General features: G+C 36.8%; 7 protein-coding genes, 1 long non-coding RNA gene and 1 pseudogene across 16 annotated transcripts; 1 reads left to right on the top strand and 8 right to left on the bottom strand.

Annotated features, from left to right (window-relative positions):
* Positions 1–297: 297 nt before the first annotated feature.
* LOC147486737 (alpha-galactosidase mel1-like) lies at positions 298–2,333 on the bottom strand (the record flags this gene model as incomplete). Its single annotated transcript, XM_086573838.1, is given in 7 exon segments — positions 298–554; positions 692–855; positions 984–1,045; positions 1,356–1,539; positions 1,808–1,993; positions 1,995–2,068; positions 2,204–2,333. Coding segments are annotated over 7 exon segments (921 nt in total), but the record flags the coding sequence as incomplete, so codon positions are not given.
* Positions 2,334–17,769: 15,436 nt separating this feature from the next.
* Positions 17,770–18,816, bottom strand: LOC147486736 (uncharacterized). The gene has a single exon (XM_086573837.1). It carries the CDS (start codon positions 18,814–18,816, stop codon positions 17,770–17,772), a length of 1,047 nt encoding a protein of 348 aa, XP_086429963.1.
* Positions 18,817–21,717: 2,901 nt separating this feature from the next.
* Positions 21,718–22,699, bottom strand: LOC147486735 (uncharacterized). The gene is made up of 2 exons (XR_015201619.1): positions 22,454–22,699; positions 21,718–22,094 (listed from the first exon to the last, which is right to left on the bottom strand). It is a non-coding gene; the product is annotated as an uncharacterized LOC147486735 (long non-coding RNA).
* A 1,285-nt stretch (positions 22,700–23,984) lies between these two features.
* LOC147486734 (uncharacterized protein At2g39795, mitochondrial-like) lies at positions 23,985–26,660 on the bottom strand. Its single transcript, XM_086572912.1, has 3 exons — positions 26,307–26,660; positions 24,495–24,838; positions 23,985–24,402 (listed from the first exon to the last, which is right to left on the bottom strand). Exons 1-3 carry the CDS (start codon positions 26,568–26,570, stop codon positions 24,243–24,245), a joined length of 768 nt encoding a protein of 255 aa, XP_086429038.1. The 5' UTR covers positions 26,571–26,660; the 3' UTR covers positions 23,985–24,242.
* A 1,747-nt stretch (positions 26,661–28,407) lies between these two features.
* LOC147486733 (glutamate--tRNA ligase, cytoplasmic pseudogene) lies at positions 28,408–30,337 on the bottom strand (annotated as a pseudogene).
* Positions 30,338–31,249: 912 nt separating this feature from the next.
* On the bottom strand, positions 31,250–35,697 carry LOC147486732 (NADPH-dependent aldo-keto reductase, chloroplastic-like). The gene is made up of 7 exons (XM_086570385.1): positions 35,476–35,697; positions 34,620–34,670; positions 34,349–34,425; positions 33,909–33,996; positions 32,885–33,160; positions 32,537–32,785; positions 31,250–31,590 (listed from the first exon to the last, which is right to left on the bottom strand). Exons 1-7 carry the CDS (start codon positions 35,593–35,595, stop codon positions 31,504–31,506), a joined length of 948 nt encoding a protein of 315 aa, XP_086426511.1. The 5' UTR covers positions 35,596–35,697; the 3' UTR covers positions 31,250–31,503.
* Positions 35,698–35,804: 107 nt separating this feature from the next.
* Positions 35,805–54,432, bottom strand: LOC147486731 (NADPH-dependent aldo-keto reductase, chloroplastic-like). Of its 8 annotated transcripts, none has more exons than XM_086570383.1 (8): positions 54,302–54,432; positions 53,227–53,312; positions 46,292–46,342; positions 42,566–42,642; positions 42,378–42,465; positions 37,546–37,821; positions 37,206–37,448; positions 35,805–36,082 (listed from the first exon to the last, which is right to left on the bottom strand). In XM_086570383.1, exons 2-8 carry the CDS (start codon positions 53,302–53,304, stop codon positions 35,996–35,998), a joined length of 900 nt encoding a protein of 299 aa, XP_086426509.1. In that variant the 5' UTR covers positions 53,305–53,312; positions 54,302–54,432; the 3' UTR covers positions 35,805–35,995. The 8 variants fall into 8 exon arrangements, with proteins under 8 accessions (XP_086426509.1, XP_086426503.1, XP_086426507.1 ...); XM_086570377.1 differs by lacking the exon at positions 54,302–54,432 and adding an exon at positions 53,817–54,093; XM_086570381.1 differs by lacking the exon at positions 54,302–54,432 and having other exon boundaries at positions 53,227–53,553.
* Positions 54,304–59,528, bottom strand: LOC147486730 (NADPH-dependent aldo-keto reductase, chloroplastic-like). 2 transcript variants are annotated; one of them, XM_086570387.1, is made up of 7 exons: positions 58,899–59,117; positions 58,781–58,831; positions 58,600–58,676; positions 58,412–58,499; positions 57,448–57,717; positions 57,102–57,350; positions 54,304–54,439 (listed from the first exon to the last, which is right to left on the bottom strand). In XM_086570387.1, the coding sequence occupies exons 1-7, from the start codon at positions 59,016–59,018 to the stop codon at positions 54,392–54,394; spliced, it is 903 nt and encodes a 300-aa protein (XP_086426513.1). In that variant the 5' UTR covers positions 59,019–59,117; the 3' UTR covers positions 54,304–54,391. The 2 variants fall into 2 exon arrangements, with proteins under 2 accessions (XP_086426513.1, XP_086426512.1); XM_086570386.1 differs by lacking the exon at positions 54,304–54,439 and adding an exon at positions 54,924–55,165 and having other exon boundaries at positions 58,899–59,528.
* A 4,957-nt stretch (positions 59,529–64,485) lies between these two features.
* On the top strand, positions 64,486–68,125 carry LOC147486729 (CASP-like protein 5B2). Its single transcript, XM_086572397.1, has 3 exons — positions 64,486–64,969; positions 65,939–66,071; positions 66,617–68,125. Exons 1-3 carry the CDS (start codon positions 64,839–64,841, stop codon positions 66,812–66,814), a joined length of 462 nt encoding a protein of 153 aa, XP_086428523.1. The 5' UTR covers positions 64,486–64,838; the 3' UTR covers positions 66,815–68,125.
* Positions 68,126–70,806: the final 2,681 nt, after the last annotated feature.

Genomic DNA, 70,806 nt, shown 5'->3' with positions numbered 1-70,806 from the left:
CAAAAGAAGTCCACATCACCCCATGAATACAGTAATTAACACGTAAGAGATTTAAGCGTGACAAACATATATTTCATTGAAGAAGAGTCTTCTTTTGTTCAAAGAGTATATAGTATCACTTGGTCAAATATGGTCTCTGCTACTATGGTGTCCATAGTTTGACCAGATATTAATCCCTCAAAACCTATAATGGTTTAGTAAACTACGTTTGCATGCAAACAGATCCCCGAATTGCATGAAGCAAATAAAATCTTTCATAGTGAAGGAGTTAGATAAGGCGAAGTTATTGTGTGTGATCTTGTGAAAAAATGAAGTGATAGACCGTGCAAGTTCTTCAAAATTACCTTAACTTTTCACAAGGTTATGAATGTTACGTTGAAGGGGACAATGTTTCGTGAAACAGGTGATAGCAGTATTGTGGCAATACAGTGTGTCATATCTGGCAATGTTCTTTACCTGGATCAGTAAGCCACCCCAACGGAAGCATGTCCAAGTCGGGCCATGAGTTTCCTTTTAATCCCTCAGTTCCTATCATATTAGCAGCAAAAAAGTCCCTGGCCCACAAGTCAATATACGTTATTTCATAACTCTCGAGCAACCATAAAGAAATATAGTGAGCATGCAATCCTCATCGACATTAATAATGGGAGTTAGTAGTTCTGAAGCTTAATAGAGTAGAACACCAATATACCTGGATACATTAAAATGAGCTGCCACATCACCCCATGAATCCCAATCATCTCTAGTAATCCTATACATGTTAACAAGATAACTCACATCCTTGGCCATGGCTGGTGTTGTAATTGGTTCGGGAGAGAGAGAATACAAGATAGGACGATCAAGCTCCTTCAGTACCTGCATAAATTAGAGCTCTTTATGCCATCTCTTCCTTATGCAAATCCCTCCACAAAATCATCCAACCCCCTCTAAAATGTTCTAGCTGAAAATTACCAATTTGGTAGAAGAACAGTGTCACATTGTACCTTTGAAACTATGGCTACTTCATTGACGTTCAAATCATCGCCAAAGATACAATAATGCTTCACTGTGTCAAAAATGGGGAAAACATTAAACAAAATTTTCAGAGAATAATACCCAATTCATGTTGAAAACTTGGATCATATGATATTACAAATTCCAAAGAGTACAATTCCTCTTGATTGGTCGTGGACAGTAGCAGTGTTAGGATAATAAGAGCACAAAATAGCATACAAAAGTGGTACAAAAATCTGAATGTGGTTTCATCTGTATATCGGTGTCTGAAGAATGCTCTTCCATTTAGATTAAAGTACCATGTCAGATGACGCACGCTTTAGCAGACAAAAATATGTTTCAACTGCAAAGAAATATATTACCGAAATCCACACCCCACTCAGCATTCTGATGACAGAGTGACCTCAAGAAGGCTTTTCCAGCTCCCAACTTAGTATCCACGCTCATGAAACCATGTGGCATCCATGCACATTTTCGATCTGTCAGGCCTATATCTTTTGCACGCCATTGTCTTCCAGACTCCATATAAACAACCCCCGAGAACCACTAGTGTCAGTTGAGATTTCCAACAACAGCGTCATACTTATTTCTCTAGATTTGTATGTGAGGGAGTAGGTATATCTCAATGTTTATCGGGCTTTCAATGAGGCTCACACATACGCTGCAATCTAATTTCAATTATATTTCATAAGGGTACCCTTTCAAATCATTTGTATGATTATGATGACTGTTATGTGCCAAACTTTTGGTAATGGTAGCTTATTTAAATAAAAAGAAAAAAAAGGAAAAGTGCAATGTACATTGAAGGGTTTACCGTGGTAATGTCTAAGATGGGAGAGTTTGCATCGACTGCTTGTGTACTTACTCCTCTCATGACATGAATCCCAAACTTTAAACCTATGCCATGTACTTTCCTGGCTACTTCATTGAACCCTTTCCCATCTATAGACGAAGGCCATCTTTTGGGGTCAAGGATCATCTTTCCCCACTAATCGATCGTGATCAAACTGAAAGTGAATCAGATAAGCACCTTTAACTTTCCTCCTATACCAGAGAAAATCCACCACAACATATTGCCAGAGAAAAAAAATTAAGTCAAGGAAGTAACATAATAGTAATAAGATATCTCTCTCTGTGGATACTTGCTCATAATGTGTTTAACATAGACAAGAATCACCGACTTGTCAAAAGTGGAATATATTTTCGACCTCATATCCATGAGTTAGTAGCCTCTTAGAAACAATTTCTGCATTTTGGAGGAATTGTTCTTCATAAACGATCCATGAAAAAGAATCATATGAATTCCAGCCTCTAGGAGGGCTGCTAGCTTGCCCTCCATTTTACCCAGAGGCTTCAGATAGCTCCCTGAAATGTACAATTCCAATTCAACATTAATTTCATAATACTCATTTATCTAAGAATTGGATTCTGTTTAAAGAATGCAAAAAGGAACAAAAACAAAACACTTAACAAAGAAAATAAGCAAACAAAGTAGATGAAAAACCATATTTCAGAATGGTAAAAACCATAGTATATAAAATTTAAGGACAAAGGAGAAAAGGGATTCTAATATAACTCGTCAAATAGCCAAAAAGCTCAAAATGTTTGTCCACTGTCTCAGTTTGAGTCATTTGAGTAACATTTCCACTTCTTCATCAACTAAAACAGAAAATAACAACTTGGGCATATTTGTTCTTATACAATTAATTTGCAAGTAAAGAAAGAATAAAGAAATGGAAGAAGAACACGCGACTCAGAAAGGTTGGTTTCTAGAAAGTCTTCTCATTTTGAGAGACCGGAGAAGAAACCTTGCAAACAACAATTTCTATAAGAAATTTGTGAGAAACCCATGACTAAAAAAAATAGTAGAGAAAACAAAATATGCAGCTAGAATTAAGTAAACCCCCCCTAGAATGAATTTCATTTGCTAATCGAGCTGGAACCCCAAAAATCAAATTTAAAACCCTAAGAGAGAGAATAGAGTGATGGAGAGTGTATCTTCTAATTGAAACGGTTCTCCGATCCGATGGGGGAGGGTTATTCAAATTGGTTGAGGTGATTTAATAATTGGTGGTGGAGGCGAGAAGAATGGCGGTTCAGTGGGAGAGAGAGTGCGTGAATACTGAGCAGTACTAATAGCTAGGTTTTTTTCTTTTTTCTTTTTTCCTTTTTCTCTCTTTTTTTTCCTTTTCTTTTTAATTGGATGGGCACGAGATAACCAAAAAATTTTAGAGCCTGAAATTTTTCGAAACAAAAATTTTAACTCGCTGAAATCACAAATTCAAATTCAGAATTGGTATCATCGCCATATATGGATTTTTAATTTCTATTTATGCCAAACTATAGGCTACGATGAAAAATGCCGCCAAAAAAGTAATTTCTAGTTACGTTTTTTTTTTTTCGCGTTGGGATACTCTATCATCACCGACGCTTAAATACGTCGTCATTGATAAAATGTTTTTCCAACCGTCCTTTTTTCGCCAAATAATTTTTTCTGATTTATAAAATTTCCAAAAATTTTGAACAAGGCTTTCAGCAACATGAAAATCGTAGCCAAAAGTTTTTCATCAAAGGGTACGACACTAGAGAAATTGCGACGTTATAAACATCGCCAAAGATGATCATTAGCCATGTTTTTTTATTGTCACTAAAAGTTTTGTCGCTAAAAAGCCTATTTGTTGTAGTGCATGTTCCATATCCTCTACCCTGTGTGCCATTAAGTACGGAGATCAACCACCTGACCCAGAATTCTCAAATTATTTGAGCTCGTCTACACACGCAAAATTTAGGTTGGTCCTCTTGCTAGCTCAATTTGGGGGTTTCATTTCAAAAGCATCTCAACCGTAGCAGTGAATCCCTATCCTCTTATAAAGCTACAAGTGATGAAGGAACATGGGAACCTTTTCCAATCTATTCTCTGAATTACTTTGTTCTTCAAAAGTGTTTTTTTTTTAAATTTGTCGTGTGACTTGAGATATATGACACCCCAGAGTTGTAATTCTTTTCTTAACACGAGACATAAGATGCCTTCGTACCGCCAGCAATTTCGACCTATTTTGAATGGTTGTGGGAGCTATAACACCCCGTTTATTTTTATTTTATTTTTCCTATTTATTAAGGTTTTAAAAGTAATAATAATATTAAAAAAGATAAAGATAAAGATAAAATAAGATAAGATAAAAATGTGGGAGAGTTAGAGAGGTTTGGTTACAACCGAACTCTTTTTTTTTTGTTAGTTTTTTTGGGGGTTTTGAAATAGAAGAGAAAAACAAAGAGACGAAAAAAAAAAGACAGGGAGAGAGATAGCTATTGCTTGAGAATGTTTGAAAGAGACAGAGGCAGAGGAAGACAACACCTTACCGTTGGTTTTCGAGTTCGGCGGTTATTTCGGTGAGTGGGCTAATCTTTTTTTCTTTTAAGAAAACTATTTGATTTAATTATATATGTGTTCTACTCGAAATTTTAGTTCTTTGATTTATTGGAACCTTAAGATGAAATCAAGTATGGTTAGTTTGATCGATCATGCTGTGTTACTGCTATTGTGAAATTATCCTTATTGTCTATATACCTATGTATTTCGTGTGGTATATAACTATATATATTTAGATGGTAACTGTTGGTCATTCATTAGAAGTGCTTTAGAAACTTAGACGTGTCATAACTTACTACACGTGAGATAGCTTCGGGTAATATCTTTGGGTATTCGTTTTTATTTTTGGTGAATGGTTTCCGGGTGGCTATATAAATTACTTGTTTACTGTTGAGGTAATAAAGCAAGATGGGGACCATGTTGATGTTGTCAGATCATATTAGATAGGTTAATTTTGGAAATGGCTTTGGGTAACTTTACTGTTTTTATATATGTGGTAATGTAATCATGTTTGTTTTATGATATTAGTTTCGGACCATAGATATGCTGCTATTGGGAAATGTTTGGTTTTTACACATGATATAGCTACGAGGTAAAGCAAATTAATATACAATTGAATGATCTGTGCTCAAAAGTGGAAAGGTTTGACTAATATACATGAATATATTTTATCTGTTCCATGATTAAATACAATGTGGTCTTAGTTGAATTGAAAAAAAAAAAATGGTGCTAGTGAAGGGTGATAACGTGTGATTGGAATACTCTATCGAGGATTTATTTGGCTGTGATATTCATTCATACCTATTTATTTCTCCGTGTACATATTTGTGGACAATGGAACGTGTTATATCTTATTAGCTAAAAAAATTCTATTGTCGTTTGGGTTTATAAAAATTAATCGGTTTAGTTGATATAAGAACTACAAAGGCTTGATTCCACTTTTGAAAGATTTGGATACGTAGACAGCTTTAAGCAAAAGTGCAGCCACTACACCATATTATATATTATATATTAGTTTTAGTGATAACTATATATATACAATGTTAGTATTACATTGGGTACGTGATAGTGGTTGTTTAAAACGGTATTCCTTGAATGTGGCGGAAATGATCAAAGGTATTCTTTGAATGTGTCATGAATAACCTGTTAGTGTAATGATAAATAGTATTTCCTAATAGGCAGGACGAACCATGTGGTATCACTTAGACTTAAATGTCTTAAATGAGGTTTTGATTATGAATTGAAAGTTGACTGGTTGAGATAAATTTTTATTGTGATGTCTAACTCTGTTTTGCAGGAGGGTAGGACTTAATAATATTTTGTGCAGAGACGATGTCCTACCCTTATACAAAAGTGTATATCGGTAAGATTTAATTCAATTATTAAGTTATTAAGATGAGTTATTATAATGAGTTAATAGAATAAAAGTCTTGCTTGGGAAGAAACTATACCGGTTGAAATGACGGAACTACCTGTCTTCCAAGTTGAGAATGGTTAAGTTATGGGTACATATAAAGTGTTTGTTTGAATAATTAAAGTCTGCAAATATTTTTATGTGGTTAGTATACTCATACCAGCAAATTCCATTTTGCTGACTCATGTTTGCTTTGTTTTGGCAACGTGGGTGTGTTCTTGGGAGCATAGGTGGAAGGCAGTAGAACCACGGCGTTTGATTTGGATTTATTTCTGGAGCAATCCGAGAATTCATTTTATTAGGTCTGATCTTTTAGAAGTATGTAATAACGTAGTTTTCTATTCATATGACATGAGAATACGATGTTGAATATCTATCATTCTTAGAATGTTATATTGATGATTTTTGAGATGGAAGGTAGTCTTTTAATAAAGTGATGATTGAAAAATTTTAGAGATTATTGTTGTTAAGTTGATTCTTTATGATGTGGATCTATCATTTTTAGAATGTTATATTGATGATTTTTGAGATGGAAGGTAGTCTTTTAATAAAGTGATGATTGAAAAATTTTAGAGATTATTGTTGTTAAGTTGATTCTTTATGATGTGGGTTTTCGGTTTTGGCATGAGTTGTATCTACCCGGTTATAGCCTGGGTTTTTAGACAATTGAACATAGTGATGTTTGAGAAATTTATATTTCAAATATTCATTTTGTAATTGTTTAGAAATCATTCCCGTACACCACAGAAAAACTTGTTAGAAGAAGCGGATATTAGTGTTTCAGTTAAATCTGTTGGAGATGGTTCCCTGACAGAGAAAACCGACAAGAACAAAGGAGAAAGGAAACCCAGGTGCAGCTGGACTAGGGGCAGTTTTTCGAGATTATACTTGCAGAATAATTATGGTGCTATGCAGCAGGAAGATAGGTATCAGTACAAGTTATATTGCTGAATGCCTAGCAATTTTTTGGAGAGTATTGAACTGACAAAGCGTATACTTGAATATGGCTGGAGTCAGACTCTACTGCAGTGGTAAAAGCTTTTGGAGTATCCAAGGTGCCATGTAATACAGAGTGGTCAGTGGTAACTTCTCGGCTTAAATTTTTTAATAATAATTCATATCAATCTTTCAGAATACAGCCACCAAAGAAAGTATTACTTGCCAGCGCCACATGTTAATCTTCCAATAAAAAATAATGAAAGCAGAAATGAGTTCTGCCTTATCAATTGTTGGATTGAACATTGATCTTAGGAGTACAATACTACAATGGGATTCTCAATGATTCATCCTTACAATAGTACAAGAAGAACATAATACAGCTTTGAAACGTAACCTACACCAAAGCCTGTTTCTAATGGTCAGATAAAAACAGCCCAAAATTACTTCCACACCTCTACCTCAGTGACACCAGCAGAAACAGGTAAACATCACCACTTCATCAACTGTAAAAAAAACGACCATTTTGTTTCCTGGTATACGTGTGAAATTCCTTTGTGTTCATGAAATATAGCAAATAACTTAGGCATACAAAACAAAAATAGTTAAAACAAAATATAGGTATGTAAAACTCATTATATGTCAGTTAAGATATCTACACGTGATAAAATTTGGAGTCTATCTTTGTTTTAGTTAGATAAGTAGAGTGAATCTCACCGTTATAATCTCTTCTTTAAATACATATTAATCAATAGAACAAAACACTTGTGGAAATCAATACCGAGTGTTTCTTTTTGTCACTGTCGAAACAACAGCCGAGAGATTATGGTTTAAAACCCAACTGATCTTCTCATACAAAGAAACACGATGAAATAGTAATAAGAAGGAGATTTATGTACTAGTAGTAGCATCACCTCTTACTTTCTCAATTCCACCGTGTTTTCTTTGTATAAGAAGATGGATAGGTAATGTCTTCTGCCACTCACTTTCTCCCTCTCTCTCTCTCTCTACATCTTACGTATTTGGGGGATGGGAAAGCATTGAGCCGCCCATGAAGTAGGGTTTTACTTGTTTTGGGGGCAGTCCCATGTGTACATACTTATAGAGGTTGTCGTACACAATTCTAGATCTTTCTGCTATCAAAGCCCTAGTACGGAATGGTCCATTGGTCCATCGGTTTGTGTCTGATTGGTTTCTTTGGCCGAAATCTTCTGATTTCTTTATTATCAATTTATCATGTATCAACTGCCTTTCCCAATTACGTAAGCGGTAAGCCTTAATTAGGCATCTCTAAAAGTCCAAGTCCATACAATACATGAATTCCGTTCGAAGGTGTGAAATTTCAAATGGCATTTAATCTCCCTCACCAAAAAATCATTACATAAAATCTCTGGTATGGGAACAAACTAACAAAACACCCCTCTTTTCTAAAACAAACTAAACTGACAAAATACTCCCGAAAACTATCCCAACAACACCTTAAATGAGATAAACTAGCTAAAAGTAGTAGAAAAATGAAGCAATGTTCAACTTCTAACAAAGAAAGAAAAAATAAGAAGGTTGGTAGTGAAGCAAAGTCGATAAAAGTCACAGATCTGGTAAATTTTCATAGTACTTTTACTCTGCATTCTTAAAATTTACTATGTATTCTTAAATTTTCATAGTACTTTTACTCTATAATCTTAACGTTTCATAGTATTTTTACTCTATATTCTTAAATTTGCGTAGTAATATATTTATGCACTTTTAAATTTGCATAGATGATTTTCGTTATTAATTGGTTTTCTTTCATTATAACAGAATGCAAACAAAAAGAAGTTGTACAAGATATTTAAATCTTCCGCAGTAGCTTTGATGGGTCTTGTGCAAGATTTTAAGGAAACTCTTAGAGATGACCATATTGCGAAGTTGAAAGAAACACCATTTGAAAAGTTGTTTATGGTGTTTCACGATGGTACAATAATGAAGACAATGTTAGAGAAGCACAACCACTGTATAATCAAAGTCTTACAGGCCTACTCGAAGAAAAGGCGAAAATTCAAATTCGGAAAAAATAAGTGGGTGGAGCTGACTCTAGAAGATGTAGCTGTTACTTTTGGCTTTCCAGTGCAGGGAAAGATAGTGGCATTCCAGTCGAGAAGACTTAGGCAGAATGCTATTGAAGCCTCACCGTTAATGCAAAGATATTGGAAAAAAGAAGCCAAAATAACAATTGTGGTTGTATTAGCTACATTGAAAAAAATTGTCAACAAAGAAGATAATGAATTTGTTGAATACGCTGCTAGACTAATAGTCATATACATGGTTATGACCATGTTTGTCAGTAGCGGAGCAAGTGGAATTGGATGGTCATTTCCAACACGTGGAGTCTTTTGATGCGATGTGGAGTGTTGCATGGGCCACATCTATCCACAAATAGTTGATGACCAAAGTTCATAAATGGGATAGTAAATCTTCATTCACTATATCAGGATGTGTTATTTAGCTCTTGGTAAGTTATTTCACTTTCGGTATACACGATTGGCCATCCCGATTATTAAAGATTGTCTGATCCATATAGTAGTTTTACTCTGCAATTTTAGATTTTCATAGTGGTTTTACTCAGCAATCTTAAAGTTTACTCTGTAATCCTAAATTTTCATAGTAGGTTTACTCTGCAATCTCAGATTTGCATAGCAGTTTTACTTTACAATCTTAGATTTTCATAATGGTTTTACTCAACAATCTTAAATTTTACTCTGCAATCTTAGATTTGCAGAGCAGTTTTACTCTACAATCTTAGATTTGCATAATAGTTATACTCTGCAATCTTAAATTTTACTCTGCAATCTTACATTTTCATAGTAGTTTTACTCTGCAATCTTAGATTTGCATAGCTCTGCAATCTTACATTTTCATTATAGTTATACTTTGTAATATCAAATTTTACTCTACAATCTTAAATTTTCATAGTAGTTTTACTCTGCAATCTTAAATTTGCATGTGATGTGCAGTATTTTCTATGTGAGCATGTTGCTATATGTGAGCCTGTAAATACGCACTCCTTCCCAAGAATAGCAAGGTGGTCCATGGAAAAACTGAATGAGAAGATGACTAAGGATTTTGAGCTAGAAAATGTTGAAATGGGGAGTGTGATGATAAATTTGAAACTGAGTAGTGAGGAAGAAACAAGATTTATAAGCCATGTTTCTGCTCCAAATGAACTGGATTGCTTGAGAAAAGAGAATGAAGACTTGAAAAAAGAGAATGATCAGTTGAAGGCTGAAAACACTCACTTGAAAAAACTACTAAAGATCGAGCAGTTGAATGTGGATAAGGACATAGGTGAGATAGGTGAGGCTAAAAACAAAGAACAAGCAAAGTTAGAAGGAGAGGAGGAAAGTTAAGATTCTGAGTCAGATGAAGAAGAGGAAAGTGGAGAGGCAAATGAGGAGGAGGAGAAAGGAGAGACAGGTGAAGTGGATGAGAAAGGAGAGGCGGATGAAGAGGTAGAGTCCGAGTCAGATGAGTGGATGAGGAAGGAGATCGAGGCAGATGAAGAGGAAGAGTCCAAGTCAGATGGAGAGGAGGAGGATAAAAAAGAGTCAAATGGAGAGGAGGAGGTTAAAAAAGAGTCAGATGGAGAGGAGGATGATAAAAAAAAGAATCAGATGGAGAGGAGAAGCAAGGAGAAACAAGTGAAGAGGAGGAGAAAGGAGATGCAGATGGAGAGGAAGAGAACAAGTTGGATGGAGAAGAGGAAAGCAAAGAGACAAAATTAGGTGGAAAGGAGGAAAGCGGAGACAAAAAATCAAATGAAGAGGAGGAGGAAAAAGCTGAGGGAGAACCTAACTCGATGTTTAAAAAAGTTAAGGAAAGGGAGAGGATGAAGAAAACATCAACGATATATGAGTTCGGAGATATTAAAAAGCAAAAAAGGAAGACTAAAGTTATTGAAACGGTTATTAATGCAGATGATTTTGAGACTCCACCTGTCCACCACCACGCGCAGGAAAACCTATGTCAAAACCACATTCAAACAAGTTGTGGGGGCTACTTGATAAAGATAAGATGTCGTTGGTGGAAAGCTTCTTCAAAAAAGCAAACCAGAAGTAAAATTTATTTTTTTGAAGTATATGTAAGTTTTTCTGTTTTCTTATCATCTATGTAATTGCACTAAATTTTTTGATCGTGTATATTGCAGTACAATTGCGTGGATGGACATCCAAACGCATTTGAAAATACAGGGGGAACAATTGAACCACATTGATGTTAAACTTCTTCATCAGTGATAAGGTAAATCTTTTAAAATGAAAAAACTTGCAATTTACTTATTTTTCTTACTGTTTATGATAGATTTTTCTTACAAAATCTCTGAAGATATAGTTTGTGGTTACTCTGCATTCTTATATTTGCATAGTAGTTTTAGTCTTGAAGTTAAATATGTAGTCTGTGGTTAGTCTGCATTCTTATATTTGCAGACTAAATTCACAAAATCTCTGAAGATGTAGTTTGTGGTTACTCTGCATTCTTATATTTGCATAGTAGTTTTAATATTGAAGTTGAATGTGTAGTATGTGGTTAGTCTGTATTCTTATATTTGCATACTAAATTCATAAAATCTCTGAAGATGTAGTCTGTGGTTACTCTGCATTATTATATTTGCGTAATAGTTTTAGTCTGCATTTTTAAGCTGGCATAGTAATATAACTTTTAGCCCAACACTTGAGTTTTTATATTGAAGTTAGTCACAATTATAACACACAATACTCTTACTATGCAAATTTCAAAGTGCATAGTAAAAAGTGTAAAGTTTTAAAACATTATTGTTTAGTGATGCATTTTTATTTATTGTAGCTGGCTTTAAGAGATCAAACAAGGCAGGAGGGTCTATGTCAGAGATGTCCTAAAACAGTTGGACAGCAAGGTCGTCCATTTGTTTTTCACCATATATAGTCCCAAGTTGAGAAAGTACAAAGACGGTCATCATTGGACTTTGCTTCATGTTGATACTCCGAATTGGGAATAGACGCACTATGACTCTTTAAGGCGAAAAAACTACAAGAATAGGAAATACATTCTGTCACACCCCGAATTTCGACAGTATTCAGAAAAACATTATTTGTTCCCGACTCTTCGATCTTCGAGGTGTGACGCACTCTCAACTCCCAAAACCCATAAACAGTTTAAATAATGCGGATAATTAAAAACCAATAAAAATTTCAACTTAAACAAAAGTCATCTCCATTACAAAAATTTACAAATGAAAATGCAAATAACCTTATCTCAACTGAAAATCTATTTCACCTCAAAGGAAAACAAGGCCTATCTTGAAATGCAACGCTAACGCAAACCACAAGCAACAACCAATCTTTTTCAACACTAAACCTGTCAAGACTTATCAACTGTGTTCATTTAATGAACACACCTGATAAGCAAACATGCAAATCGGGTCAAGATTATAAAATCTTTGGTGTGAGTAGCTCTAACATACAACATATACTTATACATATATATACACAATCTATAAGGCGCTTAGTTCCTCCAATCGAGGCTTTTAACTTTCAACGACTAATACAATATCCTTAAGTACAATAATTAAGGCCGGTAGTTCCTCCATCGAGGCTTTAACTTCCCACTAACCACACAACAAACCATACGCGCAAATAAATAAGGCATGTAGTTCCTCCATCGAGATTTTTAGGTTCTAACTAAACAAATAACCAACATATTACCATAATTATATTATTTAAGGCTTTATTTGCATGTCCCTAAAATCACGTCGTATCTATGTCTTACCTAGTTTCCCTGGCTACCACAATCGCTACCCAATGCCGAACATGTACATCCACATGCCTCCCCTTACATAATGTACCATTCCGGCGTAACTACCCGGCGGGATGCCACACACGGGTAACCCTCACACGAAAGCCATTATGTAAGTAATGCCATAAAACTATTCGCATAAAATATCGCCTTCTATTCTCTATTTTGCGGCCAACGGAATAATCAAAAAGCCACTATCACATTACTTGCCACGCCGAAGGCCATTCAGATTCATCAAACGCCCGGAAGGGCCAATCACATTACTTTACGCCGAAGGCCATTCAGATTCATCAAACGCCGGAAGGGCCAATCACATTACTTACGCCTCAAGGCCATTCGAGATTCATCAAACGCCGGAAGGACCAATCACATTACTTACGCCCGAAGGCCATTCAGATTCACCAAACGCCAAAAGGGCCAATCGGAAAGGGCCAATTACTTTACGCCCGAAGGCCATTCAGATTCACTGAAACGCCAGAAGGGCCAATCACATCACATACGCCCACATAGGGCAAATCACATGAGTTGTGGTAGTCAGGTTCTAGGATTTTCGTTACATAATTTATTCAGGTGTCATACATTTATGACTCATAAACATTCCACTATATCACGTGCAGGTCAAATACCTTATTGCACTAAACCACAATATTTAGAAATATCTTAATTATATCTCATAACCACTTTCATTCTTTCACGTGCCAAAATATTATTGCACTAAGCCATAATCCCGTGGGAAAATATTCACAAATACTATACTACCTCATAGTAGCATCTCACATATATAATAATGGAACATTTATATAAATCTATGTCTCCAAAACTATTGCATTCAATATATATATCCCACATATTATATAGTGTCACAATATCCACGTCAAATCTTAATTAGATAAATGACAACCAAATTTATACAAGCTTTCACAGCATTTTAGCATTTGATTTGTCCATACAATTTACAACATAAAATATAGCACAATTAAATAGTCCACAGTCCACAATCAAAGCCCAATATATATATGTTTTACACACTACTCACGTCAAATCTTAATTAGGTAATGACAAACAACGTTATATAATGTCCGACAATATTTTGTTATTATATTTGTCCATATTCTTAAATATGAGAAAAACTATAAAAAGTCAACATTCCACAGTCAACGGTCAAAGGTCAAAGTCAACACATCATGGTCAAAGTCAAAGTCAACACATCATGGTCAAAGTCAAAGTCAACCCATTATGGTCAAAGTCAACACATCATGGTCAAAGTCAAACTGTCATTGTCAAAGTCAAACTGTCATTTTCATGTTCGACAGGTTTAGGGTCATAGCCATGGTTCATGGCTAAGAGCAAAGTTCAGGTCATGGCTAAGGTAATGGTTCGGACCCAACTGGCCAAGCCCAAACCTTAAAACCCGGCCCCAAAAGTCTAAACCAACTTATTATTCAACCTGACCCAATTGGGGTCATAAGGACCAACCCACATAAAATTAGAAACCGGCCCAAAGAAAACTAATTAGTTTTGGCCCAAAACCGAAATAGAACTCGGCCCACAACTAACACTAAAACTGGTCCCAAAACTTAATGAAATCGGGCCCAAACAAAACAATCTAATTGGAAAAGGCCCAACCAAAATCAAAATAGAATCGGGCCCAACAACAAATGAACTGGCCCAACCACTTAAAACAAAACCGGGCCCAACAACTTCAAATTTGATTTCGGCCCAAGCAAAACCAAAAGGCTTTGGCCCAGGCCCAATCCCCAGGCCCAGCCGGCCAACAGTTCATCTTCTTCCCCAATTCTCTCCTCCACTAGCCACCAAATCGCGCCGGCCACCAACTCTCTTCTTCATCAAGTCGGTTCGACTCCCCATCCAAACCCAACCAACTTTAATGAAAACAAAAAACCCAAATCATTCAATCCAACTTCACCAAACTAGATCTGGAAATAATTCCCGCCGCCATTAACGCTTGTTTCAAGCTTCCAACTTCAGCCCCTATTCGACCGCCCTCACCCACTCAAACACACCCCCTTCAACCCATTATAAATCAACCAACCAAAAACAACCAAAACAATTTATATTAGTTTACTGGAGGATGGGCGTGCCGCCATTAATGGACAGTGCAAGCTTTACCGCCACCCCCAATATCCATCCTGACATTTTAACCACCGATTTCAACCCACAAATACCCCAACACTTCACCACCACCACCCAACATCTTCAATCCTAACCACATCAGTACGGTTTCAAAACCACCCCCAAAAGAGTTCAAACCAAAATATTGGGACGATTTGTTGCTGTTGGGCTGGCGCTGCCCTTAACGGGCCCAAACAAGGTTCGACAGTTCCATGTCGATTTCCGAGTTTCAACAGACAATTAACAACTTTTATCAACTACAGTTTAACCAGTTTTTTTTTTCAACGACAGGACGAATCATAATAACAGAATAATGAACTGAAAACATGAGCATAAATTCTTAGCAATAAATTTAGACGTAAACTAGCGAACTAATCTACTCACCTTAATGAACAGCTCGACGAATTCCTCCTAGTCCGATTCGTCGCACTCCGACGCTCTAGCCAACGAGTTTTCATCTCCGCCTCCATTTTTAATATATTTTATTCTCTATGAACCTTATTTTCCAAAACAATACGAATATATACTTGGGTTTGAAACCCAAGCCCAATATAGACTCGGGCCCAGAAATCAGGCCCGCGTATCCCAAATCCAATCCAGCCGATTTTTAAATAAATAATTAAATTAATTAATAAATAAATAAATAAATACGTATTTTAAATACGGGCGTTACACATTCCGTTAGAAGATGCTGAAGTTTTGGTAAGTGTTATGTAAATTTAAGTTTACATAGGTCAGTTACTATGTAAATATAGATTTTGCATATATATATATATATATATATATGTCGGGCCGGCTACCTTGACATACCATCTTGACATACCAAGCCAACCATCAGATCTTGTTGATTCTAACGCTCCATATATGTATCTAAAAAAATAAAACCAAACAAATAAAAAAAGGGATAAAATTGACATTTCCTTTTTCGACAAAAGAAAAACCAACGTCTTCTTCTTCTCCTCCCCCCTTCACAATGTTTTTTCACGGAAAACCTCGACACCAAAGAGAAGAACGAGTCGCCATTTAAAATGGGGTAACTATGTAGTCGGGTTTTTTCATTGGCACAAATGTTAGCCATTCACTTTGTTTAAAAGATCGATTTCAAAGGCGTGGAAGTTAAAGGGCAATGGTTGAGATCTCTACATATAGAGAACTATACTTGTTTAAGTTTAATAGCTTAGAGGCTAAAAAACAAGTGTTGGAATCAGGGCCTTTGTTGATTGCAGGAATGCTTTTCTTGATTGCCTTGGTCGAAGGAGATTTAAGCTCAAAGAAGGCACATTAACTATTTAGATCCAACTGTTCAATTTTGCCCAAGCAATTGTGGTCAACAAAAGGTATTAGAATTGGTTCTAGTAAGGTTGGCAAACCTATTTCTAGATTAGGCTACTTCAAGGAAAAAGAGGCTCAACTATGCTAATGTGTGCTGAGATTTCTGTGCAGTCAAAACTCCCTTTGCCTCGTAAGTTTGATATTAGCAATTGGAGAGTGGCGTCTATTGCATATGTGTGTCCACGCAACATATTTGGTCATACTACAGCTAAGTGTGCTAGTAAGGTTGCTCTGATAAAGTGCACTTGGAAAACTACAAATGTTGATAGAGAGATCAACAATGCAGCTGATATTATGCATTTCTGCTAGCACAGATAGTGAATGAAACAACTTGGGGGCCAAAACATGGTAATAAAGGTAGATATACATAGTTTTGGTAATTTTTTGTTCAATTTGATGCAGCAAGAAAGGGTGGTGGAATGTATTAGATGTAGGGGTCAGGAGCTAAGATTGCCAAATGTGGATTTGATGAAAGATATCAAAGTTGGAGCATGCCCACAACTAGGAGCATCGTAAGAACTTAACTTCCCAAACTTAAATGTCTTTTTAATCTCTTATCTCTTATTTGAAACTTCTTTTTTGGCATTTTCAGTTCAGATTGTGGATTATTCGTCATTATGTTCGTGAAGGCTATATATATAGAAAAGCTATGCAAGATATAACGGTAGATCGAAGACGCAAAATAATTGAGGGTTGACCTGACATATGAGATTGTATCAAGCCAACAAGAAAAATGGGATCCAAAAGAAGAATGCAAGAAATGAATAGCTGATTTTCCGTATTTCTAGTTGATAATGTTGTGTTTATTTGTGGTAAAACATTGGAACCATTCTAACTCGGGAGTGTTCAATTATGATGTACTATATATTAATGTTAATGTGTTGGAGTTGTTTAGTATTCATGTTCTACATATTCAGTCTTTCCTGGATTATACTTTTTGTATGATTACTTTGCCAAAATATTTTATTATGATGGATGAAATGTTTATAGCTTTTCTAGAAATATTATGTGTGCAGAGTCCCTTTCTCTATCAAGTTAAGCACCAATATAATTATCTATATTTGTGAACCCAAGGTTACTTGAAAATCACTCTTTGTCCTAATAACATACTTCATTATGGTAGTTATTAAGAAGCTATTTATTGTCATCACAAACACATAATCTCCAAACACCTGATCACCATTTCATCCTCTATCCCTAAATTGGATAGCAAAACTAGCTCAAACATCTACTAATAAATTGGATAGCAAAGCTTTAGTGACTATGTAAATATAGATTTACATATATAGTAACTATGTAAAAATACATTTACATATATTCTGTTAGGTGTCAGGCTAATTTCATTCCCAAAAAAGGTACTATGTAAATTTAAGTTTTCATAGCTTTAGTGACTATATATGCAAATATAGTTTTACATATATATGACTATGTAAAAATACATTTACATATATTTGGTCAGGTGTCCAGAACTTTTCAATCCCAAAAGTTACTATGTATATTTAAGTTTGAATAGGTCAAGTTACTATGTAAATATATATTTACATATATAATGACTATGTAAAAATATATTTATATATATTATGTCAGGTGTCAGGCTAATTTCATTCCCAAAAGTTACTATGTAAAACTATCTTTACACAATAATATAAAACCTCTTTTGACAAATTGTTTTAAAAATCTCCAACTAAAAAGCGTAACATATAAAATTCAACATCAAACTATAAAATCCAACATCAAAAAAAAGAAAGCAAGTTCATCGACATCTTGTTTTCATATAAGAGCAACATCAAAGAATAGATAATTGAACCAGTGCAGAGCATGTTGTAGGAGTGGAGCCCACTCTTGGGTTGCCGTGGCCATAGCAAGGGCCCTTGTTCTTCTTCCTACCTCTTGTAGCACCCGTACTGTGATTCCGTTTCTTGTCTGGTCTCCCCATCTTCTTTTCCAGATCTGGAGGTAGTAAATCAGGCACACTTGGTATCTTAGCTGGCATTTTACTGTTCTCCACAGGTACTATAGCTCTTGAATAACTATCGCGGAATGTATAAGAATAGAAGAAGTTATCACAGTAGGTATACACATTCAATCCATCAGCTAAAATAGAGCGCAGTGCATGCGTATAAGGGAATCCTTCGATTCTCCACCAATTACAAGAGCGGTGACTTCTATTCAAGTCAACCAAGTGAGTATGAGTAGCACGCACCTCAAAAATACCCTCCCTTGACTTGAGAACCACCCAACTTCTCCCCACCTCGATCCTCTCAGCCAACAAAGTTTCCATAGATGGACATAAGTTAGTAGTCCAACTCCTAGCTAACTCCCGCCGATCAGACATCATTTTCATAATTTTCCCACGGATCACCATTGCAGTGATAGGCAAGTGGCGTTCTAGTAGGATCCAAGAGTTGAAGCTTTCCGCAATATTGGAGCACATATCACCATATCTATTTCCTTGAAAATAAGCATTACACCAATGCTCATAACCTATGGTGGACAAAAATGTTTTCGCTTGATTGCCACAAACATCTCGAAAATCAACCATCACTTTCTCAAACTCATGATGCATCCCAGCATAGGCAAGGTCTGAAAAGAGATCCAGGGTATGCAAGTGGAAGCAATGGTTGTTGGACATAGTTGAATTAAGGTTCGTTATCTTTAAGGTGCCACAAACAAAACCATGATGGGAATCAGGAAAAACGCGAGAGACACCCACGAGTAGACCATGGTTTTTGTCATATATAAAAGTTAGCCTACGATCTTTGGAGACCACCAACCTAAGTTGCTCCAAAAACCAATCCCAATTGTCATCAGTTTTAGAAAGTACAACTACCATAGCTACTGGAAAAATATCTAGAACACAAATAAACATCAATTACTGATTTGGTTTTGCGTGCCATATATACTCATTATGAAAACTTAACTCTTATATGTAAAAATAATTTTTCATAGGCTAAATTATTATGTAAATATTAAAATGCATAGGTTAAACTACTATGTGAACGTAAATTTTCATAGTTTATGTTAGTTCACACACTTGTTCAGTTTTACAAACTACTATGAACTACTATGTGAAAACTCACAAACTCAAAAAGACATACCCCCATTTGCATTTTTGGCAATAGCTGACAAGACACACCCTTGTTTTCACGAAAGTTCCATCCAAACAAAGCATAGGACGACAGAAGTTAAAGCCGTGAATACAAGCACCAAATGCAACAAATAATCTCTTGAACTTTCTTGTTGTTGATTCCTTTTCCAAAACAACATGACTCTCTGGATTGGTTTCTTTCAACTTTCCAACATACCAATGTAACTGATGATAAGATAAAGCATGGTCCCCATGTATCTCCTTCAATGCAAGATCTATGCCGGTATGCGCAAAGTAATAATTCAAGTTCACACCATATACCCTTAGAAAATGGTCAGGGATTTCACCTGGCTTAATCAAAGACTTGTCTCTCACCATATCTAAAACAATACTCTTTACAAGTTTACTATTCACTGGGGGATTGTTAACATCAGTGAATCCAGCTCTACATGTGCGTTTTGCTTTCATTGTCTTTATTTCAAAGAACTTCGACATCTTATACTTCTTGGATGCGTGAACTCTCCATAGACACCTGGTTTCAATCTTCAAATAACACTCAGTCGTGACTCTATCAGGATCATTCTTCTTAATAAGAACTATGTCATGATTAACAAGATAATGACATAAAAGCTCAACACGAAAATTAGCAGCACCACCAGGAAATCTCTGTCCCACACCAGTCAAAATAGGCAAAGAAGCAACATTAACATATTTTTCATCATATGTAGCAGAAGACATAAAAAACTAGAAATACAAGAAGAAACCTGGAGAGAGACTTTGGAACTAGAACCAGCGTCACACAAAGCAAAAAATCCTCTTGACGTTGCTGTTATAAAAAATGTATCAAAATCTTTAACCAAATTGAAGCAAACAAGGGATTGAAGCTCCGAGTCAGTATCTATCACAATACGCTTTGAATCCCTTACAAAAGGCAGTTCTATAGACAATGGAGTAAGGTCTGGCCACGTTTCAAAAATCGTACGCTTCAAATCAGCAATCATACCGTTAGTCCCGACATGGACACTCATAATTTTGCGTCTCAGTACATAATAGCAAAAGAGCGATTCCATCCATGTATGCGCATTTGCAAAAAAAACAACAAAATCAAATTGAAGAACATATGTGAATGTATTTTTACATAGTCAATATCACCAATGAAACAATATTTTCAGCAATTTAACTTTTAAATTTTCATGGTCAAAATAAAAATCGCAAAGAAGATGGAAAATAGGTGAATCTCTTCAGCGTCTAACCTTCTTTCGTCAATTGAGAAACAAAGGAGGTCAAATCGTGTTATCCAAGCAGATGAATTGGTGTTCTTCTTGGTCGAAACTACGATGAATCTGTAAAAAGGGTAAAACGGGTAATAAAATAAAATAGGAAATAAAAATCGGACTGGATTTGCCCTCTTATTGGAAAATAGGGAGGTTATGTGGTATGGGCCGATAAATAAGGAGGTCATGTAGTATGGCCCGATAGGAAGGAGTTTATACTCAACTGGATTAAAACCAAGGGGTTGAGCCCCATTTCTTGGCATGACAATTAGGGGTGCCACTTTTTTCCGAAAACCCAATTTTTCCAATCTAATATTTTTTTGAATTTGGCAATGATATTTGTGTTCCGATATCCGAAATTATGATATTCGATTTTTTCGAAAAATAATTGGATCGGAATTGGATGTGTTTTCAAAATCCAATCCGATTTTCGATTAATTTCTGAATTTTTAATATATAGGCCGTCTATTTTATATAGTTACTAAATTAAAACTACATATATTTTATAAACCAAATAAAAACCCTAGAGAAGTAGAACATTATTTCTATCACAATCTCAAGAAATCAATATTGTCATTCTAGTACATGTCTCTTTTTCTCTAATCTTTCTATTTACTTAATTAATGTATTAACATGAAATAGAGCATTGTTTCTCTCACAACCTCAAGAAATCAATATTGTCATTCTAGTACATGTATCTTTTTCTCCAATCTTTCTATTTACTTAATTAATGCATTAACATGAAGAAAAAACTTGCTGAATGAACGTGTTAAAAGGTCTGAGTTATTTACTAAATTAATACATTTCAAAATACTTGCTAAATGAATGTATTAATTGGATAAAAAAATGGTTATCCTAAAAAAGAATCCGATTATATAATTCAAATTTCCGATTTACTTTAGAATCTTGCCGATTTTGAAATTTCTGAAAAATTTCTGATTTTCTCAATTCGGAAAAGAAATGGTCATCCGAAAAATAGTTGGATTGGATTTAGAAGGAAAATTTTCCGAAAACTCTTTATCCGATCCGAAGTCACCCCTATTGACAATTGACAAACAATTCCATTGAATTTACAAATAGTTTAAAACCGAATTATTACCAATTTACCATGGGTTACATGAAATTTTACAAAATTTTCGATTTGGTCAACGTTTACAAAATTTTCTGTTCAAAAATATTATGATTCCAACGTTGTTACCCTTTCGGATTCCGTCCAGTCTAAAGTGACATGTGGAAAATTGGGCTAGAAACCCTGATCCACGGTGAATCTGCGATTAATACATCAAATTTCACGAAATCAAGTAACAACTTAATCTTCTGTGTATGGAGTCAAGATCGATGTATTTTGACTATTTTCTTGCACTGGTTACGGTTTGTCAAAATCATAATTCTACCAAAATCCAAAGTGTTAATTCATGAAGTTCATGCTATTACATATGCACTTCGCTGTACCGGGTGTGTAGAAACTTAAAGGGCAGTATTAATAGGCTTGTAACCTCAACTAGACCAGCTCACCAGCTTGAACTTGAAGCATCCATTGGCCATTGCATGCCATAGTAATAACACGTTGGGCAGGTGAATCCATGGTGTAGTCACTGCTCATTTTTATCTTTTTCTATGTCAAATTACGCCCAAAAGTCCAAGGTATAAGCCTTAGACAATAGTACTCAGAGTGAACTCTTCTATACGTACGAAAGTCCAAGCATACAGTTGAGACTCTGTCAACGTTTGGTTACAATTGTTCATACTCTGATGCAGAAATGATAAAATTGATATCAGGCCTTTTGGTTTGGTAATGCTCTTCAATTTAATGGAATTTTCTTGATCATCCTTTTTTCCTATTGTTTTAAAGGCGTTGCTCCTTAATGCTTTGCAGATATGAATTTCAACCAGAAAGAAGTTATCAAATCAAATCAAATTGGGTACTAGTTTAGTTAAGCTGTAATTGCTGCGTCCTCGTGACTGAACAAATATTAGCAGTTCTCATGGATTGCGTATTTGCACTTCAAATTTACACACAGACTAACCCCTTATCAGTGGAGTACTTGGAGTAGTAAGAATCAGTTGCAAAATAAAAGAAACAACAACTAACAACAATCAGTACTTACAGATCTGGAACCCAAAGTCGTGCAGATGTGAGATGAATTAGCAAAATAACCCAAGCAATCTTCTCATACAGAGAAACACGATGAAGTACAAACAAGATAGACAAATCTAATATTAGATCAACTTCTCATGCTACTCCACCGTGTTTTCTCTGTATCAAAAGAAACTTGGGTACGTACGTACGTACATCGCCCCTCATCTCTCTCTATGTGGTTCCTTGTTTTTTGGGTTGAAGACTTAGAAGTTATGTTTTTGAGCCGAGAGGCAGTGAGGTGACTATATACACGCTGTAGAAACCCTAGATACAAGGCACGAACCCACTACAATGTTTGTGATTTGACCTTTTACTTTTTACGAGACTTCTTTTCTATCTTATCCAAGCTGACCTAACATAAGTTTTCTGAAAGTACGATCGATATTTCCTTTTCCCAGCTGTTAGCAGGATTGCGTACTTTCGTGCCTTGCGCATCTATAGAAAGTTCATCAAACATGGTTAAATCCAACGGACTAGTCACGTCCAGCTATTATTTTTACACCGGGGTCGAGGGCTCAAATTTCATCAACACATCGTGTACATCTCGGCGGACCAAATGCATGTATAGTAATTTTTATGTAAAAGAACAAATCGATGGCATCGCCAATTAACAAGTTGATGCTATTGTATGACAAAGTGAGAAACTAACAAGTTTTTACTTATTAGTTTTAACATTTGTATGAACCGAGGCAGACTATTTTAGCCAGGCCGATTCAAAATTAAGGAACAGACTATCAGGGAGTAACAACCAACGAGACACTTCCCAGCAAGTAGAAGTCGTAACCCAGAGATGAGCAGGGATCTTCTCGATTGTGTCTTTGGCACTTGTGATGATCACTCATCAAACCATTGGACTATGACTGATGGGCGTACATTTGGAAGACGCAAATGAAAATAAACAAGCGGTCCAAAACTTCAAATTGAGACTCAGATTTATTCAACCATTTGATTATCACAAAGTTACGAGCATAGCCAGGTCTGCTCTGTATAACGAGGAGACTCTACCTCAAATAGGCAGATCACAACTGACAAATTTTCTGTACAAGGACAGCATTACAGTGATCAGGTAATACATGGCAATCTCTAAATTCTTAATCTATTGAGGAGACAGGTTAGCAGCCTCAACAAAATGAATGAGTAAGCCTTCAGTTACAACTTGCGAATTTCTGAATCACACCATAGCACTGTCAGGGTTGTGTTATGGCTATTAAGTATTAACATGGGTAACACGACACACCTGCAGAGACCAATGTACAGGTGTACTGCATTTCTAACAAAGTGCACGACGGCAAGCTGCAATATGCATATTAACACTAACAAACCCAAATCACCTGATCCCAATTGGAGGCATCTCATAGTCCAATACGTACTACTTCCCCTTCCAGAGTTTTCATAAAACAATAAACCGAAAACAAAGAACAAACATGCGACCCCATGTGAGTATTGATTTTTGTAGGCTAAAAACGTCAGTTAAGTAAAATATGCACAAAACACTATACTGTCTCCCATGAACTCCACAAGTTAAATTCACACCCATATCACAGGTCCAGCAATGCAACCAAAGGTTCCTACAGAGTACAAACTGTAATGGATTCTCAATCCAAACCATTAAAATATTCTATTTCAAGCATACTGTCTTACAGAATTATTGCAAGTAGAACATCCAATGCCTACTTGACTCCTGAGCATGTATAAACCTAACCCCAAACCTTACCAATTGTGATCCATGGAAAAACAGTTAAAAGTTTGTCAAACAATTACTTTTCAACGAACTTCTTCACATTCTTCAACCACCTGAGATATTCTTTGCCATCTTTCTTCATCATGTACTCATACAAGAAGTTAGTGGTGCTTGGTTTAATTCCTCTGACTTCCAAATACTTGTAGAAACCCTTCTGCAGGTTTTCGTCCAAATCCCTTCAACAAGCAGACACAACCAATGTGAGAAAGAGCGACAAAAACAAAGAAATTGTACCCAAAAAAAATATGATAGGGTAAAAATAGCTTACTGGAAATCAGGTCCGCCATAGGCAAGATCATCTTCAGAAGTATCATGGTCCTTCACAATCAAGCTGTCAATTGTAATCTCGTCAGGGTCAGCAGTGCACCCAAACTCCAAAGATGTGCCATTCCTCCCTTTAGTCACTTTAACAACCAGCGCAATGCTAGCATGGCCTTCCTTCTCACCGTCTCCATCGCCATTGTTCTCATCCTCATCCTCATTCTCATAGATTTCAGGAGTGTGCACTTCAACTTTGATGACTTCACCTTCATACTCTTTTTCTAATATAATGGTTTTCATTCCAGGCTCATCTCGAATTTTGAACGGAAAGCCATTCGGAAGCCCTTCCACCTATCAAAGACGAAGAAAAATAAGGCAGAGAAGGAAAGATGATCTTTCTTCTTGAGAGAAACCGTACTTTCTTTTTAAAAAAATATCAGGACCCATAAAGCTTAAAAAACAAAGACTGGAACTTAAAATAATAGGCATAAAAACAAGAGAGCATTGTCAAGGGAAGGGGGAGTATTAGCCTCAAACTCTCCAACATTAAGAGTACAGATAAAATATTATTTGATTTAATTAAAGAATAAGTAGCAGTTCCAGGATTTCACGGTTAACAAATAAATCATATCACCTAAGCCCATCCTGTGTTTCTTCAACATGAGACACAGGAAAGTGAGAGAAATGATACTGTACAGTGAACACTAGAACATATGATAGAGTTTTCCGAGGTCTATCGTCCAGACGTCCACTCACTAAAAGTAGGAAATTCTACTGTAATGGATGATAAATTTTCAATACATATGCTTGTTTTACAGGACCTCTAGTCAAGAAGAAACAATTTTTATAAATCTTAATTAACTTTTGAGAACACAAATAAAGAATCCAAATTAAAACAACCCCAGTAAGATCACTGAATACTAGGGTTATTAAATTTCTACCTTATAAATTAAATACTGTTACATATTACGAAAGAGAGTTAACGTCAGGTCATTCTTGTTGAGTCTTAACCACAAGTACAAATTTTGTTTTATAGGTATTTCGAAGTAGAAAACAGAAAACCTTTAGGGGGTGTTTGGATCCTATTTATTTATTGCTAAAAAGTGTTTATTAGTGAAAAAACATTTTTTGAAAAAATAAATGTGTTTGGTTTCTATTTTAAAAAAAAATAGTTTTTCATCCAAAAAACACTTTTTGGTCCCAAAAACTTGTTTTATGATAATTAGGTAAAACTTGTTTTTTAAGTTAAAAAACTATTTTTCTTTGAAGGAAACACTTTTTTATTTTGATGCCAAAATATATCGAAACATAGTGTGAAATCTGATTTGATAAAGTGGAACAAGTTTTTCTGCAACAGAAAAAATACTTTTTTGAAAAAAAAAGAACCAAACACCCACTTAAGTTCTTTTTGGGGAACTTTCAGCGAGTGGAACAACAACAAACCTGTCTTATAGTCCATCTGTCAATTTATCTATCCTTCTCTCTACTTGTTCCTTTCCCCTTCTTCTCTCTCCATCATCATTTCCATGTCTTATCTTGTTCTTCTTAGTCTAACCCCTTGCCCCTCCCTCACACTCATGACTCATCACATCTCTTTTCACCACTTCCTCTCCCTCAGTTCCTCTTTTGGGGATGCATCAAGTGACTTTCACCAGCAGTACTGTCTACAACTATTTACAATCATTATTCACCAGACTCCATATGTTTTTAACACTTACAGCCTATAAAGGTATACGTTCATTTGCCTTAACGATTAACATACAAAATAAACAAATGAACTAATTATATAAAATAAAAATAAAAATAAAGGAACACTTACTTGATTACTATCATCCTCTTCCTCAGCACACCCAATCTCAGACTCAAGAATCTGAACAAGATTGGAATTAGTAGTTTTAGCAAGTGAAGAAAAATGAAGGGCTGGAACAGAAGCCCTTCGAAGTAGTTCTTGAGAAACACTTTTGTTAGTGTTGTTTCTCAAGTGAGTAAAGATTGCAGAGGAGTAATTTCTTTGTGTTCTGATGGCACGAGTTAATGGAACAACTGATGAACATGTTCTACGGAGAATGTTAGTAAAGGCCATTTTTTTTGGTTTCGGCCGTGTTTTTGGTAGAAATAAAAGTTTGTGAAGAAATGAGAGAAGTGAGAAAGGGTTTATGGGGGTTTAGGGTTTTAGGGGTTAAGACTTCAGACTTTGGCAGTCTTATTCACAATAATGGGCCTTGTGGACTCATTTTAGACCCTAGTCCAAGCCCAAAAAAGACATGTTAGTCATCTAGGACTCCTCACCACATTTGACTTTTTGTGAAGCTAAGTTAAACTTTCAGATATTTGATTGGGGTTTTCAAATGTAATGCCATGAGGGCATCACCAACGCAGCCCCTAAAACCCAGGTCCACGTCAGATTTTTGAAGTGCCACGTTGGATGGATGAGGAGCATTAAAAAGGAGCTAAACCTCGAAATAGTTTGGTGTTCCAATCGAAATTCTCATTTCTCCTTTAAAAACGGTGAGAATAACAAGAATTTGATTCAACAGAAGTCACGTGAGTTTTTAAGTTGAGTCATGTGCAGAAATTTTGAACTTGGGCTCCTTCAAAAAATCTCTAAGAATGAAGACATATATACAGGATGATGAAATTAGAGGCCCATATAGAGGCTGCGTTGGACCTGTTTTTTTTTTTAAAGTTCCATCATATTTGAAGGTAAAGGCCCCTATCCAGGTCCCATTGGTGATGCCCTCAGATGTTGAGGTGATGGAATTTTAAGTCCTGGTGTTTAACGTTTTGTTAGGAATATACAATTTAATTGACTTACTCTTTACTAATTACCAAACTATACAAATCTTTTTGTCTTGTACGTGTCTTCTTAGTTAAATCTGAGCCTAGCGTAGATACACTATGTTCTAAAACCAGATTTTCCTCCTCACGATATTTGAAAGTTGATAGGAAATTGTCTCCCAAGATATATCGGACTTCTTTCTATAGAATGATAGCACTTTAATTCTACAGAATTAGCGACACAACATAGTATTTGATTAAGAACAGAGGGAGAAGAGAAAGATCAGAACTCTGTGCGATCTAGTGTGTCTTTCTCTCCAAATTCATCCACTATTTATAGGTTAGTGGTGCCTCTTCGAAACAACACCGTGACTATTGGGAAAAAGTAAACAACTCTTTGAAAAGTCACATGTTTCGAAATGACACACTATTTTCAAGATAAAAAATCGCTTTGTTTGAACAAAGGTTTATTTCAAATGTCACACCTTTTCGGTATGATGCACTGTTTCAAATCAAGGACTATTTCAAAAGGTCGCACCTTTTCAGCACGATGAACTGTTTCGAACCAGTGCACATTTCGAAAGGTCGCACCTTTTCGGCATAATGCACTGTTTCGAACGAGTGCACCCTTTTCGAAAATATTTTTTTCACTTTTTCGTACTATTTCAAAAGAAACCGATTTCAAGTGGGGTAACTTGAAAGACAAATTACTCATTCATATCTCAATGGATTTGTGAAAATCCATTTTTCTAACACGTTTTAGGATATACTATTGTAAAGAGTAGCTCTTCTGTGTGTCAACCTATTTCATCTCAAGTGGGGTAACTTGAGAGACAAATTATTCATTCATATCTCAATGGATTTGTGAAAATCCATTTTTCTAACACGTTTTAGGATATACTATTGTAAAGAGTAGCTCTTCTGTGTGTCCAACTGTTCATTGTCGAGATAGTAAGTACATACAGTCATACACACTAGCCAAAATTAGAAAGAGACATTTAACAAATCATAAATTTAAAATAATATTGACATAAATTAAGACAAAAATGAAGAGTACAATAATTCTATACTTGAATGTCGGAATCAAGTTTAGTTGGTGTAAAACAAACTTAATAAAGTTCTGTAATTGGGGAATCCAGATTCTAGACACACTTTAGTAGTGATGTCTGTTGTCTACCATCTGGGATCGATAGTAGAACAATAGGCTTAGAGGACCTAGAGTAAGGCACATCACATATGAAGTAGCCTTTCCTCTCCAACTGAAGTATCTCCCTGCACAGCAAATTGCCCATGTTGGAATCTCCAAGGGCAAGGGTCTCCTTCTTGGTTCTAGGATTAAGCACATTGATGAAATCCTCTCTTTCATCCAGCTTTTTTTTTGGCAATCAAGTAACCAAAATCAAGCAATGAGAGATTAATCAGGTCTTCTATTTCAGGAAGCCATGTAAGCTTCACTTTTGTGGTTTTAACAGAGCCCTCGAGGTGCAAAACACCTGTCAACTGTGTGACATTTCCATGGTTCTCCTTCCCTATTTCAGTAATTAGAGCATTTCCCCAATCCATCAAAGTGATTTCCTCACCAACGGAGATAGCAGACGCATCAGCATAGTCTAACCATATGTTCCATGTTAGGTTGTCTCCTTTGAACCAGCACCTTGGAATTTCTTGTGCCTTGGAATGATGCGTGCAAACGGTTTTACAAGACCATCAATCAGCGTCAATATCACACGCTTTTCCTCGAGGACCGCAGTATGCCTGGCGCAAACTAGATCAATTATCTTCTTATTGATGGTCCACAGTTTATCCCACTCCATCAGGTTGAGATTCTTTGAAGTTCTCTGCCCCAAGATGAATTGAACTAAAGCCTCAATCTTCAGACCTCTACGTACTATACCTTGCACAGTTGGAAAACGAGGATCATCCCATCCATCAACTTTTCCGTTCTCTACAAACCAACCAAGCTTGCGTTTGCTAAGAAGCGTATACACCATATTCAATCGACTAAACTCATAAATTTGCACTTTCCACAGTCCCATATCCTCAAGAATTCTACGGTACTGTGCATTACGGTCTGCCTACTCGCTCGAGCGAAGGGTATGACTTATACCTTCAGTAGCGTCCACGAAGGGACATGCAAAGTCATACGTTGGGTAAACTTTATATTTTGACCCTGTACGATGGTGAAGAACTGAGGTGCAACGATAGTACACTGGATCTCGAAGGGTCTTATTTTGAGCCTGCATGTCCAGCTTACCACGAACACATCACTGAATACCTCTTTCAGAGCCTGCAATCATCTCTTTCCATAATTTCATATTGTCCTCCGGGCTATTATTCCTACATTTTGACTCGATGCCATCCATTCTTTCTTTCTACATTTGCTCTTGGGCTGCATCATCAACATAAGCTTTCCCTTTTCGGATCAAATTTTCAGCCATTTCCATCAATTTCTAAAAGTAATCTGAGGTATACGTAATTGCATCATACTGGATACCTAACGTCTTAATATCCTTCAGTATATTGTCCACAAACTCAGTCTTTTCTTTGCTTGGATTAGTATCGTCGAAACGAATAATTAGTTGGCCTTTGTATCTATCAGCAAAATATTTGTTCAGGAGAGCAGCTTTTGAGTGACCAAATGTGAAGATATCCACTGGGCTCTGGGGCGAACCGCAAACATACCTCTCCAACCTTGGCATCAGGGAGGTCGACTTCAAAGGTGGGACGACTGCTAGCTTTTCCCTTTTCATTGCTTTTGCCTTTGTCCTTTGAATTTATCACAGTCGGCGCACTCCAATCCAACCTTGCCATTCTCAATCCTTTGATTGCACACGAAAGAGAGTACACAATAGCAATGACAAAATTCTTGTTATTACAATTGCCTTTCTCACTACATATACATAGGTATTTATAGATTCAAGACATGGGGCGTGGGCAACTAAAAGTTGTTTCCAAATCCGTAACCTATTCCAAACCCGTATTAGGGGTGGAACTTGGGTCGGGTTAGCCTAAGCCGATGGGCAAAAACCTGATTTTTGTTGGTTCTGATATGTGGCCGGGGTTGGTCTTGTAAAATCAAAACCCGAATCAATTTTGGATTGGGCTCGGGTTAGAATATCAAATAACCGAAAAGCTTAAGCCCGTCGTCTGCATATATGTACGTATATATTTCATTCTTTATATTCTGTTATATTGTTTCCTTATAAGGATTTATTATTGTCAAAAATAAAGTTGAGAATATCAATTTTAGAGAGAATAATTGAATCAATCGGGTTAATTTCTCTTTCAAATAATCAAATCACTTTAATTTAGTTAGAATATTGAATTTAAGTGTTATTTATCTCTTAATTTATTTATTTAATAGTGAAAAGGTATTCAGTTCTATACTGTTTAGCATTAAAATTCAAAAACTTGACCAATCCGACCCAACCCGACCAATTCGAGTTGGGTTTGGATTGAAAATTTAAGGACCGACTAGGACGTGGTCCCTGGCTCGGGTTGAAACATTTGTAACTCGGATTGAGCCTCAACCAGATCCAACCCACCCGAGTTCCACCCCTAAGGCCCTAACCGTATATGTGACGGTTAACTTTTCCAATTTGATGTTGCACACGTAATGGGCGGTGCATGCCTTTCCGATAAGAATTTGAAAGGTACCAAGTTCAATTCCACATATTTCTGAACCTGACTAGGGCGCCACCTATTGCTTGAAACTACTCGGTTGGTTGTTGTGACAATTTCGTTCGGAACCTAGTATCGTTAAATTCCTCACGCCCCTTCTGAATTTGAGTTCCATGCCATCCCACCCTACTGACACTGACCCAAATTACAATTTACAAGAGATCGGAACTACAACCTTACATTTACTAGCAGGGAGTCGGACAACCATAGGCCTATACAATGAACAAGTTTTTCAAACTGGTGCAAATTTCTAATAGTCCATTACATGTGTTGTTACAAAGAATGTTAAACAAACAGCGGAAGTTCTCATAAAAGAATGTCATCTTAACATTTTATTTATATAGAAACAGTACTTGTCACTTCATTCTTTACAAAACATATGCAGTTCCCAAGCCTTATAATGTCCACAACGAAAACTAACTGTTATATGCTTGTCCTAAAGATTTGTCACAAGTAGAATGCGTATGAAACAAGCCAACCTGGCAACAAGTGATTGATTAACCTAAATTACCAATGCTTTCAGATTTGAAGAATATATGAGCAATTTGGATGTCCTTTCAGATTTCTCCATCCCAAAGTTCTTCAACGGATTTGTAGGCCCCGAAAGTTTGATTTGCGAATGAAGCACCTGTCAGTAACCTTGACTGCAAAATTCTCATAAGAACAAAAGCACAGCTGTTCAGTAACATGACCATTGTTTTACAGTTTTACACACATTACACAAAATTGGAATCAGGTTTCTCCTTGACCCAAGGTAAAAAACAGCAGATGCAGCTCAGTATCATATAAGGGAAAACACACTTGATCACATAACCCTAACAAGTTATTAAATTGTTAAATTTAAGATAAGTATGAATACTCTCCATTCAATGAGAACGCAGGTCAATAATGTGGCCATTTTCTTTCTTTCTTACTAAAATGTTTGGATAGATGAGTATATGACAACATGGGGATTGTTAGAAACTTATAAAATAGAAATCAATATGTTTGTCCCTAGTTGTGATTAACTCGCATTCTAGGATCCTCTAATGGAATCCACACACGTCAAACTACGATTGTCAGATACAGAAAACATCATTTGAGCTGAATTTTTTCAGAAAGGAATCAGATGTTTTTGTTGTTAATTGTATGCTCTTTAGTCAGTGCACTTCTTTAAGGCAACACATTATCACTATTGCTTAAGATAGAAAAATGTTAGGTGAAAAGATAATAGCAAAAAAAAACGACACTTGTGGGGCTTATTTTAACCATAATTATGCTATATAATATCAAATACTGTGTGTCATTTTAAAATCCCTGTGTGACCCATCCAACTGTATTATCTCACCTTTGTTAAAATGACTACAAATTTCGAAGTTCCTTTATATATATATATATAAAGAAACCAACAAAAGATACTTAGAAGACATCAAGAAATTGTATGGTAAATTTTCTGGAAACGGCATTTTATTGATTAATGAAGAAGAAAAGGTTCCAGAAGCACAGTACAGATGGACAGCATGCAATTATAGATAAGTGTAGTTAAAGCTTCCTAAGGACATAATCCACATACATTACCAGAAACGCAGTAAACAAGAGATCAGTTCTTGCCTGTTCAATTTCAGAGAACTTCACAAACAAGTCCTCATGAATCGACCAATCAAAGACGTCGAGATTCTCCGTTATCCTCGCCTCAGTAATGCTTTTAGGCAGCACACTGTTACCCATTTGGATTCCCCAACGAAGAGCAATCTGTGCAGGAGTCTTCCCCAATTTCTCTGAAACAATACTTAATATTGGATGCTTGAGGACATTACTCTTTAGCCATGCTGAACCCGGGGAACCTAATGGCGAATATCCCTGCAAAGTGCAGGACACGAGAATCGGAAAATAACTCTACAAAGAGAGAAATAATATCAAACTTGAAATCTTAAGTTTTCTAGAAAAAAATTGACTCACAGATAGGTGAACTCCGTTAGATTTGCAAAATGCACGCAGCTTAGTCTGTTGCCAAGCTGGGTGGCACTCCACCTGATTAACCGCAGGAGGGACACGCGCAACTTCCATTAGATCTCTCAACTTCTTTGATGAAAAATTACTAACACCAATAGCATGAGCCTTGCGAGAATCATATAAACCCTCCATTGCTTTCCAGGTACTAGGAATATCAGGTTGAATCATGTATTCAGGCTTAAAGCCAACTGAACCCTTTTCCAGTCTAACAGGCCAGTGGATCTGCAAGGATTTCACAGCCTCTATATGAAGACATTATATTTTCCTTCATAAAATTTCATCAGCCTGCGCATCATAGTGGTAGATTACACGTAAAATGGAAGCAGGAAACAAAGTGGGGTTTAAAACAGCTTGAGGCCCATGAGGTCAGAGCATCCGTGGTTGCTTGAGTCTGACGGTCAGACTCAAGCAACCACGGATGACTTTTATCCCTTGAAAATATACCATACCACTATTATGGACAGGAAAACGCATTGCTTAAACCTTAACATTGGCACCTCATAGCAGAGCTCCGAATCCTATATCTACCTCACCAAAATAATCGTAAAAAGAGAATATACTGCATGATTGGTGAGGAATACCTTGCATACCCTAGAATCTCAAATAATTTAAACGATTTTCAGCAAATATATTGCCTCACTCAAGTAAAATTGTTTTCATCAAAGGTAAAAAAGAAGAGACTGAGAAAATTAAGAAAGAGTAAGAAACTCCACAAGAAAAAATCCGTTACATAATCCCAAATGCAGAAACTCCACAGAGACCTAGACCATGATAAATGACGCATACATACTACAGTAGAACAACCCTTAAGTTCATATAAATATCTGCACAAATAACAATGTGAATCATAAACTGGTACATGTAGAATCTAATAGAAAATGATCATTAAAGTAATTGTCGTGCATGATGGATCGCATTGTCATATCTCAATCAACAAATGATAAATAAAGTAATATCAGGAAACACGTACGAGGTACAGATCAACATAGTCAAGCTGCAAGTTTTTCAAAGTTAAATCTAATGCAAGGGGTACATCTTCAGGTGCCTGATCAGTACACCTGCAAGGATATTGTGTTTTGCTTAGAAGATAAATAATTTAATAATTGAATATTCTTTGGAAAAGGGTAGTACTTGGAAGAGGGGCCACATGCTCAAATGCACACCAATGATTGTGCACTGAGATGCACAACAACATAGATGCATAACGCGGTTTTGTTGGGCTTGTCGATGAACAATCAATGGAGTACTTTTGACATTCCCTAATCCTTAGATAGAAACACGAGGCATGTCTTACAGAATCTTATTTTTTCTATTCATTTATTTTTATTTTTTAATGTTCGTGTCAAAAAGCTGCTATAAACTGTAATTGCCTCTACTGCATGAAAGCTCGAAAACAAGTAAAACACCAACCAGAGTTTGGAGGTAATCCACAAATCTTCACGCTTCACTGTGCCATCTTCAAATAGCTTCTTCAAAGCCAAACCAACCTGCAACCACCAAAAACTACTTACGGTGCTATAAACGTTTGTGCACAGCCTATTCGTAATGGGGGGAGCACACAATTTTAAATGGTGGTGGTGAGTGTGTGTGGGGGTATGCAACATCAACAAGAATATGCATTTATTAGACTGTCATAAGAAACATTGATCTACACGACTAAAGTTGAGAGAGTAAATATTACCTCCTGCTCGTTTTTGTAAACTTGGGCGCAATCTATATGACGGTATCCAGCCTGCATCAAAAGAGAATTACAGTGAGTTATTTCTCACAAATCCCCTGTACTGGGCAAAGGAAATTAATTTCATTAACTCAAATTCGATGTTCTATAAAATGTTTTTAGTTTCCATGCATGTTAACAATTTGAGAATAAAGCTGATGATGCCATCTGGACCCCGTGCATTTTGACAAATAATGCAAATCGTTTTTAACTTATTAAAGGCACACCTAAGCCTACACAGGGTCACCTAGGGCCACACTCACACTAGGCTCCTAACAGTAAACGATTACAAGCGAATTTATTGTTTGTATTTTTCAGTTTTCACCACTCGATTCCAACTCAGTGCCCTTCGAGATTTCGACAAGACCACTCTATCTGCATCACCTAGGTACAAGAAAACGATAAACCCAAGTTCCTTTTATTATTTTGCTTTTTCCATCGTTTTATTTTATATCATCCAAGCACCCCTCTAAATCATTTCCTAACCATTTACACCCTAGAAATTATTGTGGAACGAGATATGAAGTGTGTATTTTTTTTCTTGCAACTTTAACGAAATTGTTCGTCTCAGGAGCTGCTATTAGCCATCTACATATTGGCAATACCAAGGGGCAGGCCGCAGGGGACAAGGTATACTGATTTGATCAGGCTAATCCACATAACCATCTAATCTCCCAATTGGAGACTGTAATGAATCTATGTACTAAGTGCATTAACTCACTTCTCAATTCTCAAATGTAATGCATAATATAATTTATGTTACTAGTTAGATGCATAGTAACTGAGTTAATACCAGAAATCAATTCAAATAAAATGAGACCTTGATTGCAGTGGTGACAGCACTTCCAACTACACCAGGATCAGCTTGCCATGTTCCTAAACCAATGGATGGCATTTCAGCCCCAGTATACAATTTAAAGATTTTAATCTCTTCCCCCATTTTCCCCTTCCAGATCTCTTTCGTTGAAAGTCGTTCGTTGTTGTTTGATAGTGTTAAGAGTTGTAGCCGGCAATATTATATTGGAGATATTTGTTTCTCAATTTCCATGATAGTACCGCAATCTCTTACCGGCATTTTGATCTCAAACTACTTACTAGTCACTTCTGTACACAGTAATTTCCGTCAAATTAACACAGCAACGACATTCCTTTTCAGCATAATTTACTGTGTGATCATATTTGATCTTTCTAGATTTCCCCTTTGCATATATGTAGTTTGCCAACGTTGTCAGGGTCGACATTTGTTCTATTTTCAAAGTATCGTGTAAAAAATAGCACAATTTCAAACCATACAAAATGTAATTTAAGCATTTCACACACGAAAGAAATTGGAACTTCTTTCAGAGTTCCCCATCCCAGAGTTCTTCAATGGACTTGTAACCTCCATAAGTTTCATGAACGAAAGTAGAACCTTTGACTAACTTAGCCTGCATAATCATAAACAAGAGCTTCAGGAAAAGGTGCAAAACACCGAGTCACATGAGCATCTTAAGCACAAAATGGCAGATGATAGAATCATGTGTTTTCCTAGACTGCTACCAGTTTAGTTTTAGTTACCTAGACTATTACAATCAGGCAGCAAATGCCACATGCAGTCATTATATATTTACTATAATTTATCAGAAAATAAAATTGATAGTGGTTGAGCAAAGTTTGAATATTATGAACAGGTCTAACAAATAAGGTAGAACAAAAGATACAAATAAGGTGACACAAGTTTAAAGAGGTCATAATAAAGATGATGATACCTCTCTTTTTGGTTTTCTGTTATTTATTTATCAACAAAAGGTTTGAAGAACGTGGGAGACGGGTAGATTTTAATAGGCCAAATGTTTATTTTATGTGTCAACTAACGACGATAAGCTTGCTCTTTTGGAACCTATAATGGTATTTTCATACCTAGCAGTATAGGAACAATCTTAAATCATTTTGGTCACCTGAAACGGGAACAATTAAAAAAACCAGGTTTTTCCAGGCAGAAGTTAGATTTTAGGTTGTTCACGGCACCATTCACTTCCAGACAACATCATTGCCGTCATCATACTAACAAGGAGAAATAAGTAAGGAAGAAAGATCACACTACTACTGAATCACTAACTATCACATTTTTTTGGCCGTGATAGGGCATATTCTAAAAACTTTCTTAAGAGACATATCCTTGGAAATTTAAAAACACAACTGCAATAGGCCTAATCTTAAGAATTTTCAAATTATAAAAACATGCTGAAGTTTCAAACAGTAACCTTCTCTTCAAAAGAAGCACATAGCACCATACTATTGTAACTATTAAATATATTTGTTAAAAGGGTATTAAGTTCTGAAGTATGTTATGATCTGAAAGAAATGACAAAAGAGGCTAAAAAGAAATCATAATCCTACAAGTTAATATGCTGGTAAGGGCGTCATTTGTAGACTGAAGAGAAAGAAAAAGCTAAGACACACCACCATATGCCGGTTTGGCGGCATATACAGAGCATAAAAGTAGCAAGAGCAAGGAACAAATCTAACATGCATTGCCAACAGAACATACAGCAGAAGCGAATGTCTTGCCTGTTCAATTTCAGAAAACTTCTCAAACAACTCCTCAGGAATCGACCAATCAAAGATGTCTAGATTCTCCTTGATTCTTGCCTCAGTAGTGCTCTTAGGCAGCACACTGTTACCCATCTGAAGTCCCCAACGAAGCGCAACCTGTGCAGGAGTCTTGCCCAATTTTTCTGCAACCGTACCTAGAACTGGATGCTTCAGTACATCGCTATTGAACCATGCTGGGGAACCTAATGGCGAATATCCCTGCAAATTAGAAGAGAATTAGAAAAGGAACTTCTACATATAGGGACACAATAATGAACAGAAAAGAGCTTAAGTTTTGCTAGTTCTATGTACTCACAGACAAGTGAACTCCCTTTGATTCGCAAAATGCACGTAGTTTAGTCTGTCTCCATGCAGGGTGGCATTCCACCTGATTGACAGCAGGAGGGACATGTGCGACATCCAATAGATCTCCCAACTTCTTTACAGAAAAGTTGCTGACACCAATAGCACGAGCCTTTCCAGAACCATAGAGATTTTCCAACGCTTTCCAGGTACTAGGAATATCAGGTTGAGTCAGGTTTTCCGGCTCAAAGCCAACCGAACCCTTTTTAAAGCTAACTGGCCAATGGATCTGCAAGGATTTTGAAGCAACTATGTACATCATTAAATTTGTCTTCATAGTCTAAACAACCTGTGGATCATTCTAGTAGATGAAGTGCAAAAGAGCAGTAGAAAAAACCATATTGGGCTCCTTGTATAACTTTGAGGCCCCACGGTGTCAAAGGCAAAATGGCCAAGCACGCATGTACTGATAGTAAGACAATGATTCAACCCTTAGATACAGACCACACAATTTTTGCTTCTACTATAAATATATAACTTAACCTTTAAGTTGCGCACTTGCTATGTGAATCTCTTCTTCTTTCCTTCTTTCTTGTTTATTTCTTTTATTTTATACTCTAGGATTGAGAAAGTATCAGATAATTCAAACTGGCTTTGAGCGAAAAGTAAAAAACTGTTTCATTCAGAGACTAACATCCAGTACAACCACTGCTCTGCCCTGGCTTGCAATTGGAGATTTCAATGCTGTCTTAAGATGCTCAGAAAAAAAAGGTGGTAAAAGGCCTAACAACACATCAATGGAAGACTTTTTTTACTGTGTTAACCAATGCAGTCTCATGGAGAGCAGTTTCGAAGGAAATGAGTTTACTTGGGAGCAATAATCAGTTCGGGAAGAAACGAATGTGTAGCAGGATTGATAGAGCCTTCTATAATCACGCTTGGATTCACAAGTATGATGGTTGGAAGTATAGGGTCCTTTGTAGAGTTGGATCTGACCATTCACCCTTATGTGGAACCTACTCCTCAATTCCAAAGCCCAAAAACATTCCTTTCAGATTTAACAAGTGTTGGATTGAGCATCAATCTTTCATGGACCTTGTAAGGAATAGTTGGCAGCAGTCAGTGGTAGGAGCTCCTCTTTTCAAGGTTATCAAGAAACTACAGAATCTTAAGAAGGAACTCAAGAGATGGAATTATGAAGTCTATGGCCATATTGAAGTTAATGTGAAGAAAGCGGAATTAGATTTGCTTAATGCACAGACACTCTCAGATTTGAACATAGAGGATGACTCTTTGGTGAATGAAGTGATGAATAAGGAATTGGAGTTGGAGATAGCTCTTCAAAACAAGGCTTCCTTTTGGAGGCAGAAAAACAGACTCAATTTTGATGAAAAAGACGACCAGAACACTACTTATTTTCATACCATCCACAAGATGCGAGTGGGAGCTGCACTTATTTATGAACTCACTAATGACAATGGAGCCCTCCTTACCACACAAGATAGCATCAAAGAACATGTGGTGGATCACTACCAGCACAAGTTCCAAGCCGTACAATTACACAAAGAAGAGCAACTCTTGGATTTGATTCCTCAAGTGCTCACTACCGATGACAACTTGATCCTGACAAGGATTCCTGACTTCTTGGAGATAGAAAAGGCAGTCTTCCTCATGAAATCGGATAGTGCTCCTGGGCCCGATGGCTTCCAGGGCCATTCTATCATCATTGCTAGAGCATTATTAGGTACGATGTATGTTTTGCTGTACAATCATTCTTTAAAGATGTTACTATTCCAGGGGGACTCAATGCAAACTTTATCACTCTTATCCCTAAGAGCAAGGATGCCAAGCAATTAAAGCACTATCGACCAATTTGCCTGAGTAATTTCCTTATGAAAATCATTTCAAAGGTGTTGCAGCTTAGACTCAATGAACACATGCACAAGCTGGTCTCCAAGGAACAATACGGTTTCATTAAAGACAAATGTGTGCACTCGAGCACCGGTCTTGCATCTAAGCTCATGAATGAACTAAATAGAAAAAGTTTTGGGGGCAGTGCAGCAATCAAAGTGGATATTTCACAGGCTTTCGATACTATGAGTTGGGAATTTGTTTGTCAAGCCATGTCAAGGATGTGGTTTTCACTCACTTGGATCGCATAGATAAAAAAAATCATGGAATCATCTCGCATGTCTATTCTTCTTAATGGGGGACCTGTTGGGTGCTTTTCTATTGGAAGGGAATTAAAACAAGGGGACCCATTGTCACTACTCCTATTTACTCTTGCAGAGGATTGTCTGAGTAGAGGTATCCATGATTTGATGCTCAGGAACAAGATAAAACCAATGCTCTTTGTCAAGGATATACCAGCTCCAAGTCACTTGCTTTTCGCGAACGACATTATTATCTTCACCAATGGAAATCTCAGGTATCTTAAAGCAATTTCAAAGTTACTTTCTAGATATGAGAAAGCCTCAAGCCAAACTATAAACAGAGACAAGTGTAAACTTTTTTTGGGGAGTTTTACACAAGATAGGAAGGCAAGAGCAGTTCAAAAGTTGCGCATAGTGGTGGGCACTCTCCCAAAAAAATATTTAGGCGTCCCACTCATCCAAGGCAGAGTCACAAGAGATGCAAGTTTAGTCAATGAAAATATTAAACTCAAGTTGTCTAGTTGGAAAGGACACATGCTTTCACTTCAAGGCAGATGCACATTGATCAAATCTGTGATTAGTAGCATGCCTATATACAATATGTCGATTTACAAGTGGCCTTAGAGTGCGATTAAAGATGCCGAAAAAGTGATGACAAATTTCTTATGGAGGGGTGACCCATCCATAAAAAAGAGAGTAACTGTTGTGTGGGACAAGATATGCAAACCTTACAGAGAAGGAGGGCTCTGTATTAGAAAACTTGGAGAAGTTAATCGAGCAATGCTCATGAAGTTAGCTTGGAGGTTTCTAGAAGGGAAAGATGATTTTGCAATCTTTATGCAAAACAAATATCTTACAAGAGATGGTGATGTGATAGGCAATAGGCCAACCTCTATATGGCAGGGCATCAAAGAAGCAATGCGAGAAGTCAGACCAAGAACTCAATGGACTATTGGTAGTGGCAATCTTGTGGATATCTGGAGAGACAATTGGTCGGGTTACGTGATCACTCAAAGATGCACTGAATCTCACCAACCATGAACTCAAAGATTGTAACTCCAAAGTAAGTACACTTATTGTAAATGGATCTGTCCAAATACCAAGTAACTTTCAGGCCTTGATAACCACTGTTGGACTCACAACTGATGGTATTCTAAAATGGAACGATGGTGATAGAGACACACTTATTTGGTGCCCCAACCTCAAAGGGAAATTCAGTGTTGCCTCGGCATTTCAAGAAATCCGCAGGAAAAGAAATGTGAATAGTTGGCACAAGCATATATGGAACTCACACACTCATTCTAGAACCGCAGCTATAACATGGAGAATTTGTCAAAGGGGCATATCAACTGATGAAGCAGTCAAAAGAAAGGGCGTCAAGCTAGTTTCTTACTGCCGACTTTGTGGAAATAATGAAGAAACAAATTCTCACCTTATATGGGAATGCTCCTTCTCACTACATATATGGAGCTGATTCAGACAAAAATTTAAGATGAGAGGAAATTTCAACAAGTTAAATGATGCCATCAAACTCTCTCAGTTCAGAAGTCCACTAATCAAACAACTATGGACCTCGGCAATGGTGGGCACTATGACCATCATTTGGAAACATAGGAACATGGTTGTGTTTGAAGACAAGAAGCCATACATCTTAAAATGCTTTAGACAAGTCAGAAGACAAATCCATTGTTCTTCCCACTTATCCAAGGCTGTCATGTACTCAAAAGACACTCAAATTCTCAGCGATTGGGGCATTCAAGGGAAACTAAGAACTGCTCCCCGAATAGAGTGTTAACTGGGTTGCACCAAATGCTCCAACCATCAAAGCCAACACTGATGGGGCATCTAGGGGGTAATCCAGGACTTGCCGGGATTGGATCTACTTTCAGAGATCATAATGGAGATTTTCTCTTAACTTACTGCAGGGCAGTGGGAGTGACTACGAGTTACTGGGCTGAGTGTTTGGCAATCATTAAAGCCCTTGAACTGGCAGCCACTAAGGGATGGTCTGACATTTGGGTTGAAACAGACTCTGAAGCAGCAGTCCAGGCTTTTGGATTGTCACAGCTGCCATGGGCCTTGATGCATAGATGGAAACATGTCCAAAATATGCTACAAAAGTTTGTCATCACTTCAATTTGGAGAGAAGCAAACTTCTCTGCTGATGCTGCTGCCAGAAAGGGAGTCACATTTACAGACAACATGGGAAGAACATATCTTGGTAGACTTTCATGGATTACAAGATAGGAGCATTCTGCTAGTACCTACTATAGATTTAGATAGTACTTTGCACTTTTTTGAATCTTTGTAAAGGCCTAGTGCTGATTCTAAGTGAGATGTGAACTTGTTTTCTTTTTTTTTTTCCTTTTAATACAATCGAACGAGCTTACCCAGCAAAAAAAAAACATCCAGTACAACAGGAATAAGAAACTCCAAAGGACAAATCACTTCCAGTTACCCAAAAACTAGCACAGTCAGATGCCTATAGAACAAAACTTACATGTTGCATCTAGACACGGAAATTAAGACAAAAAACAAATAACCAGTACATACGACAGGAGGAACAAAAAATAAATATTTGGATCTTAAGCCGAGCCACTTATGTCAGGGATATACAAGGACTGCACTACCGTTTGCAGTGGAAGCAGTTAAATATCACTAAATAAACAAAGGATTACTAAGAAATACGTACAAGGTAGAGATCAACATATTCAAGCTGCAAATCGTTCAAAGTTCTATCTAGTGCCACAGGAACATCTTCAGGTGCGTGGTCAGTACACCTGAAAGAAAAATTATTAGCAGTTAATATACATCTAGACACATCAGAGTATTACTGCCTCTTATGCAACAAAATACAAGATAAGTAGTAAAAGAAGGAACCAGAGTTTGGAAGTAATCCACACTTCCTCACGCTTCACAACACCTTGTTCAAAGAGCTTCTTCAAAGCCTCACCAACCTGAAACCACCAGGGACTAGTTATGATGCTATAATATCATTAAGGCACAGACTGATACCTGAAGTTGAGGATAAATTCTTTTGGGTAGTGAAATTGGAAAGAAGAAATGCTAAACAGTACCACTAGTTTTTCTATATGAAACTAAAAGAACATCAATTCCACTTTACAGTAAGAAATATAATGTGACTGAAGTCTTGCCTTTTCTTTTGGAGTAGCATGTGTTTTATAGTGTAAGAAACTACGGTAGACATATATACTCCACGGAGTAAGGCAGGCATTAAATTGACGCCAGGATTTGGTGATAGTTGTAGTTTGTAAGGGTTCATTAAAATTGTTCATATCTTATATATATGGAAATTTCTAATATATCTTACGGCTAAAATTGATTATGTGGATCCTTACTAGTCAGACTTGAAAGGGATGTTTTTTTAGCAGACGGATAGATATTTCAAGTGTCTATTTCGTGAATTTCAGTATCCACTTTGTTACGGAGTACTAAGCAGTATTGTGGTGCAAATTTATTCGTTTGAGCCATTATTTGGGTAAAACTCAAGGATGCATTTTCTGCAATCTAGGGAGGGACATATACAAACATGAAGAACTTTTGTGTTTGAAGGTTTTTAAGACGTCAAACTTGAGGACAAGTTTGCTTTCAAGCCCGGAGTATGATGCATGAGCATGGAAGTACATTAACACAATATGGGTATGTTACTGCCGGACCCATATTGTGTTGGGCAGATCCTCCAAAAACAAAAATAATTATTACAAGTGTGTCATTGGTCCCAAAAAGTTGTTTTGTGTTGGACAACTCTCAAACCAACGTGAATTTCACTTGTTACAAACTTGCAACATTTTCAGCCATTCTTTTCTCTTTTATTCTCTTCTCTTCCACCATCCTAAATCTTAAACTATGAAAAATATATCCTAACACTAACATTAAACACTAGGGCTGAATATGCATGTGACTAAGGCTGATGGTTGAATGAGAAAATTCGAACACCCCAGGCTTAAACGACCCGGCTAGGTTGTTCGTTGTGCAAACCAAACGGTCTGGTCACACCGTCTGGACTAAGTCCAAAACGATGTGACCATGTCGTTTGGGATTTAGACTTAGAAAAAAACTTACCGGTATGGTCACACAGTTTGGACTAAGTCCCAAATAACTTGGCCACACCGTTTGGGACTTAGTCCAAACGGTGTGCCCACACCGGTCAAGAGACCAAAAAATAGAACTTCATATTTTTTCAAAGTTCAAATCTCAAACGACATGGCCACACCATTTTGGACTCAGTCCAAACGGTGTGGCCAAGTCGTTTGGGATTTAGTCCAAACGATGTGACCACACCGGTAAGTTTTTTTCTAAGTCCAAATCACAAAAGACATAACCACATCGTTTTGGACTCAGTCCAGACAGTGTGATCAGACCGTTTGGTTTGCACAACAAACGACCTAGCCGGGTCGTTTAAACCTAGGGTGTTAGAATTTTCTCATTCAGCCACTGTACACATGCATATTCAACCCTAGTCACATGCATATTCAACCCTAGTGTTTAATGTTAGTGTTAGAATATAGTTTTCATGGTTTAAGATTTAGGATGGTGGAAGAGAAGAGAATGGCTGAAAAGGTTGCAAGTTTGCAACAAGTGAAATCCACGTTGGTTTGGAAGGCGCCCAACATAAAACAACTTTTTGGGACCAATGACATACTTGTAATAATTATTTTTGTTTTTGGGGTCTGCCCAACACAATATGGGGTCGTCAGTAACAAATACCATTAGTAATAGGCTATTTAGTAGTTTCCTATCTATCTATATCTTAATATTAAAGCTCCTACTAGGGGTATTTTTCGAGCTTTATTAAAATTTCACGTCATCTCCTATTAAAATATAAATTTATCTCCTATTTGAAAAACGGAAATCTTTTTTTACAACGGGAATTCCTCTCCTATTATATCGGGAATTATTATTCTATTAAAACAAATTATAGCACTTCTAATTAAATCGGGAATCCTTCTCATATTAAAACAAAATCTCTATCCCAATTAAAAAAACGGGTTTTTAAAACTTAATTAAAACTTCATTAAAAACAATTTATTAGAAAATTACAACGGGAATTCCTCTTCTATTATAACGGAAATTATTCTTCTATTAAAACAAATTCTAACACTTCTAATTAAAGCGGAAATTCTTCTCATATTAAAATAGAATCTCTATCCCAATTGAAAAAACGGGTTTTAAAAACTTAATTAAAACCTCATTAGAAATAATTTGTTAGAAAATTAAAACGGGTTATCGACTAAAACGGTAGTCCCAATTTTCTAAACAAAATCTAAATGTTTTCAAAAGAGCCAGTGCGTATGCACGGGCCTACAAGCTAGTATCTTAATATTAAAGCTCTCACAAGGGGTATTTTTCGAACTCTATTAAAATTTCACGTCATCTCCTATTAAAACGAGAATTTCTCTCATATTTAAAAAACGGGAATTTCTCTTCTATTATAACAAGAATTTTTCTCCTATTAAAACAAATTCTAACACTTTTAATTAAAGCGGGAATCCTTCTCCTATTAAAATGAGAATTCCTCCCCTATTGAAAATTAAGTAGAAATCTAGCGTATCTAATTGAAATGGGAATCATTCTCCTATTAAAACAGAATCTCTCTCCCAATTGAAAAATGGGTTTTTAAAACTTAATTTAAAACAATTTGTTAGAAAATTAAAACGGATTAACGACTAAAATAGTAGTCCTAATTTTCTAAAAAAAATATAAATATTTTCAAAAACATGTACGTATGCACAGGCCTACAAGCTAGTTTTATTTTATTTCAATTCCTAATTCAATCTATATAATAAGATAGATTTTTCTAGGCACTAGAAGACAAAATAACGAATAGGCTAATGCAAACAACGATCTTGATTGATTTTTAGCATTGTCAAATGGCTACTGTGCTCTTATTTTCCTCGAGATATGTGTTTATGGTTATTGTAATTAACAAATGTCCACTGCCCATATTGCGTAAGTTACTTAGTACTAGCGGTCCGTTAGACGGTTAGAGCCATTCCGCCAAAGGCAGGTCCTGGGTTCAAGTTGTCCTATAGCCATTTTTTCTTGTATGTTTTTTTTTGTACTCCTTTCATGTGAAAAGGTAAAAAAGTAACATTAAAGAGGGTGCGCGTTAGGGGGTCTTGAACCCGGATTGAGTGCTGGGAAGTCTTAAGCAGATGATACCCATTATGCCAGCAGAGATAGTTTAATCCATAATCTTACGTGTATCGAATGCGTACAGCTAATGGGTGCCTTTCAGGCACAAGGCATTACCTAGTTAGGAATAGGATTTAGGATGGTTTCCTTTAGATTTAGAAATTGAGTTTATTATTATATAAAGGCATCTAGGCCTTCATTGTTAGGTTGGTTGTTATTGAATAGAGTACCCTATTGAATATTATTTCTTTCTTCATATTAAAGGTTTAAAATTTAAACCCTAGTTTTAGGTATTTGTTATATTAATCATAATTGATGTTTATCGATTGTTGAATCTTTTGCCAACAAGATGCATCACTATCAGCTTAAGAGAGTATAGAATTCCTATTGTCACATTAAAGTCAACTGACATAAATAACAAGATACAAACATCATGAGCCAAATTTTTACCTCCTTCTCATTGTTATAAGCTTGAGCACAGTCTATATGTCGATAGCCAGCCTGCATTGAAAGAGAATAACAATTAGTTAAAGAGTCTGGCAAGCTAAGTTACACTAACGGATTATGTTATTTTTAAAATATGGCGTGTCCATGTAACATTAAAATTAGTGGAAGTGGTCGATGTCTATGTTGTCAGGAAGGCTCAAGGTATTAGGTTTCTCAACTGCTGCCTCTGATCGACAACATAGATCGATGTATTGGAAATTTTGATTGAGAGATTGAGAGAGCGCGAGGGTAGTCTGGTTTTTTTCTTCTCTTTTATCTATTTTTAGTTTGAAAACAAATCTTGGAGGGAAGATTGCCTTTATTGGCAACTTTGATCGATGCCCTCTGGAGGGGACCAACCGTTGACTTGCTAACAGAAGTACCATGGTTGAGGTGAGGAGCATTGATCCACCGGCTATCCTCAATTCTGAAGTGGTGGTGGCACAACCTGCAAACCCCAACTATTCTGGTTTTAGGTCGTGGAGCTCTTTATTCAACACTAGCAAGAATTCTAAGCTTCAACCTAACCTAAAAAGGTATTCCCTAAGTTTACTAATGGCATAGTTGAAGCTTCTCTTGAAATAGTGGAAGAAGGGGTTAGTATCTGGAAAGAATATGTGGTTGGGTATTTTGTGGAGAAAAGATTATCCTATCCATTTGTTAAGGAGGTTGTGAGCAAAGAATGGAAATTAAAGGGTAGTTTTGATATGCTTGCTGATAGAGAACTATTTTACTTCAAGTTCATCAATAATGAAGATCGTCAATTCGTTATTGAACATGGTCTTTTATTCTTAGCTGGTAGAATTTTTGTTGTAAGACCGTGGTCGGAGTCCATTGAACTACACGGAAAAAAAAATCAACTCCGTCCCAATTTGGGTTAAGGTTGACATCCCAAAACAGTTGTGGACTGACAATGATATTGGATTTATCTCAAGTATAATTGGGGAACCATTTGCACAGATGATGCTACAACAAACAGGGTAAGGTTAAACTATGCTCATTTTTGTGTTGTTGTCAATACTGACTTTAAATTCCCCGTGTCGATTACGGTCAATATGGGGAATGGAAATAATGCTAATATTAGCTTAGACAATGATTGGATTCCATCAGTTTGCGAGCACTGTAATACGTTTGGTCATACTGATGCAAAATGCTCGAAGAATAAGGATGTACAACCCACTAAACAAGCCCCACTAATCAAGACAAAAAAGAAACCACAGCAGAGATGGACACCTAAGAAGAACATGCAACAAGGTCAATCTAGATGTGTGAGAAGTGCCGAAGGTATCCCACTACAAGATGGTGAGAAAGAAAACCCTGTCATAGTGGTAGAGGACCAACAAGTCATAGAAATACAAGCTGAAAAGGGCACTGAAGAGACTGAAAATGCGGTACTTTCGGAGCAAGTCGCTCTTGGGTTGGTGGTTCATAGTGATGAACCTCTTCTCCAAGGGGATGTGAACCTTGAGATAAGATTGCCAGATGAAGTGACCGGCATTGTGACTGATGTTGCACCCAGTAGAATTGAGTTACCTGAAGCTACACCTATCTATTTGGGCATAGATGTCGGTCATGGATTAGATGACACTAGTCCTTTTACTGTGCAATATAAAAGAAAGAGTAAAGATAGAGGCAAGAGATGTGCTCAAGGCACCCTGCACCAAATGTTTATGTCTCAACTGAGAAATCCCTTGCTGCACAGAACACAAACTCCTTTGCCCTTCTTGATGAAGTAGATGAGACAAATAATTCAAAACTCCCACACACCGAACTGACAACATATCCGGTCGAAGGGGTAGATATTGATGATGAGGAACAGCTGAATTATGACCTAGAAAAAGGAATGCACTTGTTGATTCAAAAAGGTATAGAACCTGATGAGGATGACATCTTAGACAATGAGGTGATTGAGCAGTTTAAAGACCATGTAGCCAAAGAGAATGAACCTCAGAGTAGTCCTGATTCTCTGAACAAGGTAGTCAAGACAATGCCTGTACAAGCTCTTATGGTGGGGTCAGTGAGAAAACCAAGAGGGAGGCCTAAAGGGGCGAGGAATAACAAGAACAACTCCGTTAAAAGATGATTATTGCATGCTGGAATACAAGGGGGTTGAATGATATTAATAAAGCAAAGGAAATGCACAAAGCTATTTCAGATAATAACTTATGCATAGTCGCTCTTTTGGAAACAAAGGTTAGGCAAGACAACTTTAGTTTCTTCAGTCAGATTGCTTGTCCTAGCTGAGAGTATTTGAATAATTATGATAGCCACTTTAGTGGTAGGATATGGCTAGCATGGGATCCTCAGCGTGCCAGGATCCTGAAACTTTTTGAATCTCAACAAATTTTGCATGTTAAGGTATGTCACATGCCTTTGAACACTGAATTCTTCTTAACTATTGTCTATGCCAGTAATACTTTTGCTGAAAGATTGGATTGCTGGAGACAAATAGTTACTTTAGCTACAAATGTAATTGGCCCGTGGTGCTCTTTTGGAGATTTTAACAATATGTTGTTTTCTCATGAGAGAATTGGATCTTATTGCTCATTCAGAGAAAACCGTGGACTTCTCCAATTGTTTGAACTCTTGTGGTTTATCTGATCTTAAGGCTCATGGATGCTTTTATACATGGACAAATAACAGTGATTATGTAAGGAAGTGGTCTAAAATTGATCGGTGCCTAGTGAATTCTTGCTGGAACTCTCAGTTTCACAACTCCTCGGTCACTTTTCTCACTTAAGGAGTATCTGACCACTCCCTCTTTGTAGTTTCATGGCATGACAATAATAAGTATCATCCACCATTCAGATTCTGTAATTTTTGGTGCATACACCCTGATTTCAAGGATACTTTGTTGGAGGCCTAGGATTCTGGCTGCATTGGTAATCCTCTTTTTATCCTTACTCAAAAGCTTAAGGTACTTAAACCTCAACTTAAGTATTGGGCAAGAAGTCAGTGTTCTAACATTAAGTCAAGAGTATTAGAGGCTAGAAAATTCCTCTTTGAAGTTCAAACGAAAATGCACCTCTCCCCTCATGATGTGAGCTTGTATTATCAGGAAATACAAGAATACAAGCAAGACTTCTCTATACTACTCTTGTTAGCATGGAAGAGGTGGACCTCAAACAAAGGAGTCATTGTGACTATATGCAGTATGATGATAGATGTAATGCCTTTTTTCATAAATCTATACAAGAAAGGAAAGGTAGAAACTCTATATGGTTTGTGGAGGACAACTCAAGGATTAAGTCTACTACAACTGATGTTGCAGACTCATTTTTAAAATACTTCTCTGAAATTCTTGGGGTTGATTCTCACATCAACGCTGACATGGACTTCTTCAACAATATTGTTGTGAAGAATACTCTTACTGTTGCACAAGCATCCTTACTCATAGCACCTATCTCGGATCTTGAAGTGAAAGAGGCCATGTTCAGTATGGAAGACAACAAAGCTCCTGGACCGAATGGATTCAATGCATACTTTTTCAAGAATAATTGGAGCACTGTGAGTAGAGATTTTACTAAAGCAGTTAAATATATTTTCCATATCTCACATATGCATAAGAGTATCAACTCTACCTTTCTATGTTTAGTGCCAAAAGTTGCCAACCCCACAAAAGTTGATGAGTTTAGGCCTATAGCCTGTTGTAATGTGATTTATAAATGCATTTCCAAAGTCCTAACAAACAGGTTGAAGCCTTATATCTTTACACTTGTGGAAGACTGCCAATCAGCGTTTATACCGGGCAGAGACCTCCAGGACAACCTTCTTATGGCTCATGAATTACTAAGAAGTTATGCAATGACTCATATATCATCTAGGTGTGCCATAAAGATCGACATAAAAAATGCTTATGACTCTGTCAGCTGGTCTGCCCTGATTATGGTGATGAAAAGGTTTAACTTCCCCCAGCAATTCATAAATTGGTGCATCATGTGTTTTGCCTCCCCTCACTACTCTATCCTTATTAATGGTTGCCCTCACGGGTATTTTGAAGGAAAGAGAGGTTTGAGATAGGGAGATTCACTATCTCTATACCTTTTTATGTTGCTTATGGAAGTCTTGGGTGGCCTTCTCAAGCATGGTTTGTGCAGTAGAAGTCTTAAACCCCACTCGAAGTGCAAGAAACTCTCTATTACACATATAAGCTTTGCTAATGATGTTCTTATCTTCTCAAAAAGGGATGTTGACTCTATAAGGGCTATTAAGACTATCCTAGCCACTTTCACTGAATCTACAGGCCTTGGTATTAGTCTCAACAAGTCCACTATACTTACTGGTGGTATGAGCATAGTGGAATCTCAAGCTTTTGCAGATATTCTTGGTGTTGCCGTGGTACATCCTCCTGTGAAGTATCTTGGCCTTCCTCTCTTTGCGTCTAGACTTGGAGTAAAAGACTGCTTACCTCTCATTGAGAGTATCACTATCAGAATCTCTAATTGGAAGAATAGGGTTCTCTCTCATGCCGGAAGACTACAGCTGATTCACTATGTTCTTTCTTCCTTCCACACTTACTGGTCTAGGACCTTTGTACTGCCTAAAATTGTGCTCGACAAGGTTAGTAAAATGTGCAACAGATTTCTCTAGTCTGGCCCATCTCTAACTAAGTGTTTACACAAGGCTAGTCATGAGCTACTCCTATACTCTAAAGATGACGGGGGGTTGAACATGATTGATCTCCACACATGGAATATAGCTGCGTATTGTGGACTAGTGTTCAAACTAGCATCAAGAGAGAATTCTTTATAGGGTAACTGGGTGTGGACTGATAGCATCAAAAACAAACATTTCTAGACTATGAAAGCTCCTAAGGACTGCTCATGGGTATAGAGAGGCATTTTAGAGCATAGGAAGACTGCTATGAAGTTTACGAGAAACATTATTGCTAATGGAGATGACACTTTCATTTGGCATGACTTGTGGTGTACAGAGACACCCCTTCTAAGGGATAACAATGCTAGACAAATGCTACAGCTTGGTGAGGAAGCCAAAGTTAGTGAACTGATCTCAAATGGCAAGTGGAATGACATAGTTCTTTCTCTCCCAGAGTGTGACTTGAAGACCAAGATACTAAGAACGGATATATATGATCTCATGAGCAAGGATCAAGTAGTTTGGTCTCTAACTCATTCAGGAAAATTCAGTGCTCGATCTGCTTATATAGCACTAAAGAAGGTTAAGAACAAAGTCAAATGGTCCAAGCTTGTTTGGGAAAAATTGGTGATCCTTAAACATTCCTTTTACACTTGGCAACTATTCTCTGCTAGTCTCTCCACTCAAGACAAGTTAGTTAACAAAGGTATAATCAATCATTCAAAATGTAGTTTGTGTGGAACAACAGCAAGAGAAAACTCCAAACACTTATTCTTTGAGTGTTCATACACAAAGAGAGTGTGGAATGGGGTCAAAGCAAAGATTGGTATGGGTTTCAGAGTAGCAGACTCTAACAATGAGTGGCACAGTATCTTGCAGACTTGCAGAAATAGCTCTATGGAAGGTGATATCAGAGGAGTATACATATGTACTACCGTAAGTGCTATTTGGGCTGAGAGAAACACTAGAATCTTTCAAAAAAAGTATCATCCCCCTCAGCTGGTCATGGTGAGAATATTAGAAGATATGAAGCTATACATACAAAGGGTTGTAAAGGATATACCATATTCCACTTCAGTGAGAGTCCTTCTTCAAAACCTTGGTATAGATGCAAACTACCATGCAAAGGAACCTATTTACTTCCAATGGCGTAAACCTGATCCAGACCATGTTAAGTTAAACACGGATGGGTCTTTGACTCCTTCAGACCAAGGATTCGGTGGTATTGCAAGAAAAGAAGATGGCACAGTGCATTTTGTCTACATGGGCTCTAACCCAAATGAAGACAAAATAACACATACCTTTTGTCCAAATAGAGCAGTAAGCTCGGCAACGGAAGCGAAATCGGTATTGATTAAAGACACATCCTGTCTCGTTGTCGTCGCCACAATTACTAGAATAGTGGCTTTGTTTTCACACAGTAAAACCCTATTTAGCTTGCCAATGATTAATTGAGAGAAGAGAGAGTGAGAATTGGAATCTTAGAGATATTCTACGTTGGTTTTACCCTTCCCTTCTTATACGGAGAAAGTGATACATACGTATCCAAAGTGATACTTATCTCAATCTCAACAAGTAGAGTTTTGCTTTACTTTGAGACTTGAGTCTTTATCCAACTTAGACGTACGCACATAGCCCATGTCTTACACCAAAGAAGTCTATACTTCAACAGGAGCTAATGGCTATTGATGCGGGGCTAGACGGGTGTCTGAAACATGGCATTATCAAAGTACAGGTGTACTCTGACTCTATGATTGTTGTGAGTATAGTTAATGGCTTGACTACACCACCATGGTATTGTCAAAATATTGTACTATCTATTGGGAGCAAAAGGAAGAAACTCAATTACAATAGTGTCAACCATTGCTATAGGGAGACCAACAGGACTGCAGATTTATTAGCTAAGTGTGTTAAAGACTCTCTCTAGACTCTTTTGTATTTTATACCCCTCTAGATGAACAATTGTCTAAAATCATTGAGGAGGATACAAGAGGAACAATCTATGTAAAATTTTGATTAAGGAATGCAGGTAGGGGTTGGTCTGCCTAACCCCATAGCTATCATTCAAAAAAAAAGATATTTAACTTTGAAAAAATAAATAACGTATACCACATTTAAGAAGGACCACTGTACTAACATCCAGCCATTTGATCACACAATTATGCACTTAAACCAAAACTTGTCATCATAAACCAATTGCAAAATTTACAAGGTTAAGAGCTCTAAAAAAGACCTACTACAACATCAAAGTTTACAAACATAAAAACAAAAAACAAAATGGATGAATGAAGAATAAATGATACCTTGATGGCAACAGTGACAGCATTTCGAACGACACCTGCAGGATCAGCTTGCCATGTTCCTAAAGCAATGGATGGCATTTCAGCTCCTGTATTCAATTTAAAGAACCTTATCGCGTTTGCCATTTTTTAGTCAAAATGAAAGGAGAGTTGGTGGTCCGAATAATATACATAAAGAGTAGTTATTATGGACTGATGATGATGTAATTGAGTGCGTGATTATTACAGGGTGTTGGAAGTTGGAACTTGTTGGGCCACTAGCGGGAACAAGAGGTTGTAATAATTCAGTTTTAGGCTTTTTAGCATCGAAGTTTTGAAAACTATAATTTCACTACAAAATATTTGGATTTTGGATTTTGTAGGACTGGTTGAAACGTGAAATACATGCATTTTTTTTCTCGATAAACCATATTTTTTATTCGTGAACTAGTACAACAAATACAACAAGCAAATAAAACAAATACAACAAGCAAATAAGCCAAAACAAATTATAGGAAACAAATAACATAACAAGTACATTAAAAGTGAACCCAAGTAAACTTCTCCTAATAGCATCATCTCCAATCCGCCACATCAAGCTTGAAATGCATTACCTGTATCTGTATCCACCTTGCAACCAGCACTCTCATCCCTCCAATGCACAAAACTCCAACCCGTATCTTCCAAAACAAAAACCCAAAGGTCACAAACCAAGAGTGCCGCGAAGCTTCCAAATTCATGCATTGAAAAATACATTCCATTATTTCTTGAACTTGTGACTTGGACCGTTCAAGAGTTTCGCAAAGCTTCCAAATTCATAGTTCCTTTAAATTCCACGTCATATTGGGTCATAGTAACCAAAGGAATCTTATTACACCTGTGTGCTTTAAAAGATTGGGACGGCAACCGGCTTCCACAACAATTAGTGGAAATCTAAGACACTCCAGTTTAAAACGCTTAGACGAACCTTACAAATTTTGTTTTCAAGCTTAATCCCCTGCTATTGTATCTTGTAGGTATACTTTTGTTAGTTGCTTCAACTACAATAATTGATGGCCTGATAAAATAAAACTAACAATTAGATGAAAATAAATGAGACCTTGATTGCAGTTGCGACAGCTTTTCCAACGACACAAGGATCAGCAAAGCAATGGATGGCACTTCAGCTCCAGTATTCAATTTAAAGAATTTAATCTCCTCCCCCATTTCCCCCTTCCAGATCTCTTGCCAGGAAATGCTGCATTAATTCCGTGTCATTACCGTAATCTTATCTAAAATACTCACTAGTCACTTCTGTACACAGTAATTCCTGTCAAATAAACAGAACAACGACATTCCTTCTCAGCATATTTTGCTGTGTGACAATATTTGATCTTTCTAGATTCCATTGGATAGTTTTCCCCTTTGCATATAGTATGTAGTTGGGCAACGTTGTCACGGTATTTCAGGGTTGACATTTGTTCTATATAGTATGTAGTATAGAAGCAGGCAAGCAGCAGGCAAGCAATTTTGAAACAAGTTTTTTCATTATGAACTCTGAAACAGTGATCTGCTATATTTAAGTTGTTAACAAATTTCCCCCATTTCAGCCTGAGGAAGCTAGTTCAGGTTCATATATGGGGTAAGGATGAAAGGACATTCTTTGTTTGAAGAGCTATGCGCTTCAAAGTATCAACTATGAAATAGCACAATTTCAAACCATACAAAATGTAATTCAAGCATTTCACACAAAAGAAAAATTCATTGGAATTAGAGGCTGTCACAACAATAATATCCACTTAAAAATTAAAGTCAGTATTTCAGAATCAACCCATAACTCCCATTTCTTTGAAGCACAGATGCTTCTAACTAAAATCAAAACAAATTGAAACTTTTTTCAGAGTTCCCCATCCCAGAGTTCTTCAATGGACTTGTAACCTCCATAAGTTTCATGAACGAAAAAAGAACCTTTGACTAACCTTGCCTGCATAATCATAAACAAGAACTTCACGAAAAGGTGCAAAACACCGAGTCACATGAGCATCTTAAGCCCAAAAAAGCAGATGATAGAATCATGTTTTTCCTAGACTGCTACCAGTTTAGTTTTAGTTACCTAGACTATTACAGTCAGGCAGCAAATGCTACATGCAGTCATTATATTTACTATAATTTATCAGAAAATAAAATTGATAGCGGTTGAGCAAAGTTCGAATAGTATGAACAGGTATAACAAATAAGGTTAGCGGAAGAACATAAGATACAAATAAGGTGACACAAGTTTAAAGAAGTCATAATAAAGATGATGATTTATAATTGTTTCAGCAAAATTTGCCAAAACACACCAGTTGAGGGGTTGGAAATAATGTTTTTTTGGAGATGGTGATTGGGGAAAGATGAGACTGGACTTCGGTTTTAAAGTTGCCTACGTACTTAAAGATATTGTTTGGGATCAAGTCTCGACAGGCGTAGTTTCGGAAAAAAATGACGGGTGGATTTTATAGGTAGGATTGGTGATAGTTACTTCCTCGTTCTCTAATATTCCAATCGTGGGATGAAGTTAGAGAACTGGCGGGAGAACTGTCAAATCATGGGATGAAGTTGGAGAACTGGCGGGTGAATTGTCCAATCATGGGATGAAGTTGGAGAACTGGCGGGAGAACTGTCGTGGGATGAAGTTGGAAAACTGGCGGGAAATGAAGTTGGAGAACTGGCGGGAGAACTGTCGTGGGATGAAGTTGGAGAACTGGTGGGAGAACTGTCATGGGATGAAGTTGTTTGATTTTACGTGCAGGTATGTAGGCTTTGAGCATGGGCTCTGAGGGTGGGCTTTATGGTAGATAAGCTCTGAGCGTGCACTTTTTTGTAGATAAACTCTGAGCGTGAGCTTTTTTATAGATAAACTCTGAGCATGGGCTTTTTTATAGATAAGCTTTGAGCGTGGACTTTGAGTGTGGGCTTTTTTATAGATGGGCTCTGAGCATGGGCTTGTATTGAATTGGGCTTTTATTAGGCCACATTTGTGGGGGCCGAAACAATAATCAAAATTATATCAACTTAAAAACACTAAGCTAACCTTAATTGTACCTTTCCCTCTCTTATTGGTTTTCTATCAATTAATTCTTGACAAAAAGTTTAATACACATGAGAGACGGGTAGATTTTATATGCCAAATGGATATTTTATATGTCAACTAATGTCGATCAGCTTTGTCTTTTGGAACCTATAATGGTAATTTCATATTTTCATACCTAGCATAACAGGAGCAATCTTAAATCATTCTGGCTCAATTAGCAAACCATGTTTTCAACTAAAACTTTCCAGGCAGAAGTTAGATTTTAGGTTGTTCATGGCATGTTTGTTAATCAATTCACTTCCAGAAGCCAGCATCACTGCCATCATCGTACTAAGAAGGGGAAAGAAGTAAGGAAGAAAGATCACTGAAAACATCAATAAAACAATCACATGTTTTGGGCTTTATAGCGGATATACTAAAAAATTTCTTAAGAGACCTATCCTTGGCAATTTAAAAACATAACTGCGACAGGCCTAATCTTAATAATTTAAAGTTATAAACCCATGTTGAAGTTTCAAACAGTAACTTTCTCTTCAAAAGGAGCACATAGCACCATACTATTTGTAACTATTAAATATGGACATTTGTTAAAAGGGTGTTATGTTCTGAAGTTGTTATAATCTGAAAGAAACCAACAAAAAGAGACTAAAAAGAAATCATAATCCTACAAGTAATTGTAATTTAACAGTTAATATACTAGTAAGGGCATCATTTGTAGACTGAAGAGAAAGAAAAGCTAAGATGCACCACCATATGACGGCATATATAGAGCATAAAAGTAGCAAGAGTAAGGAACAAATCTAACATGCATTGCCAACAGAGCATACAGCAGAAGAGAATTTCTTGCCTGTTCAATTTCAGAAAACTTCTCGAATAACTCCTCAGGAATTGACCAATCAAAGATGTCTAAATTCTCCTTGATTCTTCCCTCAGTAGTGCTCTTAGGCAGCACGCTGTTACCCATCTGGAGTCCCCAACGAAGCGCAACCTGTGCAGGAGTCTTGCCCAATTTTTCAGCAACCACACCTAGAACTGGATGCTTCAGTACATCGCTCTTTAGCCATGTTGTGCCTGGGGAACCTAATGGCGAATATCCCTGCAAATTGGACGAGAATTAGAGAAGGGACTTCTACATATAGGGACATGATAATGAACAGAAGAGAGGTTAAGTTTTTCTAGTGCTATGTACTCACAGTCAAGTGAACTCCCTTGGATTCGCAAAATGCACGTAGTTTAGTCTGTTGCCAAGCTGGGTGGCATTCCACCTGATTGACAGCAGGAGGGACACGTGCAACATCCAATAGATCTCCCAACTTCTTTGACGAAAAATTGCTAACACCAATAGCACGAGCCTTTCCAGCATCATAGAGATTTTCCAACGCTTTCCAGGTACTAGGAATATCAGGTTGAGTCAGGTTTTGCGGCCCAGCTGAACCCTTTTTCATGCTAACTGGCCAATGGATCTGCAAGGATTTAGAAGCGACTATGTGAATCCTTAAATTTGTCTTCATAGTCTAAATAACCTGTTGATCATTCTAGTAGATGAAGTGTAAGACAGTAGTAGAAAAATCAAATTGGTCTCCTTGTAGAAATTTGAGGCACACGGTGTCAAAAGCAAAATGGCCAAGCATGCATGTACTGATAGTATGACAATGATTCAACCATTAGACATAGACCACACAATTATTCCTTCTACTATAAATATAATACTTAACCTTCAAGTTAAGCACTTGCTACCTGAATCTCTTCTTCTTAACTTCTTTCTTTTTTATTTATTTTATTTTATACTCTAGGATTGAGAAAGTATCAGATATTTCGAACTGGGTTTGAGCGAAAAGTACAAAATCGAGCAAAACAGGATTTCATTCAGAGACTTACATCCAGTACAACAGGAGTAAGACTAGCACAGTCACTTCCAGTTACCCAAAAACTAGCACAGTCAGATGCCTATAGAACAAAACTTACATGTTGCATCTAGACACGGAAATTAAGACAAAAAACAAATAACCAGTACATACGACAGGAGGAACAAAAAATAAATATTTGGATCTTAAGCCGAGCCACTTATGTCAGGGATATACAAGGACTGCACTACCGTTTGCAGTGGAAGCAGTTAAATATCACTAAATAAACAAAGGATTACTAAGAAATACGTACAAGGTAGAGATCAACATATTCAAGCTGCAAATCGTTCAAAGTTCTATCTAGTGCCACAGGAACATCTTCAGGTGCATGGTCAGTACACCTGAAAGAAAAATTATTAGCAGTTAATATACATCTAGACACATCAGAGTATTACTGCCTCTTATGCAACAAAATACAAGATAAGTAGTAAAAGAAGGAACCAGAGTTTGGAAGTAATCCACACTTCCTCACGCTTCACAACACCTTGTTCAAAGAGCTTCTTCAAAGCCTCACCAACCTGAAACCACCAGGGACTAGTTATGATGCTAGATATATTAGAACTAAAACATATGAGGTTGAGAGAGTATAAAAAATTGGTAATGTGAAGAGCGAAATCATTACCTCCTTCTCATTGTTATAAGCTTGAGCACAGTCTATATGTCGATAGCCAGCCTAAAAACAGTCCTTCAAGCTAAGTTACATCGACCAAGGCAAAACATATATAAAAAATAAAGGATACCTTGATGGCAATAGTGACAGCGTTACCAACGACACCAGGTTCAGCTTGCCATGTGCCTAACCCGATCGATGGAAGTTTAGCTCCGGTATTCAATTTAAAGAATCTTATTGCGTTCGACATTTTCTTTTTTTATCGAAATCAAATAGAAAGGAGAGTTTGTTGTTATGTTTCGTATTTATAGGAGTGGGAGGAGAATATATACGAACAAGATTCTGATTGATGATGCAATTGAGTGCGTGATTTTGCAGGCTCGATGGAAAAAGGTCCCACAAAGACTTGGTTTTCACTTTTCAATTCAATCATTGTCGTTTTAGTGCTTTGACCGTTTGATGCCACGTCTTTGTCCCGGTGGTTTGCATTGTGAAATTTTCACTGAATTTCATATTGATTTTCAAGAAGAGGGCGACCACAACACATATGGCACAGCCAGGGGGCGGATTCAGGATTGCCACTCAGAGAGGGGGGGACTGCTACAGCTTACATACACCACAAATATCTATGATTGCCGCTCAAAGGGGCTGCTACAACTAACATACACCATAAATATCTATGATTTATTCAATGGCTGCTACAACTAACATACACCATAAATATCTATGATTTATTCAATGGCTGCTACAACTAATCTACACTACAAATATTTTTTTGGGAGAATTATATACACTATTATAACTAGGGGGGTGCATGAGTACCCAATTATCCGAATCCGAATCCAAACTAGAATCGAAACCGTTTATAGCGGTTATGGGTCTTAAAATGTTAGACCCATTTAAAATGGGTCTTCAAAAACCGAACCGATAAAAAACCGAACCCGTTAAAACTGAATCGTAAAAAATTGATGGGTACCGGAACCAAAACCGGAACCAATTAATATGATTTTGATATATAGAATTTAGTATTATATTACACTAAATAAAGGCAAACCCAAATATTATTATTATATATAGTCTATATTTGTTAGGTATAAAATTATATTAAATATATATAATATTTAGCATAATAGTGAATGTGTGTTATTAAATGTATATTTTATAATATTACATTAAATATGTGTATTATAAATATTAATAATAATGTTTACGTGTTTACGTCTACACATATAGTTGTATACTATGAATTAACTAATGCAAGTTTATCGGAAAAAAAAAATTAACTAATGCACTGTCTATATTAACTGATGCATGCATGACCGTGTACGTGCTTGATATATTACATGTATATATATTGGATAACGAATACGTGCAATGCTAACTAACAATTGTGGTACATGTGGTTTTTATTCTATATATGACGCATTGCGTATAGTATAATATACACATGTTCGATTTAAAATATACACATACGTATAATGTATGAGAATGTATTTAAAATTTTTATATAACTTTCAAATAATATTATTGAATTTAGGACCATTACTTCTTATGAAAGGACAAAAATATCGATGACAAGTGTTAAAGTCGCTGTAAAACAACTTTTATATCGGTTATATAACTAAAAAAATAATTAAAACAATAAAAATGTATAACCCGAGAAGGAACCAAAATTCAAATCGGAACCGACTTAATTAATGGGTATGGGTCAGGATTTTCAAAATATAAAAAAAAAAAACCCTGAAAGAACTGAAACCTATAGAAACCGCTAAAAATAGACCCAGAACCGAAATCGATAAGAACCGACTCAAAACCGACCCATGAACACCCCTAATTATAACTAGTATTTTTTTTTCGACAAAAAAGTTTGGTGTGTTGCACCCCCACCCCCAGCTCAGCACAAAAATAAAACACTTGCGAGGTGGCTGTGATTGGCTGGTTTAGAGAGAGAAGAGAGGAGAGAAAATTTGACTCGTTATTTTATTCCAAGTAGCCAATCATAGCCGACTTTGCAAAAAATTTTTTTGTGATGGGCTATGTGTTGTAGTTTTATCTTTTCAAGAAATTTGTCCCAATGCCCATTTGAAAATCACTCTCAGAACCAAGGTTTTTTTTTAATCACTCTCAAGGACAATTTTCAGGTAAAAATAACCCTAAAAACCAATTTTCGAGTGAAAATAACTCGTAAGGACAAATAGTCCGGATTTGAAATTTTTTTTTTTCGATTTTACCATTTCTATCGCTTTGTTATGAACAGTGTTCATACCTTATGTTGATGTATGAACAATGATTATTCATACCCAAATAGGTAAACGTACCTCATACAATATATTAGTGTATGAACAATGATTGTTCATACTCCAATATGTATTATTATTTACTAGGGTATGCCCGTGCCTACGGCCCGCGAGGCGTTTACGGCGCTATCTCAACGTTCGTTGCATCTGTTCGTCTTGTTTAATTGGCGTGAAGAAGTTTGACGCTTACAATCACTATTGGACATGGACACCACAAAAACACTATGTGGGAACTCCAAAAAATGTATTCCGTTGTTAAGGTGGTTAGGAAACAAAACATACTCAGAGATGTCAAACATAAATAAAAAATTTCTGGTCATGGGAATTAATCTATATAACAATACTCATATAACCAAAAATTTGTGTTTTACTATGGGTCAATAAATCTTCTCAAATCTCAAGAAGAGCTGAAATAACATGAAATGTTTGGAAAAAAAACAGTGAAGTGATTCAAACTTCTCTGCAGACCAAAGCATAGGCATTTCCAGTCTTCCTCGGAGTATATATCCATGTTCAGGGTCTGGACAGAACTTCAAATCAGTTGCATCACAGGAAAAGATATCAACATTGCCACCAGTCAAAACACTTCCCACTTCCCATAAAAATTGATTCTACATCAAGTTCTTGTACTTCACATACAACAAATGTAATCATCAATATGCAGGCAAAACGACAGTTATAACACCAAAAAGTGGGGTTCTTCATAGAAGATTCCACAGAAGAAAGAATTGGAAGTTGCTTTGACATAAACTAAGCAGCACTTCTCAACATAAAAAAAAAAAAAAAAAAAAATCATTTATTTTTGCCATCAATTGTTAAACCTTGCATGCATGACGTAAGTGTTTCCTTAAGATGGACACCGGACACGAACCATATTAAGTGTGTTCATCTGGATCGTATATATGCGGCAAACCATATTAAGTGTGTACATGGTTACAATGAAGTTTTGTCTTTTTGTAATGGTCCCGGTAGCCTGAGAAGGTCCAAGACCTCATTCTCCTTACGACCAAAAATCATTACTGCTAACATACACAACTCCTCAAAGTTTCTAGACATCCAAGTCGAAGCCAATTCACAATCGGACCTTGACCATAGCTATACGACTCAAAAGGCAGACCTATAAGAATAATACACAAAGGTCGTTTACATCACTTATAGCCCTCTTACCTCCACCTCATCATCGACATATCTGGTATAGCCATGGCAGTATAGCTTTAACTTGTGTACAAGGCAGACATAACTCATCACAAATGCATGAACATGTTACGACGTTCTAGGGGAAATATTGATTGGGCGATATGGTTCAACCATAGCAGTATAGTTTTCCCTCGTGCAGAAAGCAGCATCACAAATGCATAAAAACTTTACGACATTCTGCTCAAAAATATTTGGAAAGCACAGAAATATAGTTTTGCAAAATTGTCATTAAATTGCCAATTTCCCACACAAAAAAAAGTCATTTTTAAGAAAAGGCCTACTAATTGAGTAAATGTCAGTGATTTTAACAAGTAAGATGAAACTCGTAATTGTAATGTAGACACCCATAACACCAGTCAACTACAAAAGAAGTGAAGACAACTGACCATTAAAAACCAACTAAGCCCTCCAATACAAATCATTTAATAATAATAAACAAGGGCTAAAAATAACAAAGGAAAGTAAAATAAAAGTAGTACCTCCAATACCAAGGTTGACAGTTAAAATAAGTGGCCAGACATACTTATATCTTCTAGCAAAAGATCGATTCGTGGCGGGGAACACCGGGCGATGATGATAATGATAGTGTTGGTGGTTCCATTGGGTTTGGTGTAGTTGTTGATGCTGTTTGTTGGTATTGCTTCACTTGTGTTGTTTTATTTTTTCATTAGCCCTGCACAAAAAAAAAATGTACATGATTAGAATATATAATATGTCACTGTCACAACAAAAGGTATTATTATAGCAAAGAATGAATATAACAATGGCGCTACCTCGACGCTCGATGCATTTGTTCGTCTTGTTTAATTGGCGTGAAGAAGTTTGACGCTTACAATCACTATTGGACATGGACACCACAAAAACACTCTGTGGGAACTCCAAAAAATTTATTCCATTGTTAAGGTGGTTAGGAAACAACATACTCAGAGGGTTCAATATAGACTTAACATTTGCACAACTAAAGTCAGAGGGTTCAATATAGACAGATGACAAAGAATGCTGATTAAAGGCATCAAAAGATACCACAAAGATACTAACAGTAGATGGTTCATGGCTACCTCTTGGACACTTCTACCTCATATCCTACTGCCCTCACATTTATTTTCATAACTCTTGGACAATTTATTTTCTTTTGTGTCTAGAGATACTTGACTACTACTCTAGAGATACTCTGACTACTACTATTTGCAACATAGGTGAATACCAAAAAAATTCAAATAATGCATATCACATTCCCTTGAATGCAATTACTAAGATTAGTGTCTGCTTGTAGGCAAGGGCAGAAGTGTTTATCCCAAAGGGAAAAAAATGAATATCAAATATTACCAAAGAAAATATGAAAGGGTCAACCCACACCAGCTTTTCCAAAACGGAATATCATTATTGAGAAGTTATAGCAGGTGTTGCTTGAAGCTTTTGTCCATGTTTCAACAGTACTGAAGACATAACATCATAGAATGTATGAAAGGGTGAACCCACATCAGCTATTCCAAAACGGAAAAACATTACCGAGAAGTTCTATTAAGTTATACTTAGTTGGATTTTTAAAGTATTAAAATAATCCACTTATGGACCTAGCCAATTCGAATATATGAATGTTTTCAATATCCAATGATAAGGACCACGATAACAATTGGGAAAATAATTGGGGTGCAAAAAAAGCAAATAAAAAAAGAAAGGTCTTCGTTACTCACTTTGGGGTTGTGGTTGTTTGGAAAGAAAAGCACACCGAGGCGTGGATACCGGTTCATCGCTTGAAGTTCTCGAAATTGAGGCGATATCGCGAAGTTCTAAACCGAGGCGATACCGCGGGTTCTCGACAAGATGAGAAAATGGGTGGGAGTGATGGCGGTTAGAGGCGGATGTTGGAAGGAAATGATTATTTTTTTTTTATCCTAAATTAGAAGAAGAAGAGATATCGTGGAACCGCTTATTAGCTTAGAAATCAAAGACACCACCTAGATGAATTTGAAAAGTATCATGCCACAACTTTAAAAGAAACGATACCCAGAATTTGGATGGAGACTCATGGGCCCCACACTATTGTGTTTTATTAGATAGATATACAGTATATAATAATAATTGTTTATACTATATACACCGGGTCATTTCGGTTGGACCCAATCGTTTATTATTTTGTACCAGGGTATACTTGATTTTTCATTTAATCAACCCGTTTTTAATTTCGCCTCAGGAGTATATTAGTATATTTGACTTTTTATCTATGTGGTTCTGTGACTTTGTGAGTGATTAAAAGAAAATGGTTTTGAGAGTTATTTTTCCCCGCGATCTGTCTGGAGTGGTTTTAGGCTTTTAGCATCGAAGTTTTTGAAACCAATCATTTCACTACAATAGTACAATCTATTGCTGATTCCGTTGTTATTCAGGATTTCAGGTCCAGCCCATATAGAGTTATAGACAAAAAGGCGGTAAAGAAAGGAAAAGCCGGAGCACAATAAATGCAGGGCATGCAGGCAATTTTAAGAAACTGGAAAACAACAGAAGAGCCAAAAACGTGAGTTAATTAAGAAAAAAATCCCCCTAGTGAACATCTCCATGCTGAAGTGGAGAGAGAAATGAAGAGTTTGAGTGGAGGGCCAGGGACAGTGAGTGGGTTGCTATTGAGAGTGGGCCAAATTTTATTTTCTTCTGCTTCAATTGGAGTTACACTTTCTGCTTTCAATAGTTTAGGATTCAGTTCTTTCTGGTAATTCTTTCCCTTTTATTTTTTAATTTATCTGCATTTGGTATTGGCATGATAGTCGTAATTGTTAGTTTTACGTAGTAACCCTAAGTTAATACAATAGTAATTCCTTTATGTATGAAGATGACACATCATGATGCATTTTAATCCTAGTGACCTCTATTTAGTTATGTCAGCATAACATCAAACAAAGTTTCCAACTTGATTGGATGCAAAATTACGTTTGTTCATTCTTCCTTCAAGGAACTCCACTAAACCCTATTATAATCTCGACCAATTAAAACATGATGTAGCTAATAACTAAGCCAAACATTCAGAACCAGAGCTGGAGTAAGTGAGAAAACTTTGTGTGCTCGACCGGCTCCTGTTCCTTAAATGATGGTGACTGTTAATTTCCTTAACTTTTGTGAATGAGAAAATGAATATTGCCTTGTTGTCTAAGTATGTAATCTTGGTTGTTTGATATCAATGCCCCTAGTACTTCACATAGTGACGGACCTATGATAGATTCGTAGTGCCAATTGCAGTACTGCACATTGAACTTTGAATCGATAGACCTGTAAGGCTATAACGATTCATTGACTTCAGAGATGTCAATAAGCAGTATCATCAGTGGCGTCACTTGGAAATTTGAGGATAATCAATATTACCTGGGCTTTCGGACCTTTTATGTCATCATGCAAGGGACCAAAGATCATTAGTTTTGTTGTCAAATTCGTGTCATTTCCTTAGAAAAGAGGATGAGGAATTTTGTGATTTCATTACTTGAGTTTTAATGACTATAACAACCTCTTTATAATAGGCAGAGGATTCTAAGTTAGTTACAAAGCTGGAATTAGTTGTTTGACAGTTGTCTGAGACAGTTATATACTGGCATACTGCTAATGTGTCACTTATCATGTAGATTATACTTGAGGTAGAATATACTTCTATAACTTTGTAATGATCATTTCATGGAATCCTTTTCTTCAGCTGGTTGCTTGCTACAATGGTGCTCCAACTTCTCTGGAGCTCGGGACTTGCATGTTTTGATGTCTGTGCTTTGAGAATAAAGAGAGACATTCGGGACCCTGGGCTAGTCTCCTTTCTCGTTTTCGGCGATTGGGTAATGATTTATCCTTCTTAAAATCTTTATATATATCCTGCATAGAGACATATTATCAATTTGCAGCTACAATTCTGAGACACGTCTGCTTGAACTAAACCTTTATTGTTTCGAGAATATTATGAGAGAAAGGAACACAAACTGACATACACACACATCACTCTGTCTCTCCCTCTCCCTCTCTCTCTCCATTCTGGATGTATTAGTTAATTTGTGGTACATTATATAGTTTCAGGGAAGTGTGTTATGTGCTTTAACTTGTAAATCATTCACTGTGCCGTAACTCATTCCACACAACTTCCTGTATTTGTGGAGGTTCCTACGATTTGTAAAATACAAGATCGTGGCCTGAAAACTGATGGTTGTGGGCCTAAACTTACCCTCCACCTGAACTTAAAATGCTAGGCTCATACATTCAACTGTCTAGAGCTTCTAGATACTTCCAAAAGGCTTATAGATCTCACTAAAGATATATGGTAGTCTCTGCTCTCATTTTCTTCAAATGTTCCATTGACAACTGATACTCTTTAGTTAATTGAATGCAGGTGATTGCCACTCTCTCACTTGCGTCAGCTTGCTCATCAGGTGCGGTGACAGTTTTATATGCTACAGATTGGAATGTTTGCAGTCAGGTTCCAATCTGTTGCATCAGACTCCAAGTCTGTGTAGCTATGGCTTTCATCGCTTGGTTCCTCACTGCCATATCTTTTCTTGTTACGTTTTGGATGCTGGGATCTGTTTGAATTTGAAGTTAGAAGACGGGCTCCTCCTCACTCACTCAGTCTAACACAGTCAATCAGGCACACATTATACTCCTTAAGTTTAGATGTTAATAGTTCTATACCATACGCCTTACTCTTTGGGTGTTCCCAGGGCCGGCTCTGGGGCAAGGCCAACTAAGCGGCCGCCTAGGGCCCCCGAGTCAAAACCCAATAATAAGGCCCCCATTCAGTGCTTGGGTCCGGGTTTATCTACTATATATCAAATGATCTGGATACAAAAATACTCACAGATAGAGAAATTAGAATAGCAACCAACTACACTAAATAATTTTGGATGCTTATTAGGCATTTAAAATATTTTTGTAGTATAAATAATAGGTTATTTAGTTCCTTTTTAAGAATTTGCCTTGGGCCCCCACAATCTCAGAGCCGGCCCTGGGTGTTCCTAATATGCAAAAGGAATTTATACATGTTGTCTTTCTGTTTTACTGCATCAGTCTTAGTAGGAATATTGATTCGTGAACCTCTCGATGCAATATCTGTGTAAGCGCATATCAGCCCATCAATGTGGAGAAACAAGAAACGTGATTAATTTAAGAACAAAATTTTGAAAGCCAGGATCTTTCAGAAAACGGATTCCGATACTGCTTACATTGGAATGTATACATTGTCTGCATAGCTTCGCTAGGAGTGCTGTTCTGGTTTGTAGTCAGTGTCTTATTGAATCTAGTCAAGAACGTCGTTGGTGACGTTCTTGAGCATCTTTGACTCTTTTCAAACAAGAAAACGAGGTTATCAAGTGCCAGCGACCTCGGTTTTTACAATTTAATGGTGATGGCCCGTATCTTCCGGAAGAAGCCTCTACAGATTTCATTAGCCATATACTTCATTCGTAGATCACCGATCTTTCATATGTACCATTTGTTGCACACCAAACTGAGATGAAGTTATTCAGGCCCAGCCCAAACAGACAAAAAAGCGCTAAAGAAGCACCAATTCAAGAAACTCAAACTGAACAGAACAACCAGCAAAGTGACTTAATTCAGAGAAAAGACAAAACAAATCTTAATACCTTTAGTGAACATCTCCATCATGCTTTTTCATTTACCTCAAAACCCCTTTGTTGAATCACTGAAACTGGTTTTGGTGAAGTGGGGAGAGAGAGGGGAAAAAAGTGAAGAGTTTGATAGGAGGGCCAGGGACAGTGAGTGGATTGGTTTTGAGACTTGGGCAGGTTTTATTTGCTTCTGCTTCAATTGAAGTTACGGATTTTGCTTTCAGACATTATATGTTAAGTACTTTCTGGTAAAGTTTTGGACCTTTTTTGTTTTAGTATAAATGTGGGTATCCAAACTAGCCCCTATGATAATGGTAGTTATTAGTTTGTTGTGCAAAAAATTTCATGTTTGGGTTGCTCAACGTTTGGTCACGAATCATGAGAAATGTATGTGTATTTGCACATTAGTTGATTCAAGCAAGTCCTTTTTTCTATTTGGGTTTTTCAACGAATCTGTGTTTTTAGGTATTTCCTTTTGTGTGTAGGCGTTTAGAATTTAGGCTTGTGAACCATTTTGGTTACAAGTTATTTTTTGTTCTTCCCTTGTTTTTCTCAATATTTTTGTTTTAGCTTGAGATAAAATTATTTTCCGATTTTCCGATTTTCCGATTTCCGATTTTTAGAATCACTGGTTCTTAATTGAGGCTATAAGTTCACCGCTAAGATCATCATCAACACATTTCCATTTTGCGTTGTGACACCTCATCAGTTTTGGCAGTTCAAAATTTCTAAATTCAAGGGAAGAACCAATGCATTTTGGGCAAAATTTGCTTTTTAATTTTGGACGGGAATAGTTGTCCCGTGCCAAATTACAAAAGCCCAAGACATTTCTATTTTGGTTCCATATTTGAATTTTTTATTAAAAAAAAACAAAAAAATGTTGGATGGCTAAAGTAGTCCCGTCCCACTCTTGGACGGGTCAAGTTGTCCCGTGCACACCATTTCTATATTATTCACCAATTTGGCTTCCAGTTTTGACAATTCTTAAAATCAAAACGATCATTTGACAACGTGTTGGTGACGAAAATTGCTATAAAAATTGTCAACTGTCACATTGAAAATGAAATATCACAACGCATGATGCTCTAACAACTCTATTTAAAGGTTTCACGATATAGCCCTAAATTAGTTAATTTGTATTTTGGTTTATTTATGAAGATAAGAAATCGTGATGCATTTTCAGTCTATGGCTTCTATGTAACCATGAAAAAGTTGAAACAAAATTGCCGACTTGATTGGATGCGCAAAATGTGGAATGCTCAAATTATGATCGTTCATTCTTCCTTCAAAGAACTCTGCAACACCTTCTTATATAACCTTGATCAATTACAATATGATAGAGCTATAAGATACGGTTGAATGGGAATATATATGAGGTTTTTGACATGAACAACTAAGTCAAACTTTCAGTATGGGAGCTGAAGCAAGTGAGAAAACTCCTTGTGTGCTCCTACTCTTCCGCAATGAATGCTGATAGTTTAAACTTGCAGAATAGTAACATTGATGTACTGATGTTGCTTAGTTCTTTTGATAGGGTGTGATCTTGCTTGTTTTGAATTCAATGTCCATTGCAGTTGTTCACATCGTATTTTCAGTTGTTGGACCTGTGGTAGACTCATTGGTTGTTTTATGTTCAATGCCACAGTACTTCACATACTATACTTCAGAGATGTCAATTAGCAGTACATATCGTCTGTGGAATCGTTGGAAATTTGAGTGTATAGTCAATATTTCCTGGGTTGGCAACTTGGCATACCTTTATGTCACCGTGCAAGGGACCAAAGATCACTAGGTTTTTTTTTGGTCAAACTCATGTCATTTCATCATTACTGCAACTTGTAATGATCATTTCATACAATCCTTTTCTTCAGCTGTTTGCTTTTGCAATGGGGTCCCAACTAGTTTGGAGCTTGGGACGTGCATGTCTTGATGTTTATGTTTTGAGAACGAAGGGAGCCCTACAGCACCCTCTGCTGATCTTTGCCTTCGCTCACGGGGATTGGGTAATGATTTATCCCTATTAATCTTCATAGAAATCCTGCATAGAGACGTACTAGCATTTTGCTGCTATCGAGAATATTATGAAAAATGAACACTCACTCACACACACTCTCTCTCTCCATATGAATGTATTACTTAATGGCACATTATATTAGGGAAGTGTGATATGAGTTTTAACTTGTAAATTATTCTATCTGCTGTAATTCATTCCGCACAACTTCCTGTTTGTGTGGAGGTTCCTAAGAAGTGTAAGATGCAAGATCATGGCCTGGAAACTGATGGTTGTGGGTCTAAACCTATCTTCCACCAAAACTTAAAATGCTAGGCTCAAACATCCAGCTATATAAAGCTTCTTAGAGCAAGTTCAATGGGGTGCTATATGGGCTGCTAAAGGGCCATATACCACCCCAAACACCAAAATGTCATTCCAATGGCGCTGCTAGAAGGGTCCTAAAGATGGCTGCTGTGATAAACCCCAACCATATCTGTGGCTTTGTCTAGTAGCTGCCATAATTATGTTTCGGGAGACGGACGACAGAGTTTCTACCGTCTGTATGTTAAATTTCGATGGACGGCACACTTTTTGCCGTCTGTGCTTTAACTTTCAACTTAAGTTACGAAAATATTGGACAGAGGGCAGACTTTCTGCCGTCCGTATCAATTTGGCACTCCAATTTTAAAACCCCATTGGAACTGTTTTTCGATTTTCACATGCCAAATTTGACTTGCCTAGCTAAACCTGCCAAAAAAACTTAGGTGACAACTTTTAGCAGCTCTCCATTGGACTTGCTCTTTGATACTTCCACAAAGCTTATAGGTCTCAGTGAAGATGGTACCCTCTGTTCCTCGATTTTTAAAAATTTCTTTGACAAGTGATACTCTTTAGTAAATTACTGCGGTGGATGCGCTTTATCATCGGGTGACGGCTTGCTCATCGTGGCGGTGGCAGTTTTAT

The sequence above is a fragment of the Coptis chinensis genome, chromosome 7, assembly GCF_015680905.1.
Source record: "Coptis chinensis isolate HL-2020 chromosome 7, ASM1568090v1, whole genome shotgun sequence".
NCBI lineage: Eukaryota > Viridiplantae > Streptophyta > Magnoliopsida > Ranunculales > Ranunculaceae > Coptis > Coptis chinensis.
This window is presented reverse-complemented; position numbering and strand designations above follow the sequence as displayed.

What these genes read in the sequence shown, in the direction of transcription:
- LOC147486729 (XM_086572397.1), top strand. Translation starts at nt 64,839, where the DNA reads ATGAAGAGTTTGAGTGGAGGGCCAGGGACAGTGAGTGGGTTGCTATTG. An exon ending in TTAGGATTCAGTTCTTTCTG is followed by an intron (nt 64,970 to 65,938) that starts GTAATTCTTTCC and finishes CCTTTTCTTCAG; the next exon opens with CTGGTTGCTTGCTACAATGG. An exon ending in TTCTCGTTTTCGGCGATTGG is followed by an intron (nt 66,072 to 66,616) that starts GTAATGATTTAT and finishes AATTGAATGCAG; the next exon opens with GTGATTGCCACTCTCTCACT.
- LOC147486732 (XM_086570385.1), bottom strand. Translation starts at nt 35,595, where the DNA reads ATGGGGGAAGAGATTAAAATCTTTAAATTGTATACTGGGGCTGAAATG. An exon ending in CTGTCACCACTGCAATCAAG is followed by an intron (nt 34,671 to 35,475) that starts GTCTCATTTTAT and finishes CTTTTGATGCAG; the next exon opens with GCTGGATACCGTCATATAGA. An exon ending in TTTACAAAAACGAGCAGGAG is followed by an intron (nt 34,426 to 34,619) that starts GTAATATTTACT and finishes TGGTGGTTGCAG; the next exon opens with GTTGGTTTGGCTTTGAAGAA.
- LOC147486736 (XM_086573837.1), bottom strand. Translation starts at nt 18,816, where the DNA reads ATGGTAGTTGTACTTTCTAAAACTGATGACAATTGGGATTGGTTTTTG.
- LOC147486731 (XM_086570376.1), bottom strand. Translation starts at nt 53,958, where the DNA reads ATGTATTTTTCAATGCATGAATTTGGAAGCTTCGCGGCACTCTTGGTT. An exon ending in CAAGGTGGATACAGATACAG is followed by an intron (nt 53,313 to 53,816) that starts GTAATGCATTTC and finishes AATTGAATACAG; the next exon opens with GAGCTGAAATGCCATCCATT. An exon ending in CTGTCACTGTTGCCATCAAG is followed by an intron (nt 46,343 to 53,226) that starts GTATCATTTATT and finishes CTTTCAATGCAG; the next exon opens with GCTGGCTATCGACATATAGA.
- LOC147486734 (XM_086572912.1), bottom strand. Translation starts at nt 26,570, where the DNA reads ATGGCCTTTACTAACATTCTCCGTAGAACATGTTCATCAGTTGTTCCA. An exon ending in AAGAGGATGATAGTAATCAA is followed by an intron (nt 24,839 to 26,306) that starts GTAAGTGTTCCT and finishes CGTCTTTGATAG; the next exon opens with GTGGAAGGGCTTCCGAATGG. An exon ending in TATGGCGGACCTGATTTCCA is followed by an intron (nt 24,403 to 24,494) that starts GTAAGCTATTTT and finishes TGCTTGTTGAAG; the next exon opens with GGATTTGGACGAAAACCTGC.
- LOC147486730 (XM_086570386.1), bottom strand. Translation starts at nt 59,018, where the DNA reads ATGTCGAACGCAATAAGATTCTTTAAATTGAATACCGGAGCTAAACTT. An exon ending in CTTATAACAATGAGAAGGAG is followed by an intron (nt 58,677 to 58,780) that starts GTAATGATTTCG and finishes TGGTGGTTTCAG; the next exon opens with GTTGGTGAGGCTTTGAAGAA. An exon ending in AGTTTTCTGAAATTGAACAG is followed by an intron (nt 55,166 to 57,101) that starts GCAAGAAATTCT and finishes ATGATTATGCAG; the next exon opens with GCAAGGTTAGTCAAAGGTTC.